The sequence below is a fragment of the Toxotes jaculatrix genome, chromosome 18, assembly GCF_017976425.1.
Source record: "Toxotes jaculatrix isolate fToxJac2 chromosome 18, fToxJac2.pri, whole genome shotgun sequence".
NCBI lineage: Eukaryota > Metazoa > Chordata > Actinopteri > Toxotidae > Toxotes > Toxotes jaculatrix.
Window position 1 is genome coordinate 17,898,229 of NC_054411.1, and position 71,168 is coordinate 17,969,396.

At 42.5% G+C, this 71,168-nt stretch overlaps 3 protein-coding genes across 7 annotated transcripts in view; 2 read left to right on the plus strand and 1 right to left on the minus strand.

Annotated features, from left to right (window-relative positions):
• Positions 1–244: 244 nt before the first annotated feature.
• Positions 245–17,824, plus strand: LOC121197884 (choline transporter-like protein 2). 4 transcript variants are annotated; one of them, XM_041061629.1, is made up of 22 exons: positions 245–432; positions 7,219–7,267; positions 7,368–7,441; positions 7,561–7,645; positions 8,313–8,397; positions 8,840–8,953; positions 9,090–9,150; positions 9,311–9,434; positions 9,546–9,629; positions 9,756–9,868; positions 11,163–11,294; positions 11,400–11,499; positions 11,784–11,876; positions 12,118–12,202; positions 12,357–12,619; positions 12,894–12,988; positions 13,368–13,471; positions 13,568–13,641; positions 13,758–13,828; positions 14,295–14,383; positions 14,566–14,650; positions 15,198–17,003. In XM_041061629.1, the coding sequence occupies exons 1-22, from the start codon at positions 405–407 to the stop codon at positions 15,374–15,376; spliced, it is 2,187 nt and encodes a 728-aa protein (XP_040917563.1). In that variant the 5' UTR covers positions 245–404; the 3' UTR covers positions 15,377–17,003. The 4 variants fall into 4 exon arrangements, with proteins under 4 accessions (XP_040917563.1, XP_040917565.1, XP_040917562.1 ...); XM_041061631.1 differs by lacking the exon at positions 15,198–17,003 and adding an exon at positions 17,019–17,824 and having other exon boundaries at positions 246–432; XM_041061628.1 differs by lacking the exon at positions 245–432 and adding an exon at positions 5,324–5,566.
• A 4,951-nt stretch (positions 17,825–22,775) lies between these two features.
• Positions 22,776–37,195, plus strand: LOC121197882 (ral guanine nucleotide dissociation stimulator-like 1). Its single transcript, XM_041061627.1, has 17 exons — positions 22,776–23,185; positions 26,039–26,328; positions 27,163–27,207; positions 27,357–27,556; positions 27,687–27,844; positions 27,948–28,196; positions 28,391–28,494; positions 28,892–28,976; positions 30,341–30,412; positions 31,048–31,134; positions 31,981–32,013; positions 32,402–32,523; positions 32,978–33,067; positions 33,376–33,505; positions 34,154–34,471; positions 35,094–35,208; positions 35,309–37,195. Exons 1-17 carry the CDS (start codon positions 23,162–23,164, stop codon positions 35,446–35,448), a joined length of 2,262 nt encoding a protein of 753 aa, XP_040917561.1. The 5' UTR covers positions 22,776–23,161; the 3' UTR covers positions 35,449–37,195.
• A 22,510-nt stretch (positions 37,196–59,705) lies between these two features.
• LOC121198471 (probable serine/threonine-protein kinase DDB_G0280133) overlaps positions 59,706–71,168 on the minus strand; it is an 11,531-nt gene continuing 68 nt past the window's right edge. Inside the window, exons 1-2 of one of the 2 annotated variants that reach the window (XM_041062648.1) lie at positions 70,937–71,168; positions 59,706–64,309 (exon numbers count right to left, since the gene is read on the minus strand). The exon at positions 70,937–71,168 is cut by the window's right edge and continues 68 nt beyond it. In XM_041062648.1, coding sequence (XP_040918582.1) covers positions 61,865–63,754 — 1,890 coding nt within the window. In that variant the 5' untranslated portion in view covers positions 63,755–64,309; positions 70,937–71,168 and the 3' untranslated portion in view covers positions 59,706–61,864. Of the gene's footprint in view, positions 64,310–69,776; positions 69,980–70,936 lie in introns of those variants that run through there. The other variant, XM_041062649.1, reaches the window with a different exon arrangement.

Consider the following 71,168-nt stretch of genomic DNA (forward strand, 5'->3'; position numbering starts at 1 on the left):
CATTAATTGAGATTGATTGTAATTTATTTATTGTAATTGTTTTTTTTTTTTGTTTTTTTTTTTTTTATTATTATAAGGTTATAACAGCTCCATGCAGAGTAACGCCTTGTATCAGTTAACGGGTCTATAACTGAGCCCAGTCTCCAGGAGTATAAACTCCCGCCTTTCACTCGATGATTGGCTGGGCTCCTTGTCAGTCACGATGTCCTGCGCTTTAAGTGGTCAGCGCTGTCCCCGAGGAGTCTCCGTTTAAAGTGTTCGCTGGACAGTCAAGATTTTGGAGGGGACTTCTTCCAAGTGTTCAAGTTGACAGATGCTCCGCACGGTGACCTCTGCCAGGGGTGAAAATATGCTGTAGTCGTCGCCTTTGAGTAGCTTTGCTCCAGAAGATTCACTCCGTAACCATGGAACTGGAGGAGAAGCCGAAATATGGTAATTGTTTAAAGCCCCCAAACGGGCACGTTTCACTTTTACTCGACCATTTGTTTATCGGCAGCGACACCACTCAGAGACCATGAGTTAACGCCAGATAGTTGAGTTTTAATACGAGGCCATAAGGTTTCTCTTAGCACCAGTAGTTCTCATATGACTAATGACTTTAAATACCTCCTTTGTTTTCCTCTTTTTACTGTCTTATGTTAGCTAGCTGGTACCACTTTCTCTCTTACCTGCACGCACTGAGTATAAATATGAATCTTTACTTAGAATAGAGAGTTTACTTATTCACCTACAGTCACAGTGAATAAATGGGATTTTTTTTTGGGAGGGGTGGGGGAGGATTCAGTGTGCATGTAAGTAAACTGGTGGCGCAAATTGCCTCATATATTGTCAGGCTGTACTATGTCCCAGTTTGTCTGCAGCTTGTCCAGTTGCTGCCACATTCCTCAGATTGGTTTGGTATGGCAGGCAACAGGAGCTTAGCAGACGCCCAGCTATGTATAGCTTAGCTTATTAGAAAATACCTCAAACATGTGAAGAGGGCCCTGATCTGGCAGCCGGGTGCCTTTAGTATCTCTTGGTAGTGTCATATTAGAAATATTATGCTTTGTTTCATACACAGTATGAAACAAAGCATAGGTTTAAGTCTAATCTCAGCTTCTGTGTCTCTTTAGTCCCTATTCCCAACACCCCTTATAAATTAGTTTTTATAACACACCCTGTCATATGCTGGTTGAGACATACTAGTCTTTCCTTAGGAGGCTTTTTGTGTGGGAAGTGCATTTCACCGAGGGAAATTAAGTAATAAATGATTCACACGAAAGACAAAGCGTGTTTCAGGAGCACGCCCACTCCTGACAGGCCCTGTTTTAGGTCTGTGACCTCATTTTTTGTGTACAGTAGTAAATTAAATGGACTTTTTTTTTGTGCTGCAGCAGTGTGTTGAACATATTTAGTTTTTGCAGGATGTTGACATTAGATAATCTGCACAGGCTGGACAGGTTACCAGTCTGTGGCTAACTGATGAAACATTACCAGCCCTTCACGAAAAGCAGCACCATGCTGTGTCTGCTTGTTTGTAATGACCAAAATACTAAAGGATTCAGACAGTATGACCCAGAGTAAGATGACAAATAGGGAGAAACAGAGGAGAAACATTACTGCACTTAGACCCACGGGAGAAGATGGTGGTGACTTGGCTGCAGATTCACTTAACAAATCACGGGGGTATGAGGTAAGAGACTCTGAAACCATTTAGTGCAGCAAACACATTAACATTTCTCAGTGCATCATGAGGCTCTCTGCAAAGCAGCTACAAAAAGGGGAAAAGGATAGAGAAATCTTAACGTTTCACAGGGAGGGCCTTTCAGAGTAAAGTGTAGGATCCATCACAGTTTCACATGTTGGAGTAATTTCAGGCTGAGATATATGAAGAAACTTTAATGACAGGATCTGAAGCAGCCATGCAGCCATGCCCTGCTGGAGATTAGGTGTAATTATAAGCCATATTTAGGAGGGTGGTTTGAAACCTTATCCCGAGTCTCTCAGACCTTTCTTTCATGTCTGTTTCTGTCATGTCAAAGCTTGTTTAAGCTACATTTGCCGATTTACTTTCAGCCTGTTTCATTTGTTCTCTTGCTGAACTGTACAGGTTTTCCTCGCTGCTGCTGCTAACAGACAAAAACATCTCCGACATTACAGCCACCCGCTTCCACTTAAATGTACTCGATCATACCCACAATCCAAACAGGATCATGTGACTCTGCTAACTGTCTAGTGGTCTTGCCAACTTGCCCACAGTCTGAAATACAAAGGCGTGTTCAGAGTGGTGCGAGACTGGTTGGTTATTAAGGTCAGGGAAAATGAGTTTGGGCAGAGGAAGAGATACAAATGCAGTGTAATTTGAATGTGGAAGCGGGACCACCCCAGAGATATCTCCTCTGTTTTTATCAGCTGTGTTAGGTTTTTTTTTTTTTCTACCAATCAGCAGCTGGGTTCGTTGATCTTTCCTGATCTCACTGACTGTTGACGAGGAATGTTTCTCTTTGCTAATGGGAAAACAGCACATTTGTTTTGAACTTGTGTTTCCTCGAAGGATCCTTGAAATGCATGGTCAAGTCACATAAACAGAATATCAAATCTAGAAAATGTCAGTGTTTCGATCCCGTTTTCTCACTGTCAGGAAATAGTCTTTCTAATTCTGTGTAATTCATGTGGTTTACTGGTGTATTTGAATTCTGGTTTCACTTTGTGTCACCTGAGTTACAGAAATAAACCAGCTGCAACACCAGAGAAGAGGACATAATGTTATGAGTTTGTCTGAAGTAGAAGCAGAAATTTCACTGTTGTGAGATCACCTGGTCCTCAGGAGATCGCACATTTAAAAGGTTAACTTTGGGAGAGGCTTCTGCAGGAGAGGCCGTTAGAGATCAAGTTTAGATAAAGTTCCTTTTCCCTAGATAAAATACGCTTCAGTATTTCTGCTGCTGTGTGAGAACACGGCATGTTCAAAATTTTTTAGGAACTAAGAAAAAGGCCTTACTTTATCGGCAGATGTTGCTGGACAGATGTCCCACATTTTGTACACAGATATAGATGTTGAAGCTAACTGTGGTCTGTTTTTTCGTAGATTTGTGTGTGATTACAGTGTTGTTTCTTTTGTAACAACATAAATAGATCTGAGCTTGGACTTAAACACGCCACACCCTGTTACTGTAATGAAAGACATGGGGGAGACAGGCAGGGAGGGCAGTATCTCTGACCTCCAGATCATATTAAAGTGGGTATGATATCACACTCCCTACTTGCTTTCGATATAGACTCGTATTTGGTAGAAACCCAAGTTTCAGTTTCTAACTTTGGGTCATGCTATTTCCTAGAATGATGCATTGGTGAGTTCAGCAGTGGCCTTTGAAGGGAAGTCAAAAACCCCAGTTGCCAGAGAATTTCTCTCTTTCCACAAAGGGTCATCAATCATCTGTAAAAACAGCTGGTTGGCAGCTGCTGGCAGAGGCAACTACTCCAGTTAAAGTTCTTCACAACCAGGCCAGTTTGTGAAGACCAGAAATGTGGTGTGACACTACTGTTGCAGTTGCATGTCGAGGGACCGTGGCAGAAGAAATAAGACGTTAGATGCTGGACACTTGTGCCATTAGCTTTGGCAGCAGTCCTTTCTCACTGCAGACATCTGGACTTGTCACATATGGAAAAGCACTACATTAACAATAGCAAGAGTCCCCATAAGCCATGACAGCAGTGGCAGTGAGCCGCCATGGACATTACAAGGTCCCTGAAATGGAAGCAGCTAAAATTCAGCCGTCGTGCATTTTCATATTTAGCGGTGAAAAACAGTCTACCAGATTTATTTTAGATAGCAGATGGGAGGGGCGGTAGTAAGAAAATATAGGAGGGGGAACTCAGGAATGTCAGGATACAGTAGAACAAAACACTGGGGTGAAACAATGGAAGGAAGACATCAGGTTTAGTTTCACTATAACTTCTGAATTTGTTTCTCTGAAAATGGAAAGTTTCAACATGACATAAACTATGATCATGCTTGCTTTCTCCCTCACTAACAGTTGTTTACTAACTGATCAATAACACATTACATAGATGCATTGATACTACACTACCAATGCAGATTATCTGTATCATTTGAAAAAATAGCATGACATTTCATAATTAGATCAAAGCTCTTACGCATGTAGCTAATGTCATTTGTATTTCTAATGATTCCAGTGAATTCTCAGTGGTGGTTCAGTGGAATTAGATTAGATTCTCGTGGTGAGCTTTTAATAGATTAAAACTGTATCTCACTGCCACCACGGAAAAACATACAAATAACTCATTAAAAAACAGAGCTGTGTGTTTCACTCAGTGCAGTGTCCCACATGTCAGACTAGCTGTTCTTCCAGTCCAGGAAAATCAAAATAAAGGTGTGGGATTCATTGCACATGAGCTATAGCTTCAGTGAGAGGACAATAGATGGAAGTAAGAAGTGCTGTTGTTGTCATGTGTTGTCATTCAACAAATTCAATTCCCCAGCCTCTGTTTCACTGTGTAAGTTGGTGAAAAAGCTTCTTGTTTTAGTGAAATGACAGCTAAAAGCAGGGCTCTGAATGGGAATACTTGTGCGCAGTAACACTGGCCCTGAAACAAGAATACAGTGGATGGAAACATTCAGTCATCCCAGCTGAATTTTCTGTTTCTGTCAGCGTCTGTAAAAAACATGTTTGGCATTTTAGTCTTTGTTGAGAGTGTGAATCCACTGAACGTACTCTGATTGCCTTTGGCTGTTGAGCACAGAACAGAGAGCGACTGAAGAAACGGGAGCTGGGAGAGTTTTTGTTTTTATCTTTTTTTGGTCTCAGTGCAATACTGGTATGTCCCCACAAGGAGAACACACTTAGACAAAAGGAGATTGGAATGGATCCTGTTTGAGCTGCTTTACGAGGCAGTTTAATGGCAATCACTCTACATCATTTTAGTTTAATATTGTAGGCTTTTGCTTCGTGTGGGTGATGGTATTTGTAGCCAGAAATATCCTCCACGCCTGAACCTAATCATTCCTCGTCCACAAGGAGGCAGAATTCCTCCTTGTTTTGTCCAAACACATGTTTTTAATAACATCTACACAACTTTTCCTCCCCATATACAACAGCAGCCCCCACCGTCCATTTCCGATGCCCACGCCTCTTCTCTTTCGCTCTCAGCCTTGCTTGTAGACGAGCCTGTTTGGATGGCTGCTTTGAGACAGAAAAAGTGGAAAAGCAGACAGAATGAGGTCTTTTGGAAGTGGGAGGGGTTAGGGGGAGATGCACAGGTGGAGCACAGATTGGGAAGAGGCAGTTGTTTCAGGATAGAGACAAGAGAGGGGGTAGTCTGAGGTGAGGTGGATCGTTGTTTGCAGCCCGGGCTCACAGCTATTCAGGGACAGGTTTGACTGGTTTCTCCTGCACAATACCTGTGTCTCTGCCTCTCTTGCTCATTTATACCAGCAGAGAGGAAGGAGGAGGTGAATCGATAAAAGGGCTGTGGAAAAAGCAAAAGGCTTCTCTGTATATTTCAACATTTGAACCAGAAAGGGATTTCAAGATGCCTGAGGATGGAGAATATTACGGAAAGCACGGTAACTGCTCTTTCTGCTTTAGTTTTCTATTAATTAGCATCTTTTTTTTCTGTTTTGCATTCATCCAAGAAACATGAAATGACTCGAGGGATACTGGTGAATCTTTAGACTTGTCTTGTTTTTTGTTTTTTTACTGCTTAAAAAAAATAATCTGCGTCATTTAGTGTGCAAATAGTTTGAGAGAGTGAAACTGGAGCGGCAGTATCAGCATGTCAGCACTGCGAGGAGGGAATGGGTGTGTGTGTTTGTGTGCTATTGCTGGTAGCCTTTGATTGTACAGGTGTGTGGGAGCACACTGTGTTTTTTTCTTTTATCAGCGGTTTGCTTGTGCAACTGTTACTGTGCTGTGTGCGTAGATAATCACTAAGCAGGCAAGCTTATCCTTTCTAAAACTGAATGTAAATTCTTCATTAAGCTCGTCACTGGTTGCTGCAGCTACTCTGAAGTTAACAAAGCCTCACTTTACCTTGATGAGCCTGTAATTGATTTTTCTGTACTTGTTTGTATTCATCATTGGCAAAGCACAGTTGAGATTTATATCGAAACGGTTAAATCTGGCTCTAAACTTGTCAGATAGCACCTCAGAACTGACAACACCAACATCACACGTCATTTGAAATCCAACGCCCATTCTCTTTCCAACAGGAAGCTATGACCTCTCTAAGAGCTCGTCTGGTAAATGCTTGCAGCAGCATTATTCCCCTGACCACATACATAATTAATATGCAAAGACGCCACAGAGAATATCATACTCCTGTCTAGACTCTAAGGTGTCACGATCCAAGGCTAAATAGTACACATGCACACATATGTGCTGTGGTAGTGCTGTGAAAGGTGATGTTCAGAATTTTAGAGATTTAGAGCAAAATCCTGATTGATGTTTTGAATATAAAGACATTATTTCAGTGTTAAAATGGTGCCTTTAACTTTTGAGTGGTGTTTTTGTTGTTTGCTCTCCAACTATAACACGGCAGATTACTGTTAGAGTCGCATAATGAATTTGCGTAGATAACAAACAATCAGCCTCCTGCTTCTGACATACTGACCTCAGATAACCTGCAGCGACCTGAGCTGCATGTCTGAGTCTGCACTGACAATCACAACTGTCAGAAACTCACACTGACATTTTTTTGGGATAAACTTTATGAATTTGGAAGAAATGTTATTATCACAACCAAAACAAGTCTTTACAGACAAACAAAAAATGACTGGTTTTGGCTTGAAATTCAAGTTTAACTTCTCAAACAGCATGCGCAGTTCAGCATAAATCAGTATCAACATGACATTGTTGTCTTGCCAAACTAAATGATTTACATCACCTCTAGTGGCTGTGCAAGTTACGTTGGCGTCGTTTTTCATATGGGTCTTCTTTTGCTTAGTCACCAGGGAGGAATTTGTCAGGTTGCCAGGCGTGTCAGCTTGGAGGGAAAAGTCATCTGACAGAAGAATGGGAGGAAAAGGGGCGGGTGGGGGGCGTACTGTTTCTTAATCTTAAATCCCCTCTCCTTTTAAAAACTGAGTGTGGGCTCAGGGTGCATGTCTGCTTTTAACATTAAGTTGAATGTGCGATTCATAAGACATCTCACCAAGCCATGTTTTCAGTAGTCACAGTGGTAACAGCTCACTGATAAATGTTTCTTTCTCTAACACAGGTGAGCCCAGGAAGTATGACCCGACCTTCAAGGGCCCGATCCAGAACAGGTGAGACAGAGATGTGGTTTTAACCCTGACTTTTACAGTGTGTAAATGACTATGAAGAGTTTCATTCAGCCCTCCAAACTTTTCTCTCTCTCCATTCCAGGGGCTGCACAGACATCGTGTGCTGCATCCTCTTCGTTCTTGCCATACTGGGTTATATTGCAGTAGGAATACTTGGTAAGGAAGCAGCGCTTCAGTTTGGTTTACCTATAAAAACACAAACTAAAGCCTACCTATAAATACACAAAATCAACAACTTTTTGTTCAACCTTTACCTTCTGTTTCTGTGCTCCCAGCTTGGTCCCAGGGTGACCCCAGAAAGGCAATCTATCCCACAGACAGTCGAGGCCAGTTCTGTGGGCAGGCTGGCACTCCACTTGAGTGAGTTGCTTTCCAAGTATAGACGAACTTGTTCCTGTTGCTCTCCTGGACATTTGCTTGCTTACTTGTGAGAACGCACGCACAGCGAGTTACAGTTGGAGCTTCACTGCAAGTCCATCCAAACTAAAACACAACTCCAGTTCCCCATGTTTGATTTCCCAAATGTTTTTTTCTTCTATGTTGGCTTCAATCTTATCATCATCCTTTTCTTAAAAATGACTGTTGAAAAAATACCACTAGTCTTAGCTGATACAAAAAGTTGAAGAGAAATATGGATTACAGATGAAACTTGTAAAATATAATCCTCAGAAACAGTCCTTCATGTTCACCCACCGCTGGGTAAAAATGTTGAATATCCAGACTCGGCTCTCTTCCATCTCTTAATATTTATGGAAAATCCAAACTGAGAAACTGAGATTTCTGTTCTCTGGGAATAATACAACAGACTCTACAAAAAGAACTTCAAATCTAATTTCTTATTCAGCCCTCTTGGAGTAAAAGTGCCCAATTTAGAAATCCTCAAAATCTCTCTCTCTCTCTCTTTGACCAGTGCACCTTCTCAGTTTCCATATGTTTGGAGGTTTATTGCTTTAACACCTCTCACGCACTTTCTCTGTACTCTGCAGTTTTTCTTTCCTCTCACTGTTTTGCATGTGTGGTTTCACAGGAACAAGCCACTGTTGTTCTACTTCAACATCATGAAGTGTGCCAGTCCCATGGTGCTGCTGGAGTTCCAGTGTCCGACCACACAGGTGTGAGCTCCACTCTTCTCTCATCATGCATATATGTGATAACTATTTATATATATAACTATTTCATACTAAAAGGAAATGATGCAATACGTGTGTCAGTGCGTGTCATATGTCATAGTCTAAATGGGACACAAACCATGGTGTGGCACTTTGACTGTGGCTCCTCCTCCTCTTCCTGTGTACATGACACTGTGGGAGAATAATGTCCATCAACAGCACTGAGAAATCAGAAGTTGATTTTTTTATTTTTAGCCCTGACTGTTAAATTTATACTTTTCTACTTACAATACACCACATTCTCAAAACCTGCTTAGAATTAGTATGTAGTATGAAATCTGGACTCAGCTGTTGCTTTGTTTTCTCCTTCTTCTTCTCCCACCATGGCCACGTCCTGCTCTTGATGTAACTGTGTCCCCGCTGTAAACGGTTGCTCTCTGTGTAGATGTGTGTGGAGAAGTGCCCTGAAAAGTTCATGACATTACTCAAAGCCTACAACAACAAAAATGACTTTGACTACTACAAGAAGTTCTGCCAGGAGGGTGTGACTAACAACATGGTGAGTTTAAAGCCCTGTTGATGAGACACTGAATTTAAGCCTTCTTCTTTCCAATGTCCCCCTGTATTACTTCAGTAATTTTGATTGTCCAAAGCTTCTCACACACATTATCTGTTTTGGATACACTGTGTTTCAGGGTATACCAGAGATCCTTAGGTTAGGTCTCTGTCCTGCCATGCTGATCCCCAGCAACCCATGTGAGTTGAAAGTCCCAAAATAGATCATCCAAAACACCTTATTAATACATTAAATATTATATTTTGTATACATCCACAGCACTAACACAGCACTTCTTCAAAACCAGAATCAACCAGTCTCTTTTTAAATCGTTGGGATTTCTTCTGTTTCTCCCTCCAGTCACACGCAGGTGTTTCCCAGCTTTGGGGCAGAAAGGAGGGGTGATCACTGTGGGAAACACCTCTCACTTTGACGATGGAACTGGAAAAATGCGAGATGCCAAGGATCTTGTGGATGGAGTCAAGTGAGTGCATTGCTAGCATGGCTGTGACAGGAGTACGTTTATAGTGTCGCTGCCTGCTTTGGCCTGTCCCAGCCTGCTTACGTAGATAAACACATGGGAATCTCTCCACAGGAATGCCACTGTGGTTATTGAGGCTCGTCAGGTGGTCATGAAAATCTTTGAGGATTACACACAGTCCTGGTACTGGATTCTCATGTAAGACACTAACTGACATTTGTAAATCTGCTCCTTGCTTCTTGTTCACTTTGATCCAGTTTGTTTCACCGCTCACTCTCACTCCCTGTGCTTACCTTCCCTTCTCACACCCTCAACTCTCTCCAGAGGGCTGGTTATTGCTATGCTCACCAGCCTGCTCTTCATCATCCTCCTGCGCTTCCTGGCGGGGATCATGGTCTGGATCATGATAGTCATGGTGATACTGGTCATAGGATATGGTAAGAGCGAAAGATTTCATCATTATCTTTCTCACGCTCACCCCTTAAAATAGTTCAGTGCTCGAGGGGCCTGTTTCAGAAAGCAGGTTTAACAAACCCTGAACTCTGAGTTGATTAACCCTGAGATGGGAAACTGAAGTGAGTTTTTGGCTCCAGAAAACATGATCACTTCAAGGAAACTGCGACTTTATAACACTGCTGCTAAATAAAACACAAAGAGACAAAGACAAGGAGTCTGTTTTCTAAGATGTTCCTGGAGCTATGAGCAGCCTATCCATTTCCTTGTGTGTTGCATTGTGGGAGAATAGTCTGCATCAACGATACTTTCATACTGTACTGACTGTTTTGACTATAATTTGTCACATTTCCAGTGTGAACACACTACATACTGTACTTAAAATGTACTTGTTTAGTGCATCTTAAGCACATGCACAGTGAGAGAAAGGAGCCAACATCAATGGAGCACAGATACTATGATTCACCAGGGTAGCAGCTAAACAAAGGGCAGAGCCTCCATTGTAATCTAGAGCTGGAAATGAATATGTGTATATATGGACTAATTGCATCCTAAGGGTCAAAGAACCTGAGTTCGGAGCGGGGAAACGCTTTCCATAACAGATGATGGGTGGTGGAATCTCACTGTTTATTATACAAAGTACATTTGGCAGCAATTGAAGATGAGATACAAAAAATACAGACATAGATAAAACTGATCCTTAAAATCCTCGTTATCCTCATATGCAGAGCCAGTAATTATTACTTTCTGGAGTTTAGAAAGGTGTTGACCTAAAACTGTAAGAAGAATTAGTTTAGACGTCTACAGCATTTAATAACTACACTTCAGTGAATGTTAGAACTACATGGATTTTAATAGTAATCCCACTCACTCAGGAATATTCACATATAATCTCCTATATGACATATACAGAAATACAACTTTATCATGCTATCAATGAGGAAATGAAACTTCATGAGGAGAGAAACTCACTGTAGAAAACCTGTGTGTGAGCAGGTTAATGTTAACATTCACAGGTTGAACTGTAGCGACCCCCCTTTTTCTGTAATGGAAAATCCAGACTTTCCCTCAACTCATGGCTAACAAACTCAGTAGAGTTTTCATTTAGCCCTTCTTTCTGGGGGCAGATGTCTGTAGTCTGTCCTGTCCACCTCCAATGTTTGTTGCCCAGTGAACATTTTCTGGGTTCTGGTCATGCATAGATTTTTTTTTTATTTACTTCCATCTTGCATGGATGTTTTATTTATTTGTTTTTTTGTCTTTGTTGTTGCTCGGCAGGTATCTTCCACTGCTACATGGAGTATGCTGCCCTGAAGGGAGAGCCAGGAGCTAATGTGACTCTGCAGCAGCTGGGCTTCCAGACAGACTTCTCAGTCTACCTGCAGATCCGACAGACCTGGCTGGCCTTCAGTCAGTACAACAGCACAGAGTCTCCCTGTTCATTAGCCTGTGACATGTCGCTGTGCAACGAGGACGCTCACACCATCTCTCCCTCTGCCACCCTTCTCCTTTTAGTGATCATCCTGGCCATTGTGGAGGTCATCATCATCCTGCTGCTCATCTTCCTCAGGAAAAGGATTCTCATCGCCATCGCTCTCATCAAAGAGGCCAGCAGGTCAGACTTCACATTAAAGCAGCAGACACTTTTAGCGGAGAGGAAGGGAAGAGTGGGAAAACAGATCAATGAAAGTTAAGATGCTGAATTGTTCTGACTCTCAAATCATTTTTAGTGTGACTCACAGTAATGGATTAAAGTGTCCAGCTAATGGCACAGATGAAGTAATGGAAATATAATTCAAAGTGAAGATAGATTGTTGATAGATTGTCTCTTGTTTTGTTTTTTTTGGCTTGGATGTGAGTGACCACCACTGATGCCTGATGATGTTGTTGTGTTCACAGAGCCATTGGACATATGATGTGTTCTCTTTTCTACCCACTGTTCACTTTCCTCCTCCTGGCCATAGTTATCGCCTACTGGGCAGTTACTGCTGTGTATCCTTTCACGTTACAGTCAGTCTGTTATTATTTAAGGTTGTCAGACACATAGCAACAACAGGTAGAGAAGATTAATACTCTGCAATATGAGACATTTTGTGTCACAGTAAAAATAGCAGTAATTGGCAGCTCTGTGTGAGTAATTAAAAAAACATGCGCAGTAAACATCCAGTTCATCTTGAAGTCAGGTTTGTATGTGTTGTAATCAAAAATTATAATCCTTGACAGACCTGATCAGTTTCTTGTCTACCTCCAATGAGCCCATCTATAAAGTTTTCAATGAGACACAGTGTGACCACTCAAGGAAGATTTGTGACCCAGCTGTAAGTTCTATCACTTCTCAGCAGCTAATACTGGAACATCCAAGCTGCTTTTTTTTTTTGTTTTATCCGGTTTTACTGATTCATCCATTAAATTTATCTTTACACCATCATATCAAATGCTCTGGATTTCCATATAACCTGTGTCTGCTCTCAGAACTACTCGGCCAGTCCTATGAAAGCGCAGTGCCCTGACTCCCAGTGCCTTTTTGCCTTCTACGGAGGAGAAACCATTTACCACAAGTACCTGATCGGCCTGCAGTTCTACAACGTCTTCCTCTTCTTCTGGTGTGCCAACTTCGTCATTGCCCTGGGGCAGATGACGCTGGCCGGGGCCTTCGCCTCGTACTACTGGGCCTTTGTCAAGCCAGACGACATGCCTGCCTTCCCAGTGTTTTCTTCCCTAGGGAGATCTCTCAGGTGTGTGTGTGTGTGTGTGTGTGTGTGTGTGTGTGTGTGTGTGTGTGTGTGTGTGTGTGTGTGTGTGTGTGTGTGTGTGTGTGTGTGTGTGTGTGTGTGTGTGTGTGTGTGTGTGTGTGTGTGTGGAGGAGGTTTTGGTACATTTCACAGCTGACATTTGTTCATTTTCTTCTACGTTGTCTCCCTTGCAATTATTTTGAAATTTTGCTTTTTGTTTTAACAACAAAAAAAATTGCGTTTGGAGTAGCAGGTCTTCTTCTGTGTCTCGCTTTAGGTATCATACAGGAAGTCTGGCGTTTGGTGCCCTTATTCTCTCCATAATCCAGATCATCAGGGTTCTGCTGGAGTATCTGGACCACAAGCTCAAAGGTTGGTTTCTTTTTTGGTTCACAATATTACGTAGACGTCTACTCAAGACCACGTTCCATAGTTTGTGTCACATACAGCCCAGAATCAAGCAATAACCTTTGATCGAGCTGGCATGCAGTGCATGTAGGTGTGTTTCAGATAATAGCGTTAAAAGAGTGATGGAAAAGAACATTAGTTCAGTGGCACAGTGCTTCGCTTTGGTTGTTTAATTATTGAAGTGTGAAAATAGCACTTGAGGTGAGACATAAATTTGTATTCAACTAACTACCTGTCTCTTTATTTCCAATGCATCTTTGGGTTTTTAAGATAAACCTGGAGAACCTGTCTCCGCTGCTCCGTTAAACGTTCACTCATCTGTCAATCATGGAATCATTCACAGGAGCCCAGAATAAGTTTGCAAAGTTCCTGTTGTGCTGTCTGAAGTGCTGCTTCTGGTGTCTGGAGAAATTCATCAAGTTCCTGAACAGAAATGCCTTCATTATGGTGCGTGGCTTCTTTGTTTCTTTTCACTGAACCCGGCGCTGGCATTGTTTACCGTGTGGAAGAATTTGAATGTAAATGAGTGCATTTGGCCTCTAGGTGGCGATTTATGGCAAAAACTTTTGCACCTCGGCCAGAGATGCCTTCTTCCTCCTCATGAGGAACATGATCAGGTGAGTGTAAATATTGTATAATTTAGCACAAAAATAAATTAAATGACTTTTTGTGTGTAATTTCCAAACCCTGGTGTTTTTTTGTAAAGTGTAAATGATTCTGTTTAATCCCTCAGAGTGGCTGTCCTGGATAAAGTGACAGATTTCCTCCTGTTTTTGGGCAAACTGCTCATCGTTGGGCTTGTGGGTGAGTCTGTTTAGTTCATCCTTATTCTTGATGTTGAGCATATTTAAGACTAGAGCTACATGTCCTAAAGGAAATCTGTGATTTCTCTGTGTATTGAAGCTGATTGGTGTGATTTTTGGGTGATACTATAATGAAAATTCCCTGATATATTGAGTTAGTGATGCAGTGGGAGCGAATGGTTTCAAGTATTTAAACATGTGCATTACAGTATTTATTTTCTAATCTGTGAAGATCATCATAATGAACTTATTACTTAATGAGTCAGTGTGCAACATAGAACCTTTTGTACAATACAATTGTCCAACTAAAGCATCAGAGGCTGTAAACTATACATTATGTCACCATAATGGGCTCATGTACATATAATACAATGGATTTCTATGGGGTCTGTATATGAATTTTCCCTACTCATGAAATGTAACAGTTATAAATAAGAAAAAAGTTTTTTATGGTCTTGCTTCCACAGGGGTGTTTGCCTTCTTCTTCTTCTCTGGGAGGGTGAAGGCCTTTGAGAACACGGCTCCCAACCTCCACTACTACTGGGTGCCGATCATAGTGAGTCCGATGGTCCTTTTGTTTGCTCCCAGGATTAACATTATTATATAATGATAAACAGAACTGAACTGGTGGATAATTGTGTTTTCTCTGATTTTTGGGTCGGGGGTTTGACCCACGTTGAGACTAAATGTGTGTTTGACTGAAACATATGAAATATATCTGGTTCCTGTCCTCACCAGACTGTGGTGATTGGTTCATACCTCATCGCCAATGGATTCTTCAGCGTGTACTCCATGTGTGTGGACACTCTGTTCCTCTGTTTCTGTAAGTGGCACCTTTAAAACTTTTAATATCCGTATAACCCTTTTTCATAAGATTGTCTACATATGTGTCAGATGGACTTTACATGTAAGAAACCAGCATTACAGACATGTTGAACTGAAGAAAGGACTTTTACTTTCATGGCTCGATGTAAAATGGGAAACTTCAGGATCAGCTGAATCAAAACTTTCCTCACTTCATGAATTCTTACTTTGCTTGTGGTGTCGGGCTGTCTCTAATTCTAAATTGCATGAGTGTGGTGCACCAAAAATTCACCACCACTGCAGAATAACAGTCTGTGGCTTACAGTATGTTAACCTGAAAACTGCTGCTGCTTGGTGTTAAACTGTTAACTTTAAAAATCTGAAATGCTTGTGGGTGCCTTTGCTTGCTTGCTATTTGACTTTCTTTCTCTTTTTTGTCTCTCTCTCTCTTCCATTTCTCACTTCCCACAATTCACCACTTCCCCTTCCTACTGGCCCTTTCTATACTAATTTTCTGTTCCATCCATTAACAAATACACAACACATGTACACACACACACAATAAGGTGAAGACCTGGAGCGCAATGACGGTTCAGCCGCAAGGCCTTATTACATGTCGTCAACCCTTCATGAGATTCTGTGGAAGAACAAGGCAGAGGATCCGTCTTCGTCCTCTGCTCATCAACTCGACAACGAAGACATCCAGTTGGAACAACAGCAGGCTAAAGAGGAGGACGCGTCTTAAAGAGGAGGGGTTTTGTAGGAAAGACACTCAAGTTTTTTCACAGAATTACAGTCACAACAAAATCCAACACTTTCTTTTTCTTTTCTTTTTTTAAATGCTGCAGTTTAAACCTGTCTTAAATGATGACAGTAAGGAACTGGAACTTTGCTGTTGCCTGCTGGGAAATTCTCTTTTGCACTAAACCCACTTGTCTCACAGAGGCTGATTGTGGAGCAACGATCGAACACAAAGCCTTAAAGCGGCAGGGGTTCAGTGTTCAGTGCTTCACAGTGGATACAACCCTCTGAGTTGCAGACTGAATGAAAGACTGTCTCCTTTATCCACAGCTGACTGGTGCATAACATTTCCCTTAACTGTCCTTCAACACAAGGAAACATGGAGGAACAAGATGTTGAAGATGTTGTTTTCTTAACTGACCATTCACTAAATCCCTCCTCCAGACAGTGATTGTCCAATCATAGCTTAGAGACCGTTTTCCAAAATTAAAAACATAAGAGCAGCAGTGACTTGAAAAGACAATCTGATTATCTGCTCTAACAAGGTGCAGTCATTAGCATGTCCAGCTACCTAGCTTACTACCTGTAGTAGAAACCCAGCTTTACTTCAGAGGCCAAGGAGTAGCATCATTATCAAACCCCATTTTGTGGCTCCATTCGTGACTAAGACATGCTTCATGTGCTGTGACACAATGGGAAGCAGTAGCAACAGTAACTGGGGGATCCAGGGCTCAGCGAATGGTCAATCGAACGTCAAGCATGAATGAGCACTTTAAAATGTGCACAGGAGTATCACACATACACAGGTTACTGCATGATTAATATGGTGGTCAGCTGTCGGAGGTGATGAGATTTAATTAGTTTAGAAACTTTCTCTTGCTGACAGCCAGGTCTCTTTCTTCATGTTTTAATGACATGGTGCTCAGAGCGTCCGTAGCTGGTTTATCGTAGTCTTTGGTGTGAGGGGGAGAAACTGCTTCACTGAGCACCTTGACGTTATTTGAATGGCTTACTCCGAGGTAAACTTGACGTGTCTGAATTTGCATTTTAATAGTTCCTCCCACTGCCACTGGCCAACTGAAACTTGAAGCCGTTCATGTGCCTAATTTACAGTGTTAACGTCGGCCTGTTTGCTCCTGTGACTTAAAACTTTAAGGGTACCTAACTGTTTACAGTTTCTGCAGTCAGAACCACATGATCATCAGTACTACTTCTTTTTTTTTTAGTATTTTTTAGTATGCTGTACTATCAATGCACTTTAATTTCTGTTTACACAAAGCCATAAAAGATTTGTATCTGTATGAATGAATAATAGTGATTTTCTTGAACCTAGTTGTTTTTTTTTAGTCTCATATGTTGAAGTTTTTTCTGTAAACCGGTGTCGGTTTGCAGTCAGTACTCCTTTACAAAGGAATGTGTGTTTGGCAGTAAAGCTGGTTCAATAAACAGTATTTGAAACAACAAATCTTGACAGTGTAAAACAACAGGATTTAAACTCTTTAAATAGATCCATGTTGTTAGCAAATGAACTGTTGATTAAAGTTATACGCCTTTATTTCTGGAGAACTAGAAACAAGCCAAATTAATATTGTCCTTCTTCAGATTAACCTCAACCTTTAATGACCTTTAATTTCATCTCTTTCCAGTGGAGGATCTTGAGAGGAACGATGGCAGCCCAGAGAGGCCGTACCTGATGCCCGAGAGTCTGCGCACAATCCTAAATAAGAAGAACAAGACCCAGCCGGCTCAGTAGAGCAGGTCCTCTAAAGGCGAGGGCCTCAGTGAGGCCAGACTGTGGGGCTAAAACCGACTGTGGTTTGATTCAGTGGGAACAGGTCTGGACAAGATCCTCGTGCCATGAGTCACCAGGAGCCTACAGGTGACAATCAGTCGAGTCATCCTTTTGTATTTTCTTTGTACCACATGTGTCATAACTTCAGTCCGACATGCTTTGTCCCATCAGGGTCTGTACTTTGGTTTTTCATAATGTCAGACAAACATTTTGAAGCTAATTATTATTATTATTATTATTGTTATTATCATTATCCCTTTTTTATTTTTAATATTTGAGTGTTACATGAAAGTACACATCAAAGTAAGGTAAGCATGAAAATCTGTTGAAGTTGTTTAAAATGTGCTTTAATCACAGCTTTTTTTAAAAAAAATACATAATCATATGTAATATTTGAATAAATAATTAACCTCGTTGTTACCAAAGCCATCACACTGCCAGTCAGGCATATTTTTTACTCGAGTCCTTTTCTACATTCATAGACTTTTGCATAAAGTACCTGTTACTGTGGTGCAACTTTTATCAACAATCATATGAAGACATATATAAATAGGAACAGAAGTCAGATTTGTAGTGTAATTGATGATACTTTGGTTTTTATGTCATGTTTGTGGAGTTGAAGTGAGATTGTTTCTGAAATAAAACATAGTTTTGTAAAAATGTGTGAGACTGTTTCTCTTTTAAAGTATGAGTCATTTCCTTGCTCTCGGAGCTGTTCCCTGCTCTGTGCACTGTACGTGCACTTTTGGAGATTAGGCCGCCGAAATATGCAAAGTTATCCACACCCCTCCACTGCTTCAGCTTGGTGATCGGTTGATCCATTCTGGCTCTGATGTGCATGACTGTCGTCTTTCAAGTGCTGATGATGATTATACATCATCACAAGCCCTCACCGGGGCTTATTTCTGGTCTGCAGGTGTTTGGAATTTCTCCCACAATGCTCCCATGATCTATTTTTCAGGGTCATTTTTTCTTGAAAGGAATCATTCTTTAAAAACAAAAAAAATATGACAAAAATGAAAATGTACATGCCACTGAAACACTTGCTGTGCTGTTTGCTCAGAATTTAGATTTAATCAGTCACTAACTGCAGGTCCACATGGAATACTCTAGATCCAGATTTAGATCTTTAGACAGTTTCTCCATATAACCTGTATCTGTGCTCAGAACTACACAATCAGTCACCTAGAGCACTTCTGCTGTGTCAGAGGTTTTAGTTAATCCCATAGTTACAGTGCACTGCATTCCAGTTCTTAACATACACATGGACACATGTGTACCTCAGCATACCTGTAACCCACTTTCCAACAACACTCCTGCTGTTCTACTTCTGACCATGAGATGGAGTGCATGAACTAAAAAGGGGTCAGTCAGTGTAGGAAAAGAAGTGCAGCTCTTATCTCTGGTGTTTCTATCATGCTGGCTTTATGTAAGTGTCACCTGATGGTTGCAAGGGAATTTTGTCATGCTTAGATAATGATCTGCTTTCTAAGAATCACATCAGCACCTCGTCAGCAAGCAGCATATCGCCTGTGATGGTCTGTGGGCCCTGCTGTCAGTTTGCCAACAAATCAGTCAGGTGAATGGGAGACTCTGGGTGAACTGTTGACACCAAATTCATCGAGTTTAATATTCTGTGCTGGCTGTTGGTATCCAACAAAACTGTGATGGAAGCGAGATTCACAGAAACAGAGAAATACACTGTGTGGAAATGTTGTGAAAATCAGCACTAAAAACAATAGAATGAAACATGGCAGCACCACCAGTGCCACCATTTGAGGCTCATCTCTCAGTAGCGGAGCAGCAGCAAACCAAATGCTATGCATACCACTCCGAATGTGCCGCTAGAACAAGACTGGCATACCATGAGTCAGTTTTATGAGCTGAGGGGGAGTGCCATGTTTAACATGCACGCCTGTTTATGGACGTTTTGTGTTCTCTAACTCCACTCTTTGTGATCAAAATTTAGAGAGTCCTTGTCAGCGACTTGTGTAACGCTATGTACCTATAGTTCTGGCCTTGAACCAGTCTGTTTTCACAGAGGTGGATCAAAGCAGAGTGGGTTGATTTTTTGCTTTTTATCATATTATACCACAGTTTTTTCACCTTCACACAGTGAAGTCCATCAACACAGTAACTACGTTCAAGCTTGCAGCACAACTCATTAGCATCATCTCTGTTCCCAGGGAATATGATTTCACTCAGTTATGTTTGCAGTCAAACAGTGAATGATAACTGAGGAGTGGAATAACAAAAGATGCTGTTTTCTTAGCAGTTTTGCGTCAGAGCTCCTGAGTGGTGAACAAGGTTCATCCCATGAGGGGTTTCTTTCATTCCAGTCTCCATGGACAACCCCTGAACAGCCTGAGTGGTTGAGTCATTAGCGGGAGTGGTGGAGTTCTTGAGAGCGAGCGGTATGCATTTGAAATGTGCCACTGTGGCCCTGGTGACCCTGAAAAAGAAAAAAAAAAGTGAGACAGCTGTTTGGTAAGACAGCAGTACATTTCCATTTCAAGCAACTATGTGTTAAATAAAAGTTGGTAAGGAAGATAATCAGGTGTGAGTCATGTTTTGACACTTAATAAACATAATATAAATTCAAACGAAGCCCTCAACCCAAAGCACACGCTGGCCTATGTTTTAGCTTGTATAACTTCAATCTAAAGAGGACAGAAATAGTTGTGAATACAAAGACTGGCCCCAGAAAGATGCTTCTGTCATTTTGGTCCAGTTTCTCATACTGCATGTGGGATGCAAACTAACATACAGTAGGATATGTGATTCTGGATTGTGTAGGATCACTGAGTCTACGCTGTAATAAAAGTGCCTGGATACTGATCTGTGACCTGAAGTGTAAAGCACTTATAAATTAAATGTAGCCTATTATTATTATTATTATTATTATAATTTACACTTCCAGCAGACAAGGAGCAGCATTAGCATTTAACATATTGTTTCTATCCAACATATGAATATAAGTCAAGTCTTCAATCTCCTTTGCCTGTTATTGGTCTCCTAAGACTCACAATATCTGTCTAATTCAAACATGTTGAAGCCTTGAACATACTGTCAGTGACACACTTTTATGTTTATGCTTTGCTATCAAGGCCAGCCCCGGTCATGTGGCTCATGAATGCTATGAATTTTAAAAGGTATTTGTCTCATGGGATGTGTTGATAAAGACCTAGAACTGTCTGTCTGCATTCCTTACTACAGCATTTATGCGTCAGCCTTCCTCTGAAGTCTTTAAATTCCTCAGTCCAGAGACCAAATACCTGAATTCCATGAACTGTTTAAGATTTTTAGTTTGTATTTCTCTCTGGTGGGAGCAAGGACTCGTTAGCCAACACTTCTTTTTGGTCCACATGATATCTGAAACCACTCTGGTGCCTGGAGTCCATTATCCTGTGGTGCGGATCAGTGTGGCGGTGCCAGAATAATAAATGTGTTTCTTAGGTTCAGTCACTGCAAGCATCAAAAGAGGAGCTCGTAGTCCCTGACAGGCATGAAAATATTCAGTGGTCTGCGGCTCAAGAGCCTTACACAATCTGAAGAGCTCTCAAAAGACAGCATGCAGAGCTGGGACTGAGTGTGTTCCACAGAGACACACCTACACATTGTATACCGGGTAGCCTGTTTTTACATCATGCTAGTGGCATGTGTTCAGTACTTTGGTCCAAACTGAAATATCCATATGATTTGCTACAGAATTCATTGTAATAACATTGATGAGCCCTTAACTTTTACTGTACCTCCATCAACGTGTCAAAATTTCAATTTTTTTTGGTAAGTGAACATGGTAAACATGACACCTGCCAAACAACAACATGTTAGCATGCTTACGTTAGCATTTTTGCTCAAATCACAACTGTGAGTCACTATTGTGGCTGCAGACTCTTGGTCTTGTTCACATGATGCCAAAGTTGTTCTTCAGCTAAACCGAACAATATTCAACCTTACAGGAAAAACAGTGGACTGACTGACCTTTCAACACAAAAGCTTCTTGATAACTAGGACCAGAATGACCAATGTCTGCGCAAACCTTCGGAAGTGCGCTTCAGTTGAACTTATACAATACATTAAAAGAGATGACATGTTAATAGCAGGTCAAGGTGGGGCTCCTACTCTGTGGTGTCAAGTTTGTGTTTACAGCTCAGGCTAAAATATGATGCCATCACTATCAACAATGAAAGGCACTCACAGGAAGAACCACACCTAGAGGCGTCAGAGGGCTCAAAGCACTGGCGTAAATGTTGTGGATGGAACATAGAAAATAAGCCTGTGCCAAGATTTTAGACGAAGAGGAAACATGAGCGCCACTTGTGTTGGTAGCTTCAGTGTTATTGTGACTACAAAAGGTTTAAATATGACCCCCACCGTGTTTAATGCACGAATATTTAATACATTACTGGTAATCCGAGGTCAAAACTTTTGGTGCTAGTTAGTTGGACGACAAATTATTGTGCATGTGATGTTTTTTGTTGTCCGTTAACATTAGGAAAGGAAGAGGAGGACTATACATCACCTGTGAGGATGACGCAGAGCAAAATGCCACACAAAGGAAAGAACAGCAATCTTTCATAGAAAAGCTAAGCATGTTTTAACTTTCCTGGAAAAGTCAACACCATGTAGGTCAGAATGGGAATCTGCTGCCTGGAACATAAACACACAGATACACACACAAACGTATTCAGTCACAGGTGACCTGGGTTCTGTGATAGTGATTTTCATAGTTTGGACAGCAAAAAGAAAGTGTGACTACAAGCAAGGATGACAAGTCATCACAAACTTTAAAAAAAAAGTCTCTGCTGCTTTGACTTGTCTCAAGTCCATGAACTTTATTGAATTGCAATATTAAATCAGTGGAGAACTTTGTAAAACAGATTTTCAGCCACTGAAAGCTTGGCTGAAAACTTCTGGGTAGTTTCATCTGTAACAGTGTGTGAGCTTTTTGGACTGAAATGAAATATTACCAAGCACAAACCAAGCTAATACCAGCTTGAAACAGAGGACAGCAGGTCTCTTACCCAGATGATATCGAATTCAGACAAAATTAAAGAAGTTCACACTGATTCTGCACAGCTAAATTTTTTAAAGTTCAAGGGAATTTAATTTTCTTACTGAGAGTTAGATTTCACTCCCAAATCAGCTGCCAGCTGTTGCTTCACCTAGCTTAGCATGACGCTAACCTTCAGCAAGTCACTGCTTGCTGAACCGTGTTGTTTTTACATCTAAGTTTTTATGCTGATTAAGCATTTAGGGAGCTTTATACTGTAGGTGCTAGCAGACAGATTTTGCTACCCTTGGACAGAGCAAGGCTAGCAGTTTCCCCCTGTTGCCAGTCTTTATGCTAAGCTATGCTAACTGCGAACTGCTGTGAGAGAATAAAGAAACAAAACAAAGAAAACACTATGTATATTTCCCAAAAGGTTGTGCTATTTCTTTAAAATGAAATACAAGTATTGACATAAAGTTATCCTCATAGACAGACAGACAGACACACACACACACACACACACACACACACCTCCTCCTTTCACTCCTCCCACAGTCAACACTTCCAGCACAAAGTCGCCTCCCACTATAAAGCTCGCTGAGTTTCAGCCGGGCTGCGGCTGTCCACTGGCGGAGAGGACACCGGCCGGCGGGTATCGGTGGGTTCAAACCACTTCACTGCTCGGACAGAAAACCAGAGGGACCGTCTGCTCGGGTCTGCTCCGCCTTCGCTCTGACACAGACCGTCACTTGGGAGAAACCCAGCACATTCCTATGGAGGCATAAAATGTAGCCAACAGTCTGCGGTGAAATTCGTCTTTGCAATTGTAACACAGGCGCGTTAATGTAGTTCTAAATAAGATAATTTAAAAAAAAAAGAAAAAAGTTTTTATTATAGCAAGATGAAACCCTAGACTTTCTGCTTCGCAAGGTGGAAGTTGAATTTCAGTCCAAGAGTTTCTGCCAAGATGGAGAGCAGCACTCCTTAGCCCAGCAGACGAGATGGGAAAATGGGAGTTAACAATGGTAAGTCTGATATGATCCAGGGTTAATAACTCAGCTGAGCTGTAGGTTTGTACTGTAGTTTATTTCCACAGAGACAAACAGGGTTATTCAGTGATTACTCTGTCATCTAACATGCAGATAAATGTAAGTATTCTGATGAATGAGATATCCCTGGATCTAACATTTCTGTTTGGTTGCAGTTTTATCTGTGTGTGTAAACATGCCTTCTTATAATGTCTGCAAACCTAATCTGTGCCACAGCAAATCTGCAGTCCACAGGCATTATGTACTGAAGCTGCATGATGTCTGTCTCTGCCTCTCATGTTTGACCATTGCATTCAGTTCACAGAGCAAAGCTTCATGTTTTCTGAAAAGGGAAATACCAGCTAAAATGTGCCTTAGTGCCTTATGCTGTTCTGAAGGTATTTCAGGATCCTTTAACCATATGGATGACAAACGATTTGATCTGTTGCACAATTAAAAGATTTGATTTTTGAATCTGAGTGGAAAGTGCCTAATGTCCTTGCTCTTTTTGGAAAGTGCACCCAAAATATTGATGTGTTTGTTTTGAATGAAAATATAAAATACGGGAAAGCAACATCAATACCAATATAACTGGTAGCGAAAGTTTCGGTTTTGGTTCCAGTTGTATAAAAACAACAACAACAGGTAGCTCTGTGAGTTGAATGTAATGTTAATGCATGAGAGACATAATCTGATGTCCCTGCTTTTTCACTCATAATACTGTAGAGGCCTGCTACCTCTGTGGCTTGCAGGCAATCCAACAACAACAGCAATGCAGTTTTACTTTTTTAGATCTGACTTTCTGTTAAGTTCAGTGCCACCACCGCTTCACTGACACAGAGCAGGACACAAGGCAAACAATCGAAACAATTGATTTTAGCTTCTGCGAGGGACAATAGGGTTTGTGTGATGCTGTAGACACACAAGTAAAACTGGGGCCGTTACATGAAGAAATGTAAATAGTCATTTTCATAAGAAGATGCAAGTCCTGTCATGTAGATAACTGATTTTAAATAATTGCTGTGAGCAAACAGTGTTTTCCATCTCCTCTGCAGCATGCATGTTTGTGCCTGTGAGCCAGTATTGTACAGACAATTATAAAACAAAACTAACTTCAAAACTATGTATTTTTTTTATGATGCAATAGCATGTGTAGTTGAACAGAATGACTCAGATATAAAAGCTCACGGCACATTATTTTCTATGCTGAATAGAGCTTAGAAGCAGACACTGAATATCTGATTGCGTTCGTTCCAGGGAAGCTGTATAGATTTATCAAACATTTCCATATTACCCAGATTAATTAGACATCAGTCATCCAAGAGCTGTTATTGAAGCCTGGGGTTATTATGTAACACACTGGACAATTAAAGGGGCGCTGCACAGATTTTGCACATGAAGTTTAGTTTAGTTTACTTGTCATGAGTTGAGCTCAGCCTGTGGCAGCAGTTGTATAACGTCTTGTGTTGCACTTCTGTGATGTCAGTGGGGTTATCAGGGTTTTTGCAGCTTGGACTTGCAGGATAACAAAATTTAACAGCCTGTATTACAAACGCGGGGATGGAGTTTGGAAGATGTGGACTTTCACCGGGCAAGGGAAGTCTAACAAGCATTATGGGAAATGCAGGATCCAGCACATTTTTTGGAGATTCACCCACTCTAGGAACAAAAAGTCAGGATATCTTCGATCTTGACTGATCTGTTTTTTTAATGTGTCTCTCACAAGAGTCCCAGTTTCTTGGAAGTAAAATGCCAAATCACTGGAGAGTTCCTTTAATGGAGGACAAAGAAAATGGCTGTCCTTAGGCTTAAACAGATACTGTATGTTCTCTGTGGAAGAAACAACTGATGATATTAATTCAGTGGTGATAGTTAATAAGATAAAAACACAGACTGCACATTGTTTAGTAGCTCCCTTTGACTAGCCTTTTTAAACCGTGCGACACAACCGCTGTCTCATTATGCAGCTATAATAATTTTGTTCTCAAGCAGCAAAGGCTGAACAGGGTGCTCAGTATTCACACTGGATTTTCTCCCTGTGTACGTCGCATCTAGTGCTGTTGAGCATTCTGGAGGAGGTATTGCTCAAACACTGATTGATAGCTCTCGCTGAGATCAAACAGAGTCTCACCACTTGTCTGAATATGTAATGGACCCAGTATGTTTGTATAAAATCATGACACTTGGTGCTGAGTGAGCCTATAGTCCTCCAAGCCTCTTTTCATTGGTCATTGGAGGATGCGTGATGTTGAAGGAAACTGAGACCTTTGACATTTTGCATTTGTTCTGGTATTGTTGCTTTGATGTGCTAACCTTTGATAATCCTGTATTTGTCCCTAAACAGTCATGTGTACTGCATGTTAAAAGTTCTTGGAAATTTCAGCTCACTGTGCTACAGGGAAATTGTGAAAATCAAAACCAAACATAGGCTAAAACCAGCATGTAAGCTTGATGCATCATCTGATAATTATTATCATTACACGCTAACCTGTTTGTGCAGTCTTTACAGGCTTGAAATGATGGTAATGAGTGTAAGCAAATATTACGTAGTAGTTGTGGTTCATATGGGATCAGTGTGCGTCTCTGTGGTGTTGTGTCACTTGTTTGTGTGTGTGTATGTGGCTTCACCTGGCAGTTTGGCCATGGGGGCTCACTGCTATTTTTACCTCCTCATGGCTCAACCTCTGACCCTAGTGTTGTGACCAGTAACACTACTAGATATATATTTGTGTATCTGACCCGCACGTGTATATTTTCAAGACACAAGCAGGGCGTTGGATGGCAGCCACTCTCTCAGTGTGAGTGTTGATATAAAACTCAAACATCATTTTCCACCTCTACCACCGCCAGAACCCAGTGCAGGAGTGGGGTGAGGAGTTTGAGGACGGCGCAGTTTACGGGGTCACTCTGCGTCGTGAGCCCGTCCCTTCTTCCCCAAACCCTGGTGGGACAAGTTCATGCAGCGCCTTTGTCCAGTACCGAACCTGCAAGGTGCGGCGTCTGAAGGCCGCTACCCTGGACCTGCTTGTGAATCAGCTCCTCGACCCCGGCTGCCAGGAGCAGGATTATGGCAAGATCATCCTCTCCACATACAGAACCTTTACCAGTACCTCAAAGCTCATAGAGCTGCTCTTTCAGAGGTATTTTCTTGTCCCACTGTATGTCTGGTTTTGTCTGTTTTTCACTTATTCACTTCCTTTTGAAAGTTAGATGAGAAGACTGATACCACTGTCATGTCTGTACGGCAAATACGAAGCTACAACCAGCAGGTTAGCTTAGCTTAACATAAAGACCAGAAAGAAGGCTAGCTGTTTCCTCCTGTCTCTAGTTTTTGTGTTAAGCTAAGCTAACCAGCTGCTGGTGGTAGCTTCACAGTTAGCATATGGACACGACAGCTGTGCTTTGTCTGCTAAAATCTTGACAAGAAAGCAAGTAAGCGCATCTCTCAAAATCTGGAGCTAATCCTTTAATGGATAACTGAATTAAGATATGCTTAATTTCAGTTCTCCCTCATTCATATTCTCACATTAACATGTTAGCATAGCTTAGCCTCTTTCTCTGCTTATCTTCCCCAAATAAGAAAGGACAGCCTTCTTTGAATATGATGAAGAGCTACAATTTAAGACCCATCTCTTGGGCTGTTGTACATGCAAAGTCACCATGTTGTGTCAGAGTCTTTTTATACATTGTTTACCTGACAAAGCAACCCTCTCCTCTCAGCTTTGATGTAATAATGAGTACCTAACAGGTGCTCATTATCGAGAGGCTTTCAACAACAGCAATTGTGCACAGAGCGGTTTTAGGCTGTGGCTGGCACGACTTGAGGTCAGGGTTAGGATAGCAGCTGGGCAGGGACAAATAACAATTTAAAAAAAAAAGGATATAAACAACAGTCTGAAGGGTAGCGCCAAATGCACTGTGACTTTTTTTTATTCTGTCTTTGCATGTTTTTGACCCTGTTTTCATTCTTATAGAGACAGTGCTTCCTCAGATCTAGACAACAGTGAATGCTACAGGAGGTAGGTGGATGACCTTTCCTGTGATCAGCTTTTTTGAAGATGTTTACTTAGACTTTGACCCTTATCCAGTTCATTTCTGCTATGCCACTCTGGTTTTAAAGTGTTGTTCAAACAGTTAATATGTAATTCCTCTTCCGCTGCTTCCCCAGTCCCCTGTTGGCCTTTGTCCAGACATGGTTGGATGAGTACAGTGAGGACTTCAGGGATCCTCCCATGCACCTGGCACTCAGGCTGCTGTTGGATCACCTGAGGATCAGCTCTGCAGTGCATGACAATATGCGTACCCAACCCAACTTCTGCTCTTTGGCTGGGCAAGCTGAGGTGCTGCTCAAGAGGTTCCAGAAAGAAGGTGATCCTCCACCACATAACACCACCAAAAGTGATAAGACCTTTGTTCACTGTCATCATAGCTGTTAACAATCCTCCTGCAAAAAGCCAGGCTCACTTTTTCTTGATTCCTTCTTTGTGTGTTTCTTCAGAAACTGAGACAAATGTCAGTTCTGCCCCGGCAGATCTGGAACAAGAGGAGGTGGGATCTGATGATGAGGATTCAGGATCTGAAAACTCTGTGGATCAAGGTGGTATCATGGATTTCTCTGCTGCATCTGTCGCCGAACAGCTCACCCGAATAGATTCTGTACGTGAGAGGATATATTTTTTATGCTCCACATTTACACATCAGTTATTTTTACATTGATGATTAAAGGCTGAAGATTGTTTTTTTTTTTATGGCGTTTCAGGCTCTGTTTGTTAAAGTGGTGCCTTACCAGTGTCTGGGCTGTGTGTGGTCTCAAAGAGACAAAAAGGAGAACATGTCTCCCACCATCCGCGCCACCATCGCACAGTTCAATGCCGTCACCAACCAGGTCATCATGTCCCTGCTCTGCCAGCCTACAGACCCCACTTCCAGTCCCACTTCCTCCAGCCGGCCTCCCACTACTCCGGTGCAAAGGGCCCGCATCATAGAGAAGTGGATCAGAGTAGCACAGGTCAGTCAGAGTGACTGAATATTAGGCTGCATTCAGAGTCTGACTAAAGGTTTCAGCCAAATCTAAGACTTTATAAGAACCCCATGAACTCAGCCTTTGTTTAACAAGAACAATCATCAACACAAAACATGATTACTGGAATATTTGGTTTGAAATGAAGCGAGTCCACTGAATGCTAAATGTTCCTCCTGCAGGACTGTCGTCGGCTGAAGAACTTCTCCTCTCTCAGGGCGATCCTGTCAGCCCTTCAGTCCAATGCAGTTTACAGGCTGAGAAAGACCTGGGCTGCTGTTAACAGGTAAGGTTGAATAAGGTTATTGTCATTCCTAAGGTCACCGTTTTTGTTTGTCTCTATGGTTGTGTTTATACCGTGTTCTACATAATTGTTCTTTAATGAGGGCGTTGAACCCTCATCCAGTGCAATTCAGTGTCACTGACAGAGCAAGTCAGCAAATGTCTTGCTTTTTGTGTGACCCATATTCTGCGTCAGGTCATGAGCATTGTAGTAATCTATTATAATGTCAAGGACAGGTGAAGCATAACTTCATGTTGTCGTCTTTACGATGTAAACATCTGGTCGTGGACCATTCAATTAAATCTAAAACTTTAACACCAGTTATTGTGGATGATAGTTAATTATTAAAGTATCTGATATTGGATTATATAGTTGCATGTTTCTGTTCTTTTTTTTGTAGGGATAGCATGGCCTCATTTAATAACCTCTGCGAAACCTTCCCTGATGAGAACTGTGTCCTAACCAACAGAGAGCTCCTGGGGGAGGTGAGAAGGAAACCACTTGTTGCACAAAAAAACAGCCTACATTTACTTCATTGTTTACAGTGTTACCACACAGGTGCATAGGTCATGAAGCCTACACTCCTCTGTTAGTCTGTCAAATGTTAATCTGTTAGTTATGCTACTTAGCTATTAGGCTACAGTAGTCAGTTTAGTAATATACATCTTGTATAAAGTATTGATAATGCTTACATATCGCAACTGTAAAATTGTCTGTAAAATAGTGTTAAGTGGTGATACCAGTCATAGTTAAGATAAATATTTAAATGCTGTGTATACCTGACAAAAGTGGCTGATAAAAGGAAACCATGAATTTCCATAGGAAATGGATACAGTTTATCTATGGTACATCTAAGCATGCAATCTGCTACGCACTTTAAATCCCAGCAAACAAAACAAACAAAAAAAAGAACAGTCAGTGAGCTGAACTGAAGGCTACTTAAACAATTAATAGAACCAGTTTTAGTAGAACCAGCACGGGACTACTTCAGCTGAAGTTGAGTGTATATAGATAGGGTCTTTAATATCCAAAATCATGTGACCATAAACAGAACAGACAAACAAACAGAACAAACAAACAGTATGAACTGCTGAGGACATAGTACAAAGTATGTCACTGAAAACATGTTTGGAAATGACTTTCTTCCTATGCATGGATTTTCTCTTTTAATTATTACAAAGATTCATTTTTTCAGTTAATATTTACAGTGCGTTAATGGGAAACCGGAGGCCTCAAGCACATTGTGTTCCTTTTTTTTCTTTTATGTAGTCTCCTTTAGGCAACTGCGTCAGAGGCGTCTTGTGTCTAGTTACAGTGAAAGGACTCTAAAGTCAATAGATCACTCGGTACTCTCTGTACACAACAACCAAGCAACTTACACTAGAATTTGCAGCTTCACAAAAAAGTTCAAAGAGGTTCTTCACCAGGAAATCATTTTAATCTTGTTGTTCTCCTCCGTCTCACTTTCAATTGTAGTTGTATTCAGACACTGCCCTGTTACAAAGGAAGGTTTTATCTGTGTAAACACAATCAATTGTACATGCAGCTGAGCCTATTGGCTGTTTCCTAATACAGATACTACAGACAAAGACTCAAGAGGTTTGGGAGTGGCCTCCCTCCCTGCCACAGGATAACTATTAAACAGGATCTATAAGTTAATGTGTAATAAAAACTTTTTCTTGTTTTGAAGAATTTGCTTCATAAGCCCCTTCACAGTTTTCTCACATGCTTCATTTAAAAATACACAGACAGATATTTTTCTAATCACTCATTTATTTTGATAATGGGCCGATGTGTGCGCCTATAACCTTCATCTGAATATAGCTGTGTCTATGACCCTCTTTTACAGGATGGAGGCCAAGCAGCTGTGGATAACATTTCTCCAAAGATATCCAAGCGGTGTCCGATCCCCAGACAGATGGTAAGCCATAGCTCCCTATGAGAAAAGAGTTGAGATGTTTTGAAGACATGACTTGAAGCCTGGTGCCATATATCACTGAGGCCTGGCTCAACCAAAACACTGAGCAGCAAACTTTCTTTCCCTGCCACAAACTCTGCAATGATCTTACAGTCATAGAGTTGCCATGTATGATCCTTTTACTGTGTGCTATTGTGTCAGAGTCATTCGACCTGAGGTGGTGGTTTAGTTTCAGCTTTTTAAAAAGACACATGCAAAATCCCTCTCATACGATACATCTCTGAAAGCCACAAGAGAGCTGATTTCTCTCAGTGTGGGTGGAGTATCTCTGGCATGGCAGAGGCCCAAACCTATCTTTAGCCTCGCTTGGTGCTGAACAAGTTTCAAATGGCCTCAGATCACCAGGATTATAGGATAGTAATAATAGACTAGACTGGGGTCTTTTATGAGTCATATGCACATTTTCCTGGGCCGTAAAATGAACCCGCAGAGCTTCTAACTGGGACGTGCCCTCTGTGAGTGTCGTCCAACCTCAACCCGTTCAATAGAGTTAAAAAAAAAAAAAAGAGCTAATGCTAATGCCTGGATTTGAAAGACACAAATGAACAAGTACAGTGATACGTGTTGTTTCTTTGCAGAGTACCTCCAGTGGAGTGGTTCCTTACCTGGGTACCTATCTTACCGTCCTCACCATGCTGGACACTGCACTGCCAGACACTGTGGAGGTACACAATGTAGCCTGAGTAACAGTTCCACTGTGTGATATTAATACTTTAAGTTACGTTTACTATACACTGTGTGGTAAAATATCATAAGTAGATCTATTTTCAGCTTTAGCTAAGGCTAACTGGGGCTGTCTCATCAGCTAGTTTGATACAGCTGTATTGCTTTGGCTGTCTAGTGAGTTGTCTCTGTGACAGAGAAAGTTCTGGAGTCCACCCACTCAGCCAACCCAGAGTGGAGTTACTTTGTTTTTCTTTTTCTAATCTCAGAATTGTAGTTACTGCAGGTTTACTTTTAAAGCTTTTCTTCACTGAAATTACACACCTATAGCAAAATATTTTAAATAAGGTAAAACAGATGTCAAAAAGTCTGATTTAAGTCTTAACTCTTTAGCTTTGCAGTATAACTTCATCAGCATCAGTGACTGCTGTATGAACAGTTAATGAATTACTGATAACACCGCACAACATAGAGATAATCGTATTGAATTGTATGACTACGCATACTACGCACACAAAAGATACTGATACTACAGCTGATAAACGGGTTCGAGGGAGGTTTATTCTTGTCCTCGAAAACAGTTTGACAAAAACATTTCTCCCTCAAAGACATTTAGCTTTGCTCAGTTGTGATGGAGAGTGAAGAAGTAGTGTTCATTAATAAATAAAAATTCAATACTCCATGTTCATGTAAAATATAGTCACATTTACAGCTGTTTTATACTATATAGTCAATTGTTAAGTAGGGGATGTTAGAATAAATTGTTACTGTAGTGTTTCTGTCCATTTCTTGATATAATTAATAATTGCTAAATGCAATAAATAAACACTGTTCTACTCTTTTGGCAGGGTGGGCTCATAAACCTTGAGAAGAGAAGGAGGGTGAGTGGTTCCTCTTTGTGTAATCTTTTATGTCCTGGTTTCTTTTCACAGTTGTCAAAAACAAAGTAGAAAGGTTTCCACATAACATCCTGTCAGCACTACATGCTTGTGTGTATTTGCACTGTCAAAGTAAACAGAGTAGGTTGGACATTTTTCTGACACTTGTTTTTTAGTATGACATGCTGAATGCCAGATATCTTTGGTTTGGCTTTTTAAACATTTACACGTCTTCAAGAAACAGTTTACTGCAGCTTTGTAGCCGTTCAAAGTCTCATGTTGTATCACCTCGTCGCTCCAGGCAGGTTATGCAACCACACAGATAACTGGAAGCAGGACACCTTACCGTCTCTGTCACTCTGTTTATCTGTTTATTTGTCTGTCCCTGCAGGAATTTGAGGTTCTGTCACAGATCCGTGTGCTGCAGGCGTCCTGCTCCCAGTACAGCCTGCCCCATCACCCCAGAATCGCTGCCTGGCTGCAGGGATACAAGCTGCTCACTGACCAGGAGAGGTGAGATGGGGGCCAGAAAATAAAAAAAAAAGTGAAACCATGCTGAAAGCCCAATAAAAATTTGGTAATCTGGTATTTACACAGTCAAAATGTCCCGTCCCACTAATATATGTCATCTTGTCAGGTAATCAGTGCTTGTTATCAGTTGAGGTATGGATGTAATGCTGTCACAGGTGGAGGAGGTCATGTTTATGACATCCACATGACTAAACTCAGTAGTGATGCAGTTTATGGTACAAGCAGTTTAAGCAACACATACCAAAGGGTCCAATATTACCTTTATGTTATAAATAATCAAATGAGTAATTTTTGTATTTGTGAATTAAAACTACGTCACATTACATAACAGTGGTGTGTTCACTCTCTACTTTGCGCCAGCCACAACAATCACAAAATCTGATTCATAAAAATCTGGCCGAGGGGATTTTCAGTGTTCATGTTTGTCACGTTACAGCTATGAACTGTCGAGACAGCTGGAGCCTCCAGTGGACCTGTGTTCACCAACTCTCTGGAGCCACCGCACACTCACAAAGAAGCTCTCCAGGTGACTATCGTGCTCTGGTCTAATTTGAATATTCAAACACACGCAGCATATGCACATTTTGCTGTGCACACAGACCTGCACGCAGCACTTACACTTTAATGTCACAGCTGGAACAAACAGTAGTTGTGAACCCATTTTGTTTTGCTATTACAGGAATACATTCTGTTGTATTCAGTGCTGATCTATAGTAAAAGATTTTAAAAAATCTATACTATTATATAATTAAATAAAAACAACTTTTATATCATCATGGAATGAGTTTCGTCTGCCTTCTTTGACACAAGCTCAAGTGAAATCTCTGTCCTCAGTCTCCTGACGGCGAGTGATGGTTCGAAGAAACTCCCTGCTGACCAGATCAGCGTTTCATCTTCTGGATCCAGTGGATCTGAGATGGAGGATCTCTCCTCGCCAAACTCGGCCTGCTCCATCAGACTGCAGGTAAACAGCTGTTTCTGTGTGTGTGTATGTGTGTGTGTGTGTGTATATGTGTATGTATGTGCCTCATTGTCTCGTAGCCTAGTTTTCTGTCCGTCCTTTGTCCTTTATGGCGTAAACAGTGGTGTCTTTGTTGGACGCTTTGTCATGCTGTGCCTTCATCTAATGGGTCTCTGTGTTCAGCACAACATCCACTATTTACACTTCACAAACAATCGTCCTGTCTTAAGTAGTCAAACAAACCCTGAAGCATCTCTAATGAGAAGTAGAAAACACTGAATGGCTTTTTAAAACTGGGAAACTTACATAATCTCGCTTCACTAATGACCCTCTTTACATCGAAACTAGCTTGAGTCCTCAATAAGTGCAATTTCAAATGAGCAGGTCCTTCATTGAGCTGGAGTGGGAATTGTGTAATGGTGCTCAGTTCTCACTGCTGCACAGTGGCTCAATAGCTTAGTTGTTCTCTGTAGAACATCCATCCATAAACATACTCCTTCTTTTGAGGGTCGGTTGTGGAGCTGGGGCCAGTCTCAGCCGACACTGGGCGAGAGGTGGAGTACACCCTTTGACAAGTCTCCACTACAAAGGCTATGACCATATTCCCAGTGTCACTCATCTCTATTCTTTCTCTTGTCATCTTCTCTGCAGTCCTTTCACAGCTCATGCAACAATGTGTGTGAGGCCTTCTCCTCCTCCTCTTCCTCATCCTCCCCCTGCTCCTCCACGGCGTCCTCTCCAGACTCCCCTACTCCCTCCAGCTCCTCTCCTGACTGCCGGACGGACCTTTGCTCCCCAGCCTCGTCATGCGGCGGCGCACGGCCAAAATCCGCTCTGTCCTCTCACCACAAACGCTCTGTGTCCATGACCTCCCTGCCTGTGTACAACCGCCAGGTGGCTGACTCCTGCATAGTCAGGGTGAGCGTGGACCTGGCCCAGAACAATGGCAACATGTACAAAAGCATCCTGGTGAGTTTATCCTCAAGTATTGATTTCAAAATATTAGCTCTAAACCACTTTAGATACTTAGAAAACACTGTACATCAATACTAGATGTATATAAAAAGGTTTTAAATGATGAAATTTACATCTCCTGTTTCTCCCTTATTGAAAAATCTAGAATATATGAATATGCAAATATTTTTCATCTCAAAAGTTTAACTCCTGGGTGAAAGAAATTTCCTACTGCACTGAAAAGTCAGTGCATGTAGACACTGGTGGCTTCAAGTTTCCACATCACACACCTGTAACTTGAATATCGGCTCACAAATGGTTTTCAAACTAGTTGTAATATGACAAAATTGTGCTTGCTCATACACGTGCACAGTAAAACAGATTATTGTGAAAACAAACTCTGCACATGCATCATTCTGCACAGGTGAAACATTCAGTATGCATGTTTGAGTTGAGATAGACTTTATTATCAGAACATAAATACTTCTTCCACTACAATGCTACTCTTTCAGCATTTGAATGAAGCAAACAGTTAATGCACCTCCATCCGTGTTGTGAAGTCATTTTCTCCAGCAAAAACTTCCTCCTTCATTTAAGTGTATTTTATAGCACTTATGTCTTTCTTTGTCTTTCATAGTTGACCAGCCAAGACAAAACTGCTCAGGTGATTCAAAGGGCACTGGAAAAGCATCACCTTGAGCACATGAACTGGCAGGAGTTCACCCTGACACAGGTCATCTCCTCGGAGAGAGGTCAGAACAGAATAACATGGAAAATACTCCACTATGAATAGAATCTCTGAAACCTCTTTTGACAGCTTCTCTTGTTTTTTTTTTTTTTTTCTCTTTTCAGAGTTGCTCATACCAGATAAAGCGAACGTCTTCTATGCCATGTCCACCACGGCAAACTTTGACTTTGTTCTGCGGCAATTCCCCAAGGGCCAGAAGAAACCACTGAGGGCCACGTCAAGCCTCGGAAGATACACTAAGTAGCACCTCTAGTCTACAAATTCTCCACGTAGAAGAGCCAGTGGGACATTGCTGGAAAATGGTCTTTATTTTTAATAGTTGTTTTATAAGAGTATGTTCAGAGAGATGGACCTTATCCTTTATGCCTCATTTTCACCACAGTGGTGAAAATGTGACTTTTTTTTTAACATGACTGATAGAATGATGAAAAAGCACTTTATGAAGAAGAATGCAGCAGAAACTGATGAAGCTTTAAAAACACCTGGATCGGACATGCTTTTATTTCCTGTTGGAATAAACTGTGTATGAATCCTGCCGTTAAACCAAAAAAAAAAAAAAGGAAAAAACAAAACACCCATTCCTTGACTTTTCCCAGAGCTGTGTGGGTCATAGATTTTCTCTCTGACTCTGCTGCTAGCTGTCAATCCCCCGCCGCCCCCCCGAGAGCTACATGTGGCGACATCAGTGACCTATTTATACATGAGCACTGAGAAATGACGGGCCATTCCCCTACGCAGCTGGGTGCCATTAATAACCTGTGAGTTTGAAAGGGAATGGAGGTCATAATGAACTCCTGGGGCCCCCGCAGCAGGTTGTCAGGCGCTGGTGATGAGATAGCCCGGTGCGCTCTTGTTCCTGTGACAGCGCCATCTGAGGAGTGGGTGGGGACGTTCTCACCGGGGATCACTGTGTTCCCTGGGAGTTTCAGCCCGGCTCCTCCAGTGTTGCTGTGATGCTTATCGTGTGCGACTGGCAGCCCTGACTGGAAAGATGGCATTCCTGAACTGGAGTAACCATGGCAGCAAGAGACTTTGATGGATGGGGATGTAAACAGCGACGGCTACTGTATCTAGATGAGATAACAATAAGGGTGAACTGCTGTGTGTGTGCTTTTAGTGTTAGCGCTATGACTAAGTAAATTGGAATTTAGATTTTGTAATGTTTTGTATTTATTTTCACTCTGGTTCCACTGTGGTTCACTTTGAATGCACCTTTATTTGATTGACACATTGTGATGACTCACCAGGTGGCTTTAACTTGTCCTGACTGGTTGAAAAATAATTTTTCAAAACCTACTTTTCAAATACTTTTGCAATATGTGTGATTGGTTTTGTTAGAATTTTAGTGATGTCTTATTTTCCAATGAATACTGAGAATATTTAAAATGTTTATTATTATTTTTTACTTAATTGTATTTAACAGTTTGGTTCTGACTCATGAAGCCTGGATGTAACTGGTGCTTAACTCAGCTTGAAGCCTAATGAGGAGTTTAGATGTGATCATTTCACTGACGCAAACACTGAGATTGTGAGAAAGAGGATAATGATCATATTTTTTTTCTTGCAGATAAAGCTCCAGGGGGTAGTTGCAAACAGGAAGAGTTATACAGTAAACAGACACCCTTAGTAAAATCACAGTTTTATCACTCGAGTCCCCATCTGGGAGTTGAGAGCATTGCTCAGAGGCGTACATCTCTTTCGAGGAAAGAAACGGATGTCTCTTTGTCCTCCTCAACACACACACTCCCTATAAACAGTAAACTCTTTCCCAAAACTCTTCTTCTCTTAAAATTGTGCAATATCCTTTCTCTTGGCAACTGAAACTTGAAATGTATAGTATTTCTTGCTTATAAAAAAACTGCTTTTGTTCACTCTTTAATGAAGATAGTGTCACACTTGTACAACAAAAAATAAACTTAAAAAAGAAATCCAAGATTTGAAATTGCATTTCCTCCCTGTATTGAAATTTCTAATAAAGAGATTTTCCTATTTATCTGTGTAGGTCTAATGTAGCCAGCCAGGAAGAACATGTTTCCTTTTTGAGTTATTATTAAGTTGTTTGTTTGTTTCAAAGTTTAATGTTGATATAAGCTTTGTGGGGCAACTATATATTCTTTCCCTCAATCCCATTTTTTTAATGTTCACTCACTGTCAATTGGACAATGTGCAAAGATTTTAAGGTGTTTTTTTTTTCCAATTACAAACCAGTGTACAGCATTGGTGAAAAGTATTGGCACATACACACAACAGCATTTTACACACAAGGGAATAGGAAGATAAGCAGATGGTCCAACAAGAAACTGGTGAAAAAATGCCAGGTATAATTAGTGGCTTGGGTGATGAGGGAACTGAAGTCAGGTGTGGGACTGAGGAGGGAAGCTCAGGTGATTGGAGATGTGAAACAGGTGAGCAGCTGGATGTGACAGGAAGTCTGGGGACATCTGGTGGGAAGATGAAGAATGGCAGGTCTTGGGAAATGAAGGGGACAGAAGAGTGCAGGGGCCGGAGACAGGGGCCGAAGGGAACTGGGAAGCAGAATGTGACTGGGAGAGGGGCAGAAACTTCCAGCAGACAGGTGCAAGAAGCTTCTAGTTGGCTACAAGAAATGTTTAGGGGCTGTTGTTGTTGTCAGGTTTTACTACCTGCTAAGTGTTAGTGAAAGGTGCCAGTAATTGTGTCTGGGATTCATTTTGTGCTTGTATCATTTCACAATTATGTAAGTTTTTGTTTTTTTTGTTTTTTCTCTTGCTCAGTAACAATGGACATTTTATTAAAATATTCTGGTTTTACAAAATCGGCTCATTTATTTCTGAAGATATTCTGAATTATGTGCTTTAAATTCAGGGTTTCTAATCATTTAGACCAGGACTGTAAGTTGTAACAGCCATGAAAAAACCCTAACAGAAACAAGAAATTCTTCTGTAATGTAATGGAAAATGTGTGTGTAGTGCACCACCTGAGTCAATGTAGCCTGTCCTCTTTTCTTTACTGAACCTAAAATACGTTAACATTATATGAATTCATAATACACCAAAGATCTAAGTTCCAATATGAAATAAGTACAAAAAAGAACATATTTAATAAAAATAAAATAATCAATAATTGAGACGTTTTTATTTTCATAAAGAAGAAAATGTTTAATTATTAAATATTGACGTTTTTGTGGTAATATATTGTAATTCAGGGTGCACTTACTAGACAATCCCTAGACAATGCCATATTTTTTTTTTTTTAAATTTACAGTTGATCTAATGGCATGTATTTGAAATTTGAGGCCTGTTTTCTTAATGAGCAGCAGTTTTATAAGGTAAGGTTAATCAGTAATGTTTTCTACCTCAAGTAATATAGTATATCACACGGTGAAAATACAGTCAAACTACTAATAAAATAAAGTGGCTTAATTCCACAAATTATTGATTTTTATTGATTTTTATTTTTTTTTTAGTTTTGTCTTATTGCCGTACATGACGTCACTAGCCTCTTCAGGTGCTCGTGAGTGGTCGTGGTGCGTGCGCCTTGTTATTTCTCCAGCCTTTTTCTTTTACGGTTTCCAAACGGCTAAAAATACAACAAGACCTGTTTTTATGTTGGTATACTGAAGTTTCCCCAGCAGGATAAATGTTGGTGCAGTGTGACAGCGTTTGACCGGTAACAAGCACGTCCACGGGGACAGACACAGAGGAGGAGACAAAGCACCAAGGGTAAGTCAGTTTTAAAGCTCGCTAACGTAAGTTAAAAGAAAGTGACAATGGCAGAAATGGTTTACCTCATGTTCACAAAATCCAGTAGCATTAAAAGTCCATTAAATGTCACCACTGGAGGGCGCCAGAGAGCCGTGCTGCTGAGCCGTGCTGCTGAGCCACTGATGAGCTCGTTACCAGCAGCCTGTGCAGACTTAGAGACGCCGCTCGGGTGCAGCAACATTTTGTCAGCAAAAACCGAGTGGTTCCTTCATGTGTTTGGTAGCAAAGTGCTGTAGAGGCTTTGAACAGTAGTAAGAGGTTGTTGTTGTTGTTTTTTTTTTTTTTTTTGGGTGTGTAGATGTCTTGATGACGAACAACATAATATTGTTGCATAACTTGAAAACCCTCAGGGCATGGTTTGCTCCATTTCTTCATTCCATTAAACCTGAATGTGAAGTCTGGGTTGAATGGAGGAGATCTTCTAACCCAAGTTCTTTGACATAGAAAACACAGTAACGTCTCCATGCAGCTGCTCAGTGGCGCACCTGATCAGAGGATCAGAGCAGTACAGGATTTCTGTCAGGGCAGGGGTAAAAGCAGTCTGTCCTCTATTGAGTGCTGCTAGCCCATCTACCCACTCAGTGCACTTGGCTGCAGTAGACGCACACTCAGCAGAGGGATACGGGTTTGGATTCATTAGATGAGGACTTGCCCCACAGTGTGTGTGTGTATGTGTGTTGGAGGGGATGCACAGGTCAGCAGTTCTGGAGGAGAAACAGGACACTGCCCCTCATCTTATACTTTCTCATGTATTATGTATACATGTGATGTCCGGCCGTGAGCTTGGCTGTGTGTGTGAGCTGCATGTCGCCATGGAAGTACACACTGTATCAGTGCTGCCCTCAGCCCTGCGAGATCCAAAATGCTATTTATCTTTAGAGCCTGTGTAGAGCAGTGCTCTGCAGGCCAGAGGAGACATTCAAGGTCTTATCTGGATTTGTCCAGGAAATCGGTATAGCAGGCCTCTAATGAGGATTGATGAGACATGGAGTTTAGTTGTCAATAAAATCAATGATCTTCACCTCTGTTGACCCAAGAGCGTTTGAGGAAGTCGGGGTTTCAGTTCATGGCTGCTTACATTCTAGAAGTCAGGTGTGTAACTTGTGGTTAAGTCAGAAGTCATTTCCACACAGTCTCAGGCCTGTTGAGCATTTCCTTTTCCTCCTTAATGTAACATTAAGATCTTCATATGGCCATGAAATGTTGACCTCAGTTTGCCTGGTCTTCATCTCAAGGCTCAGTGGGTACCCTTTAGCTTTTGCACTCGGCTGGAACATCCATGGCTTTTGCTTGGATTGCTTGCACAAGAGGTGATGACATCAGATCCTGTGTATTGGGTAAGAAGGAAGTGTAGCATATACATGGCCGAACAAAGCTGTGTGAGAATGCTTTAGTCGCAATGCTTTTCTCAGTTTTGACTTGCATCAGGACGAAGTTCTGCACGTAAAAGCAGAAGAATTGTCCTTACCTTATGAAAGCATACCTGCTGTTTTGTTTTGCTTGCTTCATAAGCAGAGAAATTGGAGGCACATGTGAGAATGTGGAACCTATGAAAATGTTTGGCAACACTTTCCTCTGATCTCTTCTGACGGCAGACAGCTGCCCCCCGCCTCACCTGAATGACTCCCCCCCCGTGGAGGAGAAAAGGCATTCAGCTGTTTTTACAGCTTAGAGCCAGAGGAAGAGAGGCATGTGCCGGCAGCTTGTGTGTGTGTGTGATATTGCATGTGTGTTGAGGTCAGTGAGTTATTGCCATGTTTTCACCATCTACATAGATGTTACACATGTGTTAGTGGCTGTAAAAGCTGTAAAAAAAAAAAAAAAAGCCAGCTCCAAGCCTTGTTTGCATGTGTGGGCTCTGCACACTGTTGATAAACACAACCTCGTTCCCCATTCTCAGAAGAGGAAGCGGGGAGTGGGTGGGGTCGAGAAGAGCCCACGGACTGATTCTATATATACACACATACACATACAGAGAGAAAGAGAAAAATTTCACACAGGCACACCATATACACAAACATTGACTCACTATGAGTGACAGTCGTGCCTGTTTGCACTAATGCACCCCTAGATATTCTTGGCAGGGTGCAGGTTGGTTGTGCCATATGTGCACACGCTCATGCATATGCATGGAGGGCTAAATATTACTCCCCACTTCAGTGCAGACATTTCTGCCATTGCTTGCACATTTGAACCCACAAACAGATGTTTTGCACCTATATGAGGCGGCATTATTCATGGCTCTCTACCCTCACCTCTGAAATAAGTGTAGGATGTTGATCAGGATTGGCAACCTTTTCCTTCCTGTGACTAGTGCTGCCACAAAGAAACACTCAAACATGCACTCATATTTCTTCCGTCTTAGCTGTATCACTGATAAACAGTCAGTTTACCGAAAAGACTGCTGTTTTATTTTAAAGAAAAACGTCATAGAGTGAAAAAAATCAACAAGAAACCCTGCATTATCATGCATTGTTGTAGTAAATGTAATTCAGAAAGGGAGACATTGAGAATGACATGAGACAGAGCAGGAATGGAGTTTAAAATCCTGATTTCAGGGAAATCAGAAGAGGCTTGGGAAGTCTAGCTAGCTATCTATCCGTATTTAAATGATCTAATGCCATGATTCTACACATTCCATAAAAGTAACTGGCAATATGCACCTTTAAATCTGGTTTGTGATCCACCAAGTAACACATAGAAGAAGAAGAAGCAGTGTGTGTGATGTATGGACGATGTATGTGAGGTTTTTTTTTTTGTTTTGTGTCTGTCAGAGGGAGAGAGCCATAGGTGACAGTGAGAGAAGTGAAACGCCAAAGAGAGTCTCACATTGGCAGCTTAAAAAAACATATGTGCTTGATGTCAATATATACTCATGTACTACATCCCACGTAGAACAAGTCATGTGACATCAAATATATTCAACTCATCACGTTGTAATGTGAGCAGTATGTTTCTTGTAAGCAAACATGGGCTCGTCACCTGTAGGTCTGCGACACTTAAATACAAATAATATTCATTCATCCATTCATATAGTACACACCAGTGTATATTGCTGTTTTTAGATAAAACCTACCCCAGTGTTTTGACATATGGGCTAAAGAACCAGGACTCAATGAGATCCAGCTAAGAAGAGTCTCTGACCTGAAGACGCAGTTTACAGCTCAGGAGACCCTGTGGCGACCTGTTTGATTTGTCTCTGACATATGTCTTCCATATTTTGGCCAATCAGGAGAGACTTCAACACGCTTCCTACCATTATTTCCTCTTTCCCTGTGGTGTTGTGCGGTTAAGTGTTTTTGCATGTGCGTTGTGTGTTATGTGTATTGTATGTAATCTACCTGCATGTGGTTGTGTCTATTTTTAGACATTAGTTGTGCTTGCACTTATCACTTCATGGACGGATTTGTGTACATGCACGTGTGTTTGTGTGTATGTGAATGGAGATGTGTGAAGCGCTAGCCTCCTCCAGCGTGAGTCATACGGTGACGTAAACAGCCTCAGTCACTCACACGCCTGGCCCAAGCACATGGCTCTCAGACAACACACTCCCTGCCTTCACGTGCTATCCTACCCCCTTCCTCTCCCTCTCTCCCACTCTCTCTTTGAGCTCTGCTTTTTTTTTTTTTTCCCGTTTTACCAAGAACCCACCCATTTCCTCTGCTCTGCCTGTTGCTTCACGGACAATAGCAACCATTATTATTCCCTGATTTAAGTACATGTCAGTAACCTAGTTTCTCTTGGAAAACAACAAGCCGAACAAGCAACAGAGCTTTTTTTTTTTTTCATGTTTGCATTTTACTCAACTCATCTGCCCCTTTTTGTAGTCACATTTTTCATTCATGCAGTTTTTTTTTGCTGCTTTCTGTCCAGATGAAGTATAGTTTGCCCTGTTGTTGGTGAATTTTTCGTCGCCTCTGTTGCAACTCATGGGAGAGTCTTGCCTCAGCTAAATGTAAACATGTCTCAACTGCTCATGCTGTAGCTGCTATTAATAAGAAGCTGTCTGTGCAGGAGTTGCTTAAGAGCTGAAAAAAAAGGAAAGAAAAAACAACCTTTGCCAAGAATCCCAGTGGGGTTTTTGGAAGCAGCAGCGCTTCTTAGAAAGTGGGTGAGTGAGAATGGGATTGGAGGTCAAATCAAATTTGGAACGCGGCTCACCCTGCTCGCACACATGTCATTGGTAGCTGGTGTAAAACACAAAAAAAGTCCAACAGCTACTGAGTTCCCAGGCTGTAACAAAGACCTCTCTGGTTTTGCTTTTCTAGCGTTTATTTGCTCACGACTGAGGCTGAAGGTCACTCTGCAGTGGAGTGTTTGAACTAACATGGCTGTATCGTTAATTGTCATCACCAGCATTATGAGAGCGTCTGAAAAACCTGGTGTTACAGGTTCAGTGACCCACATAGTCTGAGTGAAATCCCAGCTTAACCCGTGCCTCTGTCTTGCACAGGCCTTGTAGAAATGCAGCCTGTGGTCTTGTCTCTTTTCTGTTTGTCCATCTCTCCGAGCCATGCAGCTTCAGACATGTCAATCATAGCAAGACACAGCACTTCAACACAACATAACTTTGGGCTACAACGTGACAAAAGTTGTTTTCAGTTTCAGTCCTCGTTGGCTCAGTTCGTTTATATATTTCTGCTGCACTCTTGTAATCACACTTCGGGGTTCGTCACGTCCTCTGCTCGCGTCACACTTCCAATAAATCTGTTGAATGTAATCTACTCACACATTATGTTGCTTTGGCAGCAAACTTGGTGTGCTAACAATGATGGAGCTTATGGTGGCACACTAGAACACAGCCGGTAAGCAGTGAAACGGCAAACACAAACAACAGCTGATACTGTAAATCCCCTCCTTCCAATTTACTGCCATACCCACCTGCTAACCTGACCACCCTACCCCACTCCACCCCACCCCACTCCGTGCCCTTGGCACAGTGTGTTTGTATATGTGCGTGTACATCTGTCTGTGTGGGTCTGCTTTACGTAACCGCCCGCGTTGGCTCCAGTAAAGGTGTTACTGTAACACGTTGTGTGCCGACTGCATGTGAGCAACCACTCACATGGGGCCTGCCGTCCCCCCTTCTCCCTCCCCCCTCCAGGTGTTTGGATTAGAAGAGGAGGGATTGAGTGGTGGGGAGGAGCAGGGAGGCCCTTACTGTAAACTGACTCTCTGGCTGTCAGTGTGTACACTTATGGCCTCTTTACTTCCTTCTTTCCCTCGCTATATCAGTCTCAAGGCACTGTGACTTTTATGTGCACTTGTTGCTCTATTGTGAGGACTTTATTTCTTCTGCTATGTTATCTTATCTAGTGCTTTTTTTTTTTGGGTCTTTTTTGCTGAGTGAGCCCACGAGCGTTCTCCAACTTTTTCCTGACAGCCAGTGGCAGCCACTGTTGCTAAATGCAGCATTGCATAAACATCTCCACAGGCAGCTCACACTGCCCCAGCAGTTTATTCCAAACATGTGGTTTGGAATATATCTGTTCATGTGAAATATGAACATTTCTTTAAATTTTGATTAAGTTGATTTAAGTTGATTTTTGCTGTAATTGTTAGGGTGTATTTCTGCAAGTGTACTCCCTATTAAAAGTTAACCAGCGGACTCTAGTAGATACTAGTAGATAACTTTGGAAGGCAACTTCCTTCTTTCCTTTCCTTTCTCTATTTGGATCTCCATTAGCTTCTACAAACTGGTAGCTAGTAACAGCAAAAAGCAATAAGACAGTAATTAAAAGCACACTATCAAAAGACAAAATAAGCTAAAGCTCAGAAAATAAGTAAAATTGCATATGAAACAATAAACGATGGTAACCTATAAATGGTTTTAGCTAATTAACTTTTTAAAAAGTTAATATTTCCTGAAATTTCCTTGAGGTTTTTAGATCAGTTATAAGATGTTTTTAAGAACAAATCTAGGGTTGCTAGCTTGTGAAAAATCCTTCTGGCCACTGTGCATCCTTTCTGTTTGGTAATAATGCAGTTTTAAATGTGTAATCCATTAATTCCATTACAAAGTTTTTAATACCTGGGTTTTGGTCCATATCTTCTTCAGCTGTTTTTCAAAGTAAGTGTCCAGTTTACCAAAGAAACTGTTCATGACCTGGTAACTCAAAGGTTGTTCTTATTAATGACTTATAACTGATGTATAAAGATTTAATACATTTCTGGTATCATCAAAACAAATTATGAATGAGTAACAAGATGGCTCCAAAACAAGTTTAATGACTATGACTGGGAGAATGTTGTTGCCATCATTTTTTGGTATAGTTTTATTAAATAGGTGACTTGAGCAAGACTTCAGAAAAATGTTGAGTATTTTCACAACAAAGCAACGTAATTCACAAAATTCTCAAATCCTTCACACTTTACTTAGGTCTTCCCAGCCATTAATATCACTATAGTGTTCAAAGCATCCTTTTAAAGCAGGTATAAGTGATATTTCTCTATCAACAATAGATCACATGAATTCTTTTATGTGAGAGGGGTAGTTCGTGGTGACAAACCCACAGAGGATTATCACCCGAGTCTGAAGTTCCTGTCAGCTTTACTGAGCTTTAAAGCGTCTTCAGCTCGTTGTTTTGGTTGTCTGGTCTGCAGCTTTACTACTTTGATTCACTCTCATGGCTTCATCACTGTTTTTGGCTGCAGCAGGAAAAAGCTCTAAAGCCCCACTGCATGCTTTTTTTGCAGACACACTGAACAGCTAGCTGGTGAACCCAGTGCAGCATTTAGCAGCTCAAGAGCCAGATATTTTCCTCTGGAGTTGGCAGAAACCAAAAACAGAGCTGGAAGAGAGAGAATATTGAATGTAGATTTCTAAGGTGTACAGAAACATGAATGAATAATAACTCTGCTCTGTATGTCTTGCATGTGTAAATGGGCACCGGTTTGCCTAAAGGGTAATCACTTGTTGGTGTTGTGTTTACAGCCTCTTCTGCTCCCAAGTGACCAGAAAAAAAAAGATTTAAATAATACAAGCTCTAGCTTATCAGTTTGAGTAGTAATAGGGAAAAGTGAAGGGCAGTTTCTCTTAGCCCATATCAGTCTCTAAGTTAAGAAAATAATAATATTCCTATTAAAACCAGAGAACTTCCTTATTGCAACTTTTATTATTTTACTAGCTTAATCAGAGAACTTGCAAATATATACTTCCTGTATATTTGTCAGAAGCCAATACACACCTGAAGGGTTGTTTATGAGGTTATTGCACCAGGAAGCACCCCCCCCCCCCCCCCCCCCCCCCCACACACACACACCACCTTCTTCTTTTTTGTTGTTGTCTCTCAGTGAAGTTTGTCCTTTGACACTCTATACAAGAAACAGGATGTGCTCCTTTTGTCACGCTGGCTGCTCACACTAATTCAGCATTGATGCCTACAGGTGTAACCTTACTGACCCAACTCAGTGTGCTGTAGACCACACATTGTGTGTCTGTGTACATTCTTGTAGATGTGTGGGCGCACACTTGTTGTTTGTGTGCATTGCTTACAGGTGTGTGTGGTTGTGGGACTTTATGGGGCGCAAACAGAAGGACAGGAAAACAAGTCCCCGCTGCTCTCCTTACGGTCACTTGAACCAAGATGGCTCTAGACAGATGGATGGGCCTGTTGACACTAATCCACTGTATGAGGTAATGGAGTTAGCCTGTGTTTGTGCACTCCTTCCCTGCCACTCCTGACTTACTGACTGACCTACTTAACCAACAACTCACGTGGCACCAAAGCAAGCACACACAGATTTTGGTGTTTCTTTCCCAGAAGCTAAGGGGACTGTAAGATGCAGCGTGTGAGTGTGTGTATGTGTGTGTGTGCTGGTCACACCACTGCTCCCGCTGTTAGTATACATGTTTGTTGGTTTGTTGAGATAAGACTTTGAATTGATCATTAATAGGTTCTAGGTGTGTGCGTGTTCTCTCGTTCTATTTGTGTGTAGGAGTGTGTGCACATGTGTGTGTGTGTGTGTGGGTGGATGGGTGGGTGAGTTTGTGCAGTGATTCATTTGTTCATAATTAACGAAACTCACAGAGCAGGAATTAAACCTTACTAATTAAAAGGAGTACATATATTTACTGGAAACCAGAAAATACTGATTCAAAAACACTTACAATACTTAATGTAGTCACTTAATGAAATGAGATTAATACAGTGATGGCTGTTCTGATAGTTGGTCCTTATTGCCCTCCACAGGTTTGTAATAAAACAAAGGTGTTGCATCAGGAACACATTATAAACTCTTTAATTTAGGACAGTGTCGGCGTTAGCAACCTTTGTGGTTATAGGTAACTCATAAGCAACGTTAGTAAGTCTGATTTGTTTTTAATCAGGGATTGCATCAGAGAAATGTAGAAAGGTCATTGTAACAACTGGCAGTAAATAAATCTGCTTCTGCATAAAGGCGTGTGTGTGAGTTGGCGTGAAGCCTAATGACTCTATAGACAACTTTAAGGAACAGTGTGACCTAGATGGATACGTGCACTGTGCCAGTTAAGGACATTTTTTAAAATAATGATTTAATTCATTTTCGTTTAATAAACTCAATGATAAAAATAGCATGTGTCCTTGATTGTGTGTGTGCATGTATATGCGTATATGCTCAGCGTGTATATGCTCAGTGGCTATGTGACGCTGTAGAGAGGTACCACTGTGCTTTGAGCTCAATGCTAACATCAGCATGTGATCTGAGTGATAACTTTTCACTTGTCTTTATGGCGGGTGAAGTAAATGTTTGGTAAGCAGTGGACACTTTTTAACAGCCGACTGGCTGGAATGTGATCCTGATGAATGCCTAAATAAATAGCAGAAACACCCTGCTCAGTGACAGTAAGTGGTAACTGAGTGTTTGCTGAATCCCTCTCCAGAACAGGGGTTGTCCAATCATAGCTTAGCAACTGTAACCATGCTAGGCATGGCAGGCGCCTCAAGCTTTGGTTTGCTTCATGTACTGAAGCAGCTGTGGTGCTTGTCCAAATAGATAAGCTAAGCAGCCAAACAGCATCATGTCAGAATTAAATAATAATCTGTCCATACATTTTTTTTCTCATCATAATTGCGTTTAATACAAGACTTGGCATGATATTCTTGTAGCCATCAACTGCATAGTTTACATCCATTTTACGGAGTTTAGCAAACTATCAGTTGTTTGTTAGCCTTACTTGTGGAGATGAACTATCGATGTGAATATATGCAGGTGGACCAGTGTAGCGTACAATCTCAGCTAGTATTTGCCAGTTTCAAGTGAGGTTAACTTGAATTGTCAGCTTAAAATATCCAGTGATAGATGTTGTTAAAAAACACATGCATCTTATGAATGTGTGTGTGTGTGTTTTAGATGTAGATGTGATTTTTACTGTGACTGGTTGTCAGATAAAAAAAGCTATGATAATGATGGTAATAGTCTTTCTTATGTCATATCTTATATCATTTTACTCCATATTACTAATGTCATAGATTACTTAATGAAAATAAGCCTCATATGACACTTCACCTATCTTTTATGTACCTAAGCTGTGAAAGCCTTTTGCATAATAGATCCATTGAAAACAGAATTACCAAATAAGTTATTACAAGATATTTTGCTTATTTCACAAGAAGTCCTCAGGCCCTCATTTCAGTCTTTTTTTTTTCTCTTTCAGAACAGCGACTCACATCTGTGCTTCAAAGTCTTGTTTCTTAAACCACATATCTCTCTGCATGTTATCTTCATCTATCTTTCTTTAGGTTCCTGCTTTTACAACGCCCCCAACCATATACACAAATACAATACACATGCCATATAAAGTAAGGACATCAAAATCAACTTCACCCCAATTCCAGTTTCTCTGTTTTAATTATATAAGAGCTTGGTGTAACTGGAAAACACTGACATGAGATACTGTTGTAGCTCAAAATAGCGGGGCACTTAGTCTAAATGGATCTTTGACACAGTGAAGTGAGAATGATTCCCCCCCGCTCTGCTGTTGGCCCTGATGACTGCAGAAACAGCTCTACTGAGTAAACTGACTGCTCTTAGAAGTGTCATTAACGTACTCCAGCTATTATTCCAATTAATTCCCCTTTAATTTCCTCTGCGAGTTTTCTGGATACCCCTCATTCATCTTCACTGATGCACATGTATTGCGGTCTGTGAGGAAAAACAGGTGAGAGGGGGAAAAGAAGAAGAACGAGCATGTGATTTAGGAGGATGGCTGAGCTGCAGAAACATGGACAGAGATACAAGGCCTACCATTGTCTGAGAGCCAGTGTCTGTCGAGCACAATAAACCAGATCCACATGAAGGCCTATGAGGAATCCAGGCTCAAGGCCCAGTCCTTTGTCTGTGGCAGGAAGCCATCAGCACTGTGTGTGTGTGGGGGGGGGGGGGTCTACAGGACACTCTCTGTGCACCTGCAACCATTACATGATCATATGGATTCTAGAGCGATTGCTTCACCGATATAGAGAGGAGTGATTACAGTGACCACTCTTTCAACATACATCTGGCATGTGAGCCTCATATTTAAGTAACACATTGATATTATAGTTATAACTATTGCGTCATGATAGACTGAACCTGTACTGTGACCCAGCTGTCCAACATGGCTGAGCAATCACAGCATATCTGCTCATCAGCCTTACATAATTTCAGTGCATGGCTGCAGGCCAGGAAAACCATGATCTTCAGATAAAAGTTATTTGATTGCAAGAGAAGCAACTAGCAGGAGTCTCCACCCCGTCTGTTTGCAGTAATACATTCCTCCTAAACTAAAACATTTTGTGCGTGTGTTGTGATAATACTGTGTATGATTGTGTATTTTCTGTTTTTTTGGGAAAGTATTTGGCTGCTTTGTGTCCCAGTGTGGCTGGAGTGTTGTTTGTCCAGTGTAGCATTGACCTCTGACCTTGTTAGGAAATGGCTGAGTTTTTTTTTTTTCTTTCTGTTTTCTGACACCTGATCCCAGAAATGATCTTACACAAGGCTCTCTGGAATGTCTGCTCATGAACCTCTCAGGTCTCACTCACCTGAGGCCTGTTAGGTTAGGTGCTTTGTGACAAACTGGATCGAACTGGATGAGAAACTAGGTTCACTGGCTTTGTTTATGGGAAGAAGCATCGGTTACATTGTGACACACTCAGGGGCCGTGGGTGGAAGTGTGTGATTGACATCAACGTGAGGGAAGGAAAAAGGCAACGTGAGAAAGAGATGTATGTCAACAGGACTGCGATGCGTGCGTGTCACTGGATGGTGGTCACAGTGTTATCTGTGCATGATAATTGAGTCACTGTGAGAAACATGTAATGTTTCAGCATTCGGCCTGTTTTCAGTGAAACATAACCACTGTACAACCTGACACACACAACGTAAACAGCCCCTTTGAATTCTTGTTTGTGTCTCACGTCTCTTTACAATGCAAAGGCCACTGTGGATTAGATGGCCCTATTCTGTGCAGTCAGTGTAATACAAACGTTTCTTTATGTCCTGCGTTGCGTAACAGGTCAATGAATGCAGTTTAGCTTCTCTGCTTTCAGATCTCGGTTATCTCACTGGGAGACCCTTCTTGGAGGTTTATCTCCTTTCCCCTCTGGCCGTATCTCCTTTCCTCTGTAAACCACAGCGATGCTGACTCCCTGCTGCCGTTTACAGCACTTGTGTCACTGCTCCCAATATGTGATTCATGCCTGTGTTATTGCTGCATCGGTCAGGTTTCAGGTTGCAGTTGGAGCATGTGTGTTTTAAATGTTTCTGGGGACAGTGCGATGCAGCCTCGGATATTGATAGACCTACTGCATGTAAGAGGGAGTAGCTTTAAAATCTTGTCATCTTAAAATAATTGAATGGGCCAAGAAAAATGGCTAAATAGTCAACATTGGGCTGCCTCTAAATTTACATACACTTCCATTTTCCTCAGATATTGAGAGAGATGTTGGTTTTAAAGCTTGTCTGTGTCTCAAAGAGAATGACTCACCAATGTGACCTCAGCAGCTTACTCCAACACCCCCCCCCCCCCCCCCCCCCCGCCCCCCCCCCTTCCTCCACTCCCCCACGCCCCAGTAATATTTTTGTACTATGCAGCTGTTGGTACATAACCTATGATTTAACTTCCGTGTTATGTTGAATCGTCTTCTCAGCCATCCAGCTTTTAATGGCTGCAGTGCTATCTGCCATTGGTGTGAAGGAGAGAAACTGTATTTTCCCTTAGTATGTGACACACTGCCCTGAACAGCAGACTCATAATGGAAGGCTGTTGTCACCCACCCACACACACCCGTGTAGTCAGCTGCTGCTGGGGGCCCCCAAAGTGAGTCAATGCTCACATTCCTGTCTGGAGAGAAAATAAAAATCACCCCATCATCCCCTCCTTCTCTCTCTCCCTCTCTCTCTCTCTGTTTTTCTGACTCCATCCCACTCCTGTAGCAGACACCAAATACCACCTTTGTTTTTAGCTCCTTAAAAGGTGGCCTTGTGTCTGCCCCAAAGACAAACAGTCATGGCACTGTATTAACACTGGGGAAAACTAACTGAAACTGCTGATAGATAACGGTCGCTCCTAAGAGGGGTCACGGCAGAGACACGACATTCCTGCAGTCAGCCGCTGAGGCAGAGTCAAAGCCAGCTGAGACACGTGACTCCAGTTTAGTCTGTTGGTTTGTGGTCCCACTGGCTGCTGTATATGGTCAGGTTTCTTGGAGCAGAGAGGAGATTTCCTCAGAAGTCTGAGAGGGGAAAACAAAAAAAGGAGGCGAGGGGGGGGGGGGGTCGCCAAGAGACAGAGCCATGTTAGGAGGGCCAAATCAGAATTTTTAGCATGCCCTCTTTTGCTGAAGCTTCTCTTTGCCCCTGATCAACCACCCCTTGTGCACCTCTTTACCCCTGTGTTACCCCACGGCCTGAGCTGCTTTGCTATGGCTCGTGGGTTCGCTCGAGGCTCTGCTGCTTGAAAACTTATTCAGTGGATGGGTTAGAGCAAGGCGGGCCATGTTGAAGAAAGTAGGAGGGGCTGACCTACATTTTCCAGTGTGAAGGCTTTGGCGTTATGTGGACATCCACAAAGGTCTGATTGACTAATACCTATTTTTGGTACAAATTATGGCTGTCAGGCATCAGAAGATGTAAGATTACACCAGATGGTAGCTCGTGAAAGTATTTTAGCATGTAACAGGATTCAGTGAAACCCTAACATGGCAGGGTTTCTTACGTTCACCTTTTACAGGCAACTGATAAGTAAATCCTGAAATGTTTTTTTTTTGTAACTATTGATGCATATAAAGTTTTGATTATTATGTTTTTCTCTAATGCAGTTCAGGTTTAAACATGAATGCATGTTGGCCCCACACCGGCCAGTGTGCACCTGTGACTCTTGAGGTTGTGGTTAGGGGGTGATTGAGTGATCTCCTGTGTATCTTATACCACACAACTCACCTGAAAGGTGTGCTGTCACTTGCCATTACTGCTTCATATAACATTTCAAAAGCCCCAGCATCCTGAGTCTGTGTTCCCCAAGAGAGGAAAAGTTATTATAGTCACTCCCCACTTCCTGCTGTGCTGAGCTTGGTCTTTCCTTACGGGGAGTGACAAGGCCAGAGATGAGACCGCAAATATCGACAGTGGACATTCAGTATGCTTATTCATGTTATAGCCCATTCCACCGTAGTTTCCTGCATAATATTAAGAAATATGAGTAAGGGTTTGTCTGGGCGCCGTAATGCTTAAGGTGCATATCGTATAACTGCAACATCCACAGTACATGTCATACCCCCCGCCTCTGCCCTTGTTTCTGGTCTCTGACTAGACTCAAATAAAGCTAAAAAAGACAGCAATGTGAATAAACAAAGATCTGGCAAATAATAATGCTGAACATATTCTACATGTATATAACAATCCAATCCATGTGAGCTAACTGTGAGAAATGCGACTGAAACTAAACATTTTGTCAATTGTTGGTATTTCTAATTTTATTTTCTAACAAGGCCATCACGATAGCCAGCTAGTGTCAGATGATTTAAAATGTTGTTATTGTTATTAAATACATACTGACAGCATTAATCAGTAATCGCTGTAAATTATTACTATTGTTATCATTTCTTGACTGAAGCCCAGTGTTGGTGATATTGATAATATTACATAAACTCCTTGTGTTCCAAGTCCGTTCAAAACTGGCACATGCTGTTTGAAACCAAAACAACTTCTGTGTTGTGAGCAAAAATTTGAAGTGTCTCTTTAATAAGACAGCATGCTGTCCAAAGCCATGTTGACATAACACGCAAATGTGACTTAATGTTTTTTTTTCTATACTGCGTCTGAAATTTCCAGATCAGATACAGTTTCTAGATGTTTTATTTAAAGTCACAGGATATTAAGCTGATTTTTTTTCTATGAATCCAGTACAGTACGTGTCAACAGAAACATCTGATTCAGCTTTTATCATGTTTTTTTTTCTACCTCTGGGCCCCGTGTTAACCTCAAAGACAAACTGTCATCCAGCCTTCAGAGCAAATAAGCTTTGAACATTTGCTCTCTTACTTAACTGCCTGTGAACTGTCTTACAAATAACAGTAAATAAATATACAAGTGTGGGCCATGCGTGCAATGTTCTTTGCTTTTGTTTGTGGAACACCTTCCACGAAAGATGTTCATTCACAGTGATCTCAAATGTACGCAATCTATAAACAGTCAAGACAGCACGTTCAGATTTTTATCTCCGTGTCCCTTAGTGTTTTGCTCTTTGTTTCCTCATTCCTGCCACTCCCATTGCCTGTACACATGCACACCAACAACACCTGTGATTGTGACTCTCCACAAGGTCACTGTGACTGGAGCCCTTCCAGAGTCAACAGTAAACATAACACATGGCCAAGTGCCATTTCCATGGGCTTCTATGGAGAAAAAAAAAACATTTTTTTAAAATTTATTTTGTTTTGGGTGAAGACTTGGCCTCAAAAGTCTATTAATGACTGATGAAACTGTAAGCTTTTGAGTTTAAAGTGTACTTATACACTGCCATAGGTCTATCTGTTAAAAAGGTTAAGAATGTCTGTTTTTTTCTGTCCCTTGTTGCTCCTCTGGCTCAGGCATAACACATGTGACTGCTGACCTAATTTTTAGCCATGGATGGGGAATTGAAAACAAAAACAGAGGCAAGGCAAGTGAGGGTAATTTGCCGTGAATGAACCCTCCCCTTACTTACATGCGTGCGCACACATACACACGCACGCACGCACGCGCGCACACACACACACGCACACACACACACAGGCACCCACCTCCCATGCACATACACACACACACTGTACCGTCCTGGGCCCCCTTCTCTGAGCTCTCTGAAATCAAAACAAACATTCCACTCTCACTCTGCCTGGATCCCACAGTAACACAGGCAGCCGTATGTTACTCAACTATAACTACAGGCAGCAGGTTGCCTAGTATTGTGTAATACCTTCCCCAGTCCTTCCCAACCTGCACCACAACACTGGTGGCTCGAGATATGCCCTCTGCGGATGCAGTGTTTGATGCCAAAGTGGGAAAAGTAGTAGACATAACACAAAACAACTAAAAAATACCTCAACTCAAATTGTACGATTTTAACCCAGCCAAAGTGTTGTGTTTTTCATCATGTCTTGTGTTATAGGAGAGGTCTCAGCACTGGCTCCTTTTCTCTTGATAAATACACAAACATTTTTATCGGTTTGCTCGTATCTCCATGTGCTTCCGTGGTATTGTCATACTCATTACACATTACCAGTAAAAGCTTCATTATGTTGTGTGTCATAAAACCTTTGATAGCCACCAAGTCAATATTTAGATGAGATTAGACAGTTTCATTTATGACTCTTGTTGCTTTATATGCCCACTCTCCTCCAGCAGCAGCACACTCATCTCAGGCCTAATGTTAACAATGACGTTGTTTTCTTTAGTAGAATTTTGCAATGATTGTATTAAGACTTATCATCACACTATACACATCACACATTTGTATTCAGTTAGAAAAAAAGTGCTCTTTGTACCTTATGGTAAACCATTCCCTGACGTTGTAAAGACCATAAATGCACCGCAAACATCCTCTCAGATTTAGTGAAGATTCCTTGTATGTAAACTTACAGTAAGTTGTCCAAAGACACTTAAAAAACAAATGAGGTCAAACAGTTAATCGAAAACAACTTTTTTTTTTTTTTTATCTTTATCCTCACTAAAGCTGGATTAGTTGATATTAGGCAGCATCAGTACTCAGTGTTATTGCAGTTGTGTAATCTTGATGAAACTATGTTGCCCCACCACTGGCAACCAACATGTTTTTCGTGCCTTGATTTATTGTCTTGGCCTTTGAAGTGACAGTCTGTGATAGCTGGCTCAGTGACGTAATTGGATTATAAGTGTTTTACATTTGTTAAGCTTTGCAAGAACTGCACGACAGACCCCCTTTCATAACATCTGATACATATCATGAACTCTGTGTGTGTATGGCTCCATCCCTTGTCTCCCTGCCGTGCGAGTCCAGGCATTTCCACCTGAGAAAGTGACTTATTGGGCGTGGGCATCTGGTGTTGCAGTGAGTGTGTGGACGGCCCTGGAGGCCTCGGGCGAAGCTGCAGTGGGGGTGTGCGGCAAAGCTGCCATGAATGCGCAAACAACAGAATCTGTGGTATTCGTGTCACCCCCACCTCTTACATCACTTCTTTGAGTTAACCCACTGTTTTGGCAGAGAAGTGCAGGTGGGGCTGCTGTTTGTCTGTGTGTGTGTGTGTTTGGGTTGGGCTTCAGTGGGGTGGAGTGCTGTGCAGATTTTTCAGTTTTTTTTTTCTCCTCTCTCTCTGGCTGCAGTTAGTCGATGGCCTTGTGGTCCTACAGGAAGGAAGCTCGTGGAGCGAATGACACAGCCGACTCTTTGTCTTTACTCCGTGCAGTGTTTTCCCACTCCCTCTCTGTGCCTCCATCATCATTCACTCCACCTTGGACTGTTTCACTCCGGTTATTGCAGAATCATGGTGATACACCTGTGTTTCTCTGTCTCTGTGTCTCCCTGTGGACTGTTTTCTCTGACACTCTGGCAGAACCTGGCATTGCAGATAAAACCCTCGCCCCGGTCGGCAGCTGTGTGCCAGTCAGCTGCAGGTTCACTGCAGCATTTGCATTCTGTCTTGCTGAGGGGGAGGACCAGTCGTGGGGATCCCGCTGCACTGCAGGTGTAGGTGGTGAGGAGAAGTTGAGTAGTTGTAGGATTACTTTTCCCTCTAGACATCAGGACTGGAGAGGAGATGGGTCATAGGAACATGGTGATAAGTGGATCAGTGGTTGAGGATTACTGCAACGTGTTAGATGAGTCAGGTTTTGTTGTTTTCGTTTCTATGGCTGCTCCCTTTTCTTATCACATGGCCTCACACACTCACTCACCTTTGGAAATCTTTTGTGTCAACTTGTCTAGCAGCAAGAAATGTACAAATGTCTGGTATTTTCAAATGACATGCCTGTGCCACTTGCATCTCTTTTAAAGTCCCACTTTAGATATGGAGTTTAGGCCACAGGCAAACAAGGTCTTTTGTGTGTGTGTGTGTGCACGTATGACCCAGAGAGTGTGATGAAGACAGTGAAGGGAGGGGGGGGCACAGTGGGCCCAAAGCTAAATCGGGGGCAGGCCACTCCCTGTTCACTCCGCCAGCCGCTTCAGACCAGTTTGAATGTGGCTGAACAACTGTTCAGAGCATTTGATATGTCATCCACCTCATTTCCACTGCTGCTCTTGGGAGAACAAAAGATGCTTTTGCTTTTACAATCACAGTTTGTCTCAGGACTAAACTACAGACTTTAAAAACTTATACAGATACATTTTTAGCTTTTGATTTTACCTCGTTATTTTACACTGTATTTGTGTCTCTCTCCTTCCTCGGTTCATTATACTGTATTTACAGTATACACCTCTAACATTGTTTCTTACCGCTCTTTCTTCATATCTTTACCTCTTTACTGTTGCTGCTTCTGATCAGACATCCCTCCCTCTACCTCAGGTGTGCTCTGAGCCTCAAGCTATAAGATAGTTATGTAAGCAGAAATGGTTTTTGATCTTAATGTTTTCTTTTACTTGCTTTTATGACTGGTTTCAAGTGCTAGAATACATTTACACACACACACACACACACTTCTTTTCTTTCTGTTTATTTAATAAGAATGATGAAACTGTGCATCATGTAGTCTTTATGTTTGCATGTGCACTTGCAGTGAACATTTGTATGCACAGGTGTATTTGCTTAGTAGATATAGAATAATGTGTACAGGTCTAATGCCTGAGTTTGCTCCTTGTTTGCATACAGTGCAGGTGACTATAGACCCTGTACAGTAATGACATTTAACATACGGAGCTAATGGAGTTGTGTGGTCATGGCTGTACTTCACAGTATGCAGGCAGGGGAATTCGTGTTACCTGAATGTGACCTGGCTTCGCAGGCAGCCTTGAACCTGCCCCAGAAATGTGTTAGAAGCTTCTAGTGTGTCATTTTGGAAACAAACCAGATCTCTGCAGTCCTGGGGTCCCGCAAGCCACCCCCCCCACCCCCCCCACCCAGCCACACACACTCCCCTTCTTGCTCCACTAACCCTTTTCCCCAGGCTGTGAAGGGGAACCAGGTAACACGAGAGCCCTGTTTCTGCTCTGTTTGCCAAGAGCATCTCTGCTGCCAGAGACAAACAAGAGTGACACGGATGGAGCCATAACCTTCATCGATCCATCCATCAGCACACTCCCTCTCCCTCCCTCTCTCTCTCTCTCTCTCTCTCTCTCTCCCTCTCCCTCCCTCCCTCCCTCTCTTTAGTTCTCCTTTTCCTCTCGTCTCCTTTCCTGCGCGTGCACACTGACCTACTTTCCTTCTGACCTGTTTATGCAAGCTCCGGTGCAGCAGCCGTTCAAGTCAAATCAGGAAAATAGGGGACGCAGCAAAATGCTCTTTTTTTTTGGTACCCGTGTGTGTGTGTGTGTGTGTGTGTGTGTGTGTGTGTGTGTGTGTGTGTGTGTGTGTGTGTGTGTGTGTGTACGTGTGTGTGAGGGAATGTGCATGCATGTATTTGCTTGTGTGTGTGTGACTGAGAGCATTGTGAAGGGCATTGATGCGTCAGCCTCAAAGAGGTGCTTTGTTTGCAGGCTTAGATCAAGTTAGAGCACTGGGTTTACTTCCCTCCCCTCCCATATCCTCCCCCCTCCTCCCCCCTTCACTGCTCCTCCCTTTGCCCTTTATGTTGTTATGAACATGACCCCATTTTAGTTTTCTAAGAAGGAGGCAGACAAGGGAGTAAAATATTATTTAAGACACATTATTTGTGCTTACTGGATAATCCATCATTTTTTTCTAGAGACCAGTTGTGTAATAAAACCATTGCAATCTCACACTATATTAAATCACATTCTAAAATGTGCATGTACAGTAATTTATTTCTACATGTTGCTTTTAAATGAATAATGTGAAATCAAGCTGACAGTTTACCATTGAATGTTGACTTTAACTATTCTTATAGAAGCTGTATAATCTATGTCAGTCTGTGGTACCATATAGACTGTGAGTCTGGACTTGGATTTGATAGCACAGCAGCCTTTTCTTTGTTTTTACAAAGAATGCGATGGGACTTGGCCAGGAGGTTGGCAGGACAGTTGAGCTGGCAGCAGCAGTCGGGGGCTCAGACTGGCTCTGCCCCGGCTTTGTCCTGCACATCACACAGCGCTGACTCTCTCAGTTCAGATACACGCTGCTTAGGCCGGTTTGTGTTGCTCCTCTGCTATAAATATTCTGGATTTCGTTGGGACACACCTGTTCAATCTGTTACAACAAAAGTGATCCTTTGGCTTTGTGGGCCAGCGTCTCTCTCTGCTGAATGAGGTCATGTTCGAGCTGAGAGATATTTTACCGTCTCAGAGCTTTTTATTCCTTTTCAGTCTGAGTGCTTTTTATGTTCACTCACGATCATGTGGCGTGCTTCAAAAGCAACAAGATATTAAAGAGGTTTAGACATGATCTCAAACGCAGGGGCTGTAATTAGAAGAGTGTATACCTATGTGAGGGTTTCTGCCAAATTTCAGTGCAACGTTTGACGGCATTTTCATGCATAAAGCTCGTGTCTATTAGTAGAAGTAGGCCAGTGTTACATCAGACAAGCTTGCCAGGGAGTTCGCTAGCCCCACCGGGCAAAGTGTGTCAGTGTGTCACTGCGAAGCTCCTCTCACAGCAGATTAGCCTCCGATGCCAAAACGAGTGAGTTGCCCATGGGGAGTGGTGAGCTCTATACAAAGTTATCTTTGCACAGTGGAAACAGGGTGTGCCTGTCAGTCTTCGCCTTCGTCTAATTCTCAAGTTTTTGAGAAAAGTCAGAAAGGTCTGAAGCTCAAAAATAGACAGTTTTAAAGGGAACGGCAGCATGTCTTTAAATAACAGGGCATTCGGTCTACAGAGAAGTATGATTATAATGCTGTACTGCCCTAATTTATTCTGTTTGGTTGCTGATGGTGATTCATTCTCTTATGTCAATCAGTGAGTAATGTATTACCTAACTGGTGGTTCTGGCATAAGGTTTATAGATCATCATCACAGTTGATAGGATGACAAGTCAGGCTGCCAGCTCGTATGTGCTGCCTACAGGCTGATCGCTGTGTTGACAGCCACTGCTGCTTAAAACCAAAGACACTTAGACAGATCGAAATGGCTGCTCAGTTCAATGTCAGCCCTCCATTGTGGGCTGATAATGTGCGTGACATCCACCGTGCCAAACCATGGAAACACTGGTAAAGGAACAGAGAAACACAGGCTCTTTTCATGATATGTTGATAGGTCAACATTCTTTTTATTTTGTTTTTCGATCTTGAAATGCTCCCATCTTCCACAATGAACATTAGTGTCTTTACATACGTATTCATGTCAAAAGGAAGCGATGGTAATGACCAACCAGACCAGCCACCATCTCTAAACACCACACTATCTTTGCCTGTTTCTTCTTTTTTTTTTGTCCTCTTGTCTTTTTCATAAAACCATCAGCAAAACCACAAACATTACTGATTAATACACACTGAAAAAGGGGGGAGGGGAGGAGGAATGAGGCAAATACATGTCATCACAGTCAACAGGAGAAAAGACACAGTATAGAGGAAAACAGAACAACACCTTGACAAAAAAGAGGATACAAAACCAATGAAATAAACATTACAGTGTTGTTCAAGGGTGGAGGGGAACTTTACATTTATACACAAGCACCAAAAAGCCAAACATGGTACATAGACTTTTTAAAACTAGAATCCAGTGCAGGCAATTCATCACTGCCCAGCAGAACTACCATGAGACAGGGATGAATAACCCTTGAAATGAATAATGGAGGCACATGGGAAACAAGGGAAGTCCTTCTCTTCATTAATTTAAGCTCAGATCCTTTTTTTTTTTTTTTAAAAACAATTTAGATAATGGCTCTAATTGGATGGTTAGAAAAATGTTGTATTGTATTTAGCTTTTATTTGACAATAACTCAGTATGAGCCTTAAGGGCCATGCTTGGTCACACTACAAAACCTCAGTTCCTGTCAGTGACTGTACAGTAACTTTGGAGGACTCTCTTCTTAGGTCTCTACACAAGAGGAACTTGTTCAGTGCACTGTAGTGTGTTTCCATGAATGACTTAATTCCTCCTGCCTTTGCCCCCAAGCATCCCCTGCCTACATTACAGTTCAAACTCAAGGCTGCAGTACATATCTAATAAGGTCTGTACACATTCTCTGTCTATGTTCCTGTGGGCTTTTTTTTTTTTTTTTTTTTTACAGTGATGGGCGTGTGGAGAAGAGGGAAATAAATACATTGGGCCAGTAAATGGTAACAACAACAAGATACGGTTGATAAAGCTCAAATAAACTAAGGGCTTATAGCCTGCAGCTGGTGTATTCCACCGAATATTTAAAGGCTGGTTAAAGGTTAAGAAATCCAAACATTTTAATGAGGCCCATGCCTCAGGACACAACATGTTCTCCATTCAGTGCTGTTGGCGCTCCAGACTGGACGGCCATTTCTGTGTAAACAGGGCATTAACAAATGATTAATGCTAAAGCTTAACAATCAAGAGAGAGGCATTTTAATTTGAATGGGTCCTGTCGCAACAGTAGACAATGTGGCTGTACAGTGATTGTGATTCATATTAGGATGGTCACGTTCAAAATCCTCTTTTACCATTGCAGGTTTGTCGCATTTTTGTTGAATTTGTATTCAAATTTCTTCGTAAAATATATATTTATAATAGATACATATATTCATATATCACAGTAATATACAAACCAAGTGCTTAAAAAATAAAGGTGATGGCGATCTTTTGTGAAATGATGGAGATGGTTGGGAGGGGTGTGGGTCGGTAGAGGTAGGGCCTGGGAAGAGGTATGGAACTTAATATTTGTAGTGTTGTTGATGTTGGTGCTTCTTTGGTCAAGGAAATGTCACCAGTGTACGTTTGCATTTGATTTTTAGTTAAGGCAGATTACAGGCCATACACGTGTATGCTTGTATACAGCCAGATATGTACCAAATTTATCGCACTGATAAAGCTCAAAACTTTTTTTTCCCCCCACATTCTTGTTTGGAAGTGATCAAAATGTGCTTTTGCTGATGTACTGTATATTGTTGGATGACAAAAGTAGAAAAGCAGACAGTTCCATTCCTCCTCTCATCGCATAAACAAAAGTGCTTTGTAAGTATGGAGAGGATGTAAGAAGTGACAAATCTGTACAATATATACAAATATAATACATCCCTACAAGATGTCCAGCCTTTTTTTTTGGTGACACTGGGGGTAGGGGAGTACAAAAGCCCAGCTTCCTGTCCCGGGGGCTTAAGGAGGGGATTTGATTATAGGAAAAAGGCATGATGGCAGGATAGTTCTTAGAGGAGAACTTGTGTCTTTTGTTTAAGTTGTGACAAGTTCTGAAAGTGAATGTCACCTAATCCCGCCTCTTGTTTCGTCGTCCACCTGTCTCCTTTTTCCCACTCTCCTTCCTGGCCCCCTGCCCTGAGGCTGCCTTGCAGGCTCCACCCGGGCTTTCTTGCTTAATGTTCTGTGGTGGAGTGAGGGAGAAGTAGGGATGCTGGGGCAGCGGAGGCGGTGTGGCAGAGGGAGGCGTGGTTGGAGACTCCTGGCCGGAACAGTTGCCCCCACTGCTCCCGGTGCTCATGGCCCGGTGTTTGAGTCTGAGTTTGTGGGGCAACGCTGTGCCCTTCACCTCCCCCTGGGGATCCCGGCCCTGGGCCTGAGAGCAGCCCTGGGAGGATGGCAGAGGTGAGGCAGGAAGGTGGAGGCTGGTAAGCGGTTGGTTGTGGTAGCTGCCCATGTCTGAGCAGGACGAGGAAGGGGACTCATCATCATCCGTGGAGGCTTCTTTGTCAGAGCTGCGGGGATCTCCATCGCTGGATGAGGTGTCCTTGCTGGAGGAGCTTGATTGGCCTTGGTAGTAAGCCTCACTCGTGGGCCCGCCCTCGTAGGTAAGCACAGGTGGCTCCTCGTCTTGGGCACTGAGGTATGAATGATGTGGCTGCTGGAGATGGTGGTACAGGTGAGAGTGGTTGACCCCCTCCACTTGTTTGTGGGGGGTCTCTGGAGACGAATCACTCTCCTGTTGGTGCTGCTGCTGCTCCTGCTGCAGGTGCTGCTGGGGAAGTTGGCAAACTCTGTACACCTGTCTCTCTCCAGCCTCATTACGGCTGTCTGAGAGCTCATATGGAGGGGAGTCTAATGTCTTCCTCTCCAGCTGTTTTGTCACCTCAGCCAGTGTCTCTGTGGAGCTCTCTGTAATGGACTGGGGCAGACGACTGACGCACGTCTGGCTGCTGCCGCTGCTCTGCTTCTGAGCTGCCTGCAGATCAATGTCCTGGGGCCTTGTATGAGTGTCCACAGGATAGGAGGCACTGCTGGAGCCGTACAGAATGACGCTCCTCTGGGCAGCAGGTGGGTGAGGGGCCGGCTGGTTAACAGTGCTGATAGCGCTTACAGGCTCCTGATGGGGCTGGTGTTGTTGTTGGTGAAGGTGGTGTTGCTGCTGCTGTTGACTGTGATATGCAGCCTCCAGCTCCTGAGAATGCTGCTGGATCTGATGGTGAGTGGGTACAGAAGCCAGACCACGGTGGATGTTAAACATGATCTGGGTTGTGGTGCCGTTGGCAATGTCCATCTCCAGCCTGTCACCTTCCTGTTTGATCTCAAAGGGGATCGGCTCAGGGCTGTCCCTGGAGGAGCCGTCAGACATGTCGGAGAGGGAGCCGCGTGGGGAGTATTTCACCAGCTGCCTGTGGCCCTCACTGCGTCCTGACTGCTCTGTTTCCGAGGAGTCAGAGTTCATCATCACCTGAGAGCCGCTAGAGTAACCGCTGGAGTAGTACTGAGTAGAGGAGGATGAGGACGAGCCTCCATTTCCTGTGTTGTTGCCCCCACCAATCTGCTGGCTCTTTTCAATATATGAAGCAGTGCTTATAAGGCCAAAGCGCAGCTTCAGCTGGAGCAGCTCTGTCTTGAGCCTCACATTCTCATCATTCAGTGCAATGACACGGTTCTCCAAAACCATATCATTGAGACGTCGCTTCTCCCGGGAGCGCTTGGCGGCCTCGTTGTTCTTGCGACGTTTCTCCCAGTAGGAGGCGTCCTTCTTCTCATCAGAAATGAACTCACGCTTTCGCCGGCAGGTAGCATTGGGTTTGGGTTTGATGAGGCGCCCCATGCGAGCCGGAGGTCCTTGGACAGAGGGGAGAGACTCTTCATAACCGCTGAAGGTCTCAAGGCAATTTAGGTTGTTCCCTGAGTTCTTGTTTAATGTTTTGAGAGCTGAAGTCAGATTTTCCATTCTTGTTTTGTGGCAGCCAGTTTGATATGTTGCTTGGGTGACTGAGGAAAGAACCAGGTGAGAGGTCAAGGGGAGGAGGGGGTGGTGATTGAAGTTTTCTCCAAAAGTTCTCAGTCTGTTTATTGCTGGTTCACTCTAGTTATGACAGAAGAAGAGTCAAGTGTCCAAATTAGCCAAAAAGATGAAGAACAGCTGGAGTTCAGCATTAGTAACCCTCATTTATCCACTTGAAGGGGTTTTAGTTCAGTGTCCAGACTCTTCAGTATCACAGACCCAAAGTGGATCAGATCAGCATTGAAAAGCGCAAAATTCCTTAAAATTGAGTGGATGAGACAGTTTTCTTTTTTCTCCTCCTGCTGTTGATTGTTAAAGGTTTAGCATAAGAGCGGCACACTGAGATAAGCTGTCGGAGAAGTGTCCTAGATCTCCGCACAAACAGCAGGATGTAGGTCGGTCTGTCTACCTCAGCGTGTCCGTCTCTTGGGGAGCCTCACTCTCGCTCTCCCTCCCTCTGCCTGTCTCTCTTCTCTCTGCAGTTGACTGCAAGATGAAAGACTGTGGAGATAAAAACGGAAAAAAACAACATTAATCCATGTGGACTGCTCGTGCCTCGTTATGCATTTTCACATCAGAATTGCAATTATTCCTTTTAAGTTATTTCTCGTTCAAGGGCACATTTTTACATCTGCACAGCTTTCCTCTGCTGTTTTGGCATGTCTGGCTTTTACTGACTGTGTCGCTCCTGACAACCAGTGAATGGCTGCTAGACCTCACCGTCTGACCTTTTGACCCTGCTATTGATCTGCTCCGTCTGCAGCCTGTGACCCCTGACCCTTAGCCTGGCATGTTGATGTTGACTTTTGTGATGTAATGTGGGCACAATGAGTTCATTGCAGGGCTGATGATCCTGTTTCATCTTGTCACCCAGTATTTAAAAAGGTTTCCATGTAATGTTTAAACATGTCGAAATATCTGAGCTCACGATTCTTAAGGCAGCCGAGGGGAAAAATAAAAGACTAGTAATTAGAAGTGGTGTAAGTTTAACACCATAGAAATTGCATTAGTCTGATACATGCTGAGAGCATAATACTAGACAGTGTAAGGATTAGCTCCTTTGGTTTGCCTGATGAGTATTTGGACCAGACAGAGCAAAGGGTGAGTCAGATGCAGGGCTGGTGGGGTTTCCTCAATCTGTTTTAGAACATTTCACAAAAAAAACCCTCTATGAGGGACAGCTCACCGCTTTCCTGCTGAGAAACCCCATCTACAAACACTGTTTAAACAGTGCTACCCCCCATGCGTTCATCCGCAGAGGAATGTGGCAGCATTCCTCGCCAAAATAAGTCACTGCCAAATCAATGATGCAGAGTGAGCAGATAAGGCAGACAAAGGCAGCAGCCAGTGCAGGTCAAGGATAAAGAGGCTGAGACTGGAGCAAGAGATTTGGCGCTGTGGGGGCAGCTGGGAGGTGGGTCATTGATAAATATAGGTCAAGGGCCCCGGGAAAGAAAGGAGGCGGGAGGCGGGACATGCGCCAGAATAACACGGCCTGTTAACATTTGAATAAAACACAGGGGTGGTCGGACAGTCTCATAAGTATGGAGATGGGTGCCTCAGAGCTCAAAAGCAGCAGGTAGCCCTGTATAATGAGCTGGGCAGGTGTGTTTCCAGACAAAAACCAGTGAGATGTTGCTGTTACCAGAGCAAAACACCAGTGAATCAAACAGAAAAGCAGTGCTTTTATATGCTCTGTTGTGTTTTTAGTCATGTATTGGACAGATATATTGATATATTGGACAGATTGCTCTTATCAAATACCCGCAAAACTAATGACTTGAACTTGTACTTTGTGTTTAGTGAATACTAGCATGCTAAATGTAGATGGAGAACATGGTGAGAACGTTACAGCTGCTAAACATCAGCATGTTAGCCATGCCATTGTTAGCATTTCAGCATGGATGGTAGCAGCGTGCCTTAGTTCAGCCTCTAGCATGGCTGTAGGCTCTTAGTGTTTTAAATATAGAAATCAGTAAACATCTGGAATGAGTTACATTTGATATTTTGATTTGATTATAGTGACATGATACTCTTCATAAGAATTACACAGACTTACCCAGTAAATGTAATAGATTTTTCTTTACAGGAAATGTTTCATTTACGTGCTTGATACGTGATATTGCTATGATCACAAAATGTACTGTTCCTGGAAAAATAATTAGGTCATGTGTAGTTATGCTTCTACATGACATGAAATGACCCTTTCTGCACTGAGATTACCATGAACCTACATGGTCGTATTGGTTTTAAGTATTTCAGGTCAAACATATGGTAACAAAACCTTTCCCTCACACATGTATTCATGGACTGCGTATAATTACAAGTACCCATCATAATAAAGGAACAGTAAATTCCATCCATTTAACCAGCGCTATAGTAAAATAGTATATATATAGTGGGCTATAGTAAATATGTGTTACTCAGCATCTGCACTCCTAGGTTAAAACTGCATAAGCAGCATTACACTGTCTGAATCTGTAATCTCATAATCTGGAAAGGTGTTTACAGTGGTTCTACTCTGCTCTTCCCCACGATCTGACACCATTACGTAACTGCAGGCTTACCCTCGCAACGAATATGAATTTGAGCCCAGATTCTGGAAAGATACTGAATTTTCTCTCTCTTTCTGCTCTAAATTGCAGACAAAGGCAGGACCATCAGTTTTTAATTTCACTCCAAAGAATCAAATCTAATCCAAGAATCTATATTACATTTCCACCATCTCTTTAGAAATAAAGACGCTGCTGTCTGGATTTTTTTTTTTTTCCCCTCTGCTTGGCTGAATGGTTTCAAGTTTATCCCCGTGAGCCTCTGACATGTGGCTGTTGGGCACGAGAGAGAAAGAATTAGAGGGGAGAGACTTTTTCTCGGCGTGTCCCACTGACCCAGAAACTGGGGACTGACTGCACTCTGTAAACACAAGTCTAGCTGCCTCCACTGTACGGCTTGCTGGAATATAGGTCAGGCGAGCTGTGAGGAGGTGAAGTGGCGAGGGAAGAGGGAGGGAGAGAGCGGAAAAGAAAGACAAAAAGAGATGTGCAGGACAAAAAAGAAGAAGGAGGCGTGTAAAATTAGAGCACTGTCTAAATATAGATAGAGGTGAGAGCAGGTGGAGCAGAGACAAAGAAATGGGGGGAATCAGTGAGGGAGAGTTAAAACAAAGAGGAGGCTGGAGATGAGATTATACTGTAGCTGGGCAAATGGGGGGAAGCCAGTGGCAATTGCGACAATGTTGGTATTGCATCAGTAGAAAGAATTTGTCACCCATGGCAACGAAAAAGGTGGAAACAGAAGGGGCAGCCAGTCAAATTAAGACTTTCTCTCCTTTGCTCTGATCCAGTGGCCAAAAGCAGATGGTGAGAAAACAACGTTCTGTAACAAAAGCAGGGTGGTTGACGTCGCCGAGTGCGTACACTGCATATCTCTCCTACGGTCAGGCTGAGCTAGACACATGAATGAACTCTTGTGTTTAATTAGCTCACAGTGGTGGCCCTCTCTCTTTTCTTCTGTGTGTTTGTGTGTTTCTCCCTCTGTTGCACCCCTCAATAGTCCACCGTGTGAATGAACGTGAATCACACCAGTCTACAAGGTGCTGTGATTCTCTGTCTTTGTCATCAAAAATTACAATAGATTTGCGTTTGCGGAGATACTTAAAGCCACGACAAGAGAAACATGCTGAATAAATCACTGCCATTTTATTTGCATGTGTGCATTAAATCTTAAGGCTCAAATATACAAACACATCCCACTGAGTCTAATCTGCCGCGTGTTGTAGCCCAGCTCTGCGCACAATTTCCTTGACCTAGATTACTCTTTCCAATTTATCATATATTCCCCACGTGTCATCACTAGGCACTTGTGGAATGATAGCAACGTAAAAGAACCCAGGCCCACGCCGCAAGAGTCTAAATGTGGCAGTGAGCTTTGGAAACAGTGGACTGAGTTCAAACCCCTGCACGTGTTTCTGTGGAGCGTTTCAGGAAATGGGAGCAGGTCTAAAATAAAAGGGGGGGGGGGGGGGGGGGGGGGGGGGGCACATGCTTCACAGGAGGAGGGAGTGATGAAACTGTTGCTTCACCCCCCCTCCCCTCCTCCTGGGAAGAATGCAATATATGGCACGTGGTGCAGGGTTGGGGGGTCATGGGTGGGGTCGGCTTTAATTCCAAGTCTGGGGTCTGACTTTATCTTCCAAAAAAAAAAAAAAAAAAGAGGTAAAAGAGGGAGGGGGTTAAATAATCGGGCAGCATGCCAGCAAGGCGGAGTCCCATCCAAGCTAGATCCTTGTTCCATGAACACACAGCCATATCACCCCTCTCGCTCTGGAGAAGGGAAAAAAGCTGAGTGACTCAGTCCATGTGTTGCACCAGTCACATGTGCTCCCTTGGCCTACTAAATGCTGTAATTCTCCTCTCTGCTGGCTCCAAACCACAGTGCAATAACAAAGCACGGCCCTCATCTTTTATCATCTTACATGTGCCAGGAAACCCCGAGAAAGTCAAGAGGCCACAAAGTGGGACAGGATGGAAACCGCTCCATGCTTGTGACCATGAACTCCCCTCCCAGATTTTTATTTAGTAAAGCTGGACGCAGGCAGGGCTTTAATCAGACCTAAGTAGCCACAGAGCCGTTGTCTCAGCAGTTCAGAGCAGTGATGCAATGTGCTTGGAAGTACTTAAAAAGGGTTTTTTTTCAAACATGTATAAGTTTTGATAAGTATATTTATTTAGGTCGCGCTGAGCTTGCAAAGCTGTGTATCTTATTTTTCTGCATGCCTGCCTCGTTCCTTTGTTATGGCGGGGCGAGGGTTTATTTTGGTGGGGTTTTGATTCTGCCTTTCTAGTCAGCGGCGGTTGTGCGCCTCATTCCCCCCTCCCACCGGGCTAATGTGACCTACATTCATTGCTGGCATAGAGACCCAGTGTGCACGCCAACCAATTGGCAGCGGCCGCTCCGCAGCAAAGCGCAGCGCAGCACAGCGCTGCATAGCCACAGACTATGGGTTTCCGCCGATTGCATAATCTCCCCCATTCTTTAATCCATTTTAATTATTTAATTCATTTATTATGCAACCTCCGTAACCTCCTCAGTGATTCCTGCACGGTATACACGGATGCGACATGCACAGCTTACAATGCGTAAAAACCTAACAGTCACTCTCCTGTCTGCCGAGGAGAGATCGGCCGTACAGACAACTTTCACAACGTAATCTAAAATTATCTTTAAATCTGGGAAACCACTTGTTCACACTGCTATTATGGGAATCTAAACTATACGAATCTAAACTGTTATTACATGTGATGCCTTGAGGCATGCCGTTTCTGGAGAGGAAAGCTGCAAAGACAAGGAGGGGGACGACCATGCCCACGTGCGGTACATAAACCACAAAGCCGGTATTTAAAATAAAGCCAGGGATGAGTTTTCTATTTCAAAACAAAATGTAAAATATCATATAAAACCCGTTGAATTTCTTTGTCATCTGTGTGCCTGCAAGTTCTGACATTTCCACCGCTGCTGAAGCAGAGCTGGACCGCAGCCATGCAGGCGGAGTTGCTACAACAGCTCAAGTTCAATTAAAGGCCATAATGTATTGTTTAATTCCGCGTTTGGATAGGTTGGGCACAAGGCGCGGGGGGGAAAAAAGCAATCACTTGTCGTTCACAAAGCAACACATTGTGAGAAATATGTTACCCCGCATGCCTCCTTTGTTGCACTGTCTGACAAATCGTCTTCATGCATATTTAATCGGATCCTCAGTCATCCGAGGCGACTGCATGAATCCAACTGTGCTACGAAATTCACCCACTGTCTCAAAAACCACATTCGTCCCAGAAAACCATCCACACCTATTCATCCGCCGTGATATCAGAGCGTACACTTGTATCGCAGCTGTGAACCGAGCTCGTCGGGAATCGACAGTAACACATCTGACCCACATTTGATCCAGATGTTCAGATCCACACCTCACCTCGCAGCGGCTGCCCTCATCGGAGCCCGTGAACTTCACCATTCTTCATCCTTTCTATTTTGGGGCTCCCAACAGTCCGAGCCGAGGTTGTAAACAGAAGAGACAGGAGTAAAAACGGACTGTCCACATGCATCCAGGACGGACGATCATGCCTCGATCATGCCTGTCCGCATGCTCTGGTTTGTGTTGTGCTCCTTTCAGACTGCCAGCCTACTAAAGGGTTAACCCGGAGGGCTGCACAGCCGCGTTAACCTTTACAAAGAGCTGCTACACGTGACAAGGAGAAGTGTGTCCTCGGAGTTTGCATGGGATTTTTCCACTTGTCTGCATGGACTAGCCTACTAACCCAAAAGAAGCCGAGTATAAATAAGTCGCTGTTCACAGCCTCTAAAATACATATAAACCTAACACTGAACATTAGGCTGCTAACATGGCACATTTTCTAAGCTAACAACAACAACAACAACAACAACAACAACAAGAATTATTGTTGTTATTATTATTACATGAAAACCTTGCAATAATAATGTTGCTGCTACTAATAATAATAACAACACATATGCCAGCACGCGTAATTTAGGCTGTGCTGAACAACATTAATGTTTGCCACGTGTGTTACGAAAGCAGGTGTATTACTAAACCGAGACTGGGATAAACAGAACAAACTGGCCCCTAAAAGCACCATACCAGTCCGTGAATAAAATGACTGGGTTGTGTACCATAACACAACAGCGCTGATGTGTTGACCCAGCCTCATTACAACTGTGGCACTGCTCCAAAATATCCACATTCGCCTCCCTGTGTTTTCATCGCACCTTTTTTTTCTGAAGGAATCCCATAACCTCTGGCTAACCCCCCCCCCCTCAACACCACCACCACCCCCCACCCCCGTTTCTCCTCTCTCACACATACACAAACTCACAGAGACCCCTCACGCATCTCCAGCAGCCTACTGAGGGTGAAAGCAGCCTCGCCTTGACATTGAGAAAACGCGCCCAGGCACCAAAACAAACACTCATGGAGTAAGAGCGGCAACAAGAAGCTCACTAAAATGGAAAAAACGATGACAGATATTTAGTCTATAGGCTATCCAACATCCGATATGAATGTAATGATGCAGCTGAATAATAATAATAATAGTAATAACAACACAAACTTACCCCTTTCCTTTAAGAATGACTGAATCCACAGAGGGTACAGACAGTCCAGTTCCTGTCCAACAATCCGCTTTGCGCATCGGCCGCCGGTCGGCTGCCCTCACACACGCACTCACCCACACACACACACCCCGACACTTTTCAAAACACCAGCTCTCCGATTAGCGCAGGTAAATGCGAGAGTGTGAACACAGTGCTGCTTGTTTTCAGTGCGCTCCTCATGTCATGTTTGCTC

What these genes read in the sequence shown, in the direction of transcription:
- LOC121197884 (XM_041061628.1), top strand. Translation starts at nt 5,533, where the DNA reads ATGCCTGAGGATGGAGAATATTACGGAAAGCACG. An exon ending in CAGGCTGGCACTCCACTTGA is followed by an intron (nt 7,646 to 8,312) that starts GTGAGTTGCTTT and finishes GTGGTTTCACAG; the next exon opens with GAACAAGCCACTGTTGTTCT. An exon ending in CTCATGAGGAACATGATCAG is followed by an intron (nt 13,642 to 13,757) that starts GTGAGTGTAAAT and finishes TTAATCCCTCAG; the next exon opens with AGTGGCTGTCCTGGATAAAG.
- LOC121197882 (XM_041061627.1), top strand. Translation starts at nt 23,162, where the DNA reads ATGGGAAAATGGGAGTTAACAATG. An exon ending in CACTGCCAGACACTGTGGAG is followed by an intron (nt 31,135 to 31,980) that starts GTACACAATGTA and finishes CTCTTTTGGCAG; the next exon opens with GGTGGGCTCATAAACCTTGA. An exon ending in CTCACAAAGAAGCTCTCCAG is followed by an intron (nt 33,068 to 33,375) that starts GTGACTATCGTG and finishes CTCTGTCCTCAG; the next exon opens with TCTCCTGACGGCGAGTGATG.